The following is a 71,658-nucleotide window of genomic DNA, read 5'->3' as shown; positions in this document are numbered from 1 at the left end:
GGCGAGACAATCTCGTTCGCCCCTCGGTAGGTCATCAAGTCCCAAGTCTTGGCGGACTTTGTGGCTGAATGGGTCGATACCCAGCTCCCGACAGCTCCGATCCAACCGAAACTCTGGACCATGTTTTTCGACGGGTCACTGATGAAGACAGGGGCAGGCGCGGGCCTGCTCTTCATCTCGCCCCTCGGGAAGCACCTACGCTACGTGCTACGCCTCCACTTCCCGGCGTCCAACAATGTGGCTGAGTACGAGGCTCTGGTCAACGGGTTGCGCATCGCCATCGAGCTAGGGGTCCGATGCCTCGACGCTCGCGGTGACTCGCAGCTCGTCATCGACCAAGTCATGAAGAACTCCCACTGTCGCGACCCGAAGATGGAAGCCTACTGCGATGAGGTTCGGTGCCTAGAAGACAAGTTCTACGGGCTCGAGCTCAACCACATCGCCCGACGATACAACAAGACTGCGGACGAGCTGGCTAAGATAGCCTCGGGGCGGACAACGGTTCCCCCAGACGTCTTCTCCCGAGACCTGCATCAACCCTCCGTCAAGACCGACGACGCGCCCGAGCCCGAGAAGGTCTCGGCTTAGCCCGAGGCACCCTTGGCCCAGCCCGAGGTACCCTCGGTTCAGCCCGAGGCACCCTCGGCCCAGCCCGAGGCACCCTCGGCCCCCGAGGGTGAGGCACTGTGCGTCGAGGAGGAGCGGAGCGGGGTCACGCCTAATCGAAACTGGCAGACCCCGTACCTGCAATATCTCCACCGAGGAGAGCTACCCCTCGACCGAGTTGAAGCTCGGCGGTTGGCGCGGCGCGCCAAGTCGTTCATCTTGCTGGGGGACGAGAAGGAGCTCTACCACCGCAGCCCCTCAGGCATCCTCCAGCGATGCATATCCATCGCCGAAGGCCAGGAGCTCTTACAAGAAATACACTCGGGGGCTTGCGGTCATCACGCAGCGCCTCGAGCCCTTGTTGGAAACGCCTTCCGACAAGGTTTCTACTGGGCGACCGCGGTGGCTGACGCCACTAGAATTGTCCGCACCTGCCAAGGGTGTCAATTCTATGCGAGGCAGACACACTTGCCCGCTCAAGCCCTGCAGACGATACCCATCACCTGGCCGTTTGCTGTGTGGGGGTTGGACCTCGTCGGCCCCTTGCAGAAGGCACTCGGGGGCTACACACACCTGCTGGTCGCCATCGACAAATTCTCCAAGTGGATCGAGGTCCGACCCCTAAACAGCATCAGGTCCGAACAGGCGGTGGCATTCTTCACCAACATCATCCATCGTTTTGGGGTCCCGAACTCCATCATCACCGACAATGGCACCCAGTTCACCGGCAGAAAGTTTCTGGACTTCTGCGAGGATCACCACATCCGGGTGGACTGGGCCGCCGTGGCTCACCCCATGACGAAAGGGCAAGTAGAGCGTGCCAACGGCATGATTCTGCAAGGGCTCAAGCCGCGGATTTACAACGACCTCAACAAGTTCGGCAAGCGATGGATGAAGGAGCTCCCCTCGGTGGTCTGGAGTATGAGGACAACGCCAAGCCGAGCCACGGGTTTCACACCGTTCTTTCTAGTCTATGGGGCTGAGGCCATCTTGCCCACAGACTTAGAATACGGTTCCCCGAGGACGAGGGCCTACGACGACCAAAGCAATCGAGCTAACCGAGAAGACTCACTGGACCAGCTGGAAGAGGCTCGGGACATGGCCTTACTACACTCGGCGCGGTACCAGCAGTCCCTGCGACGCTACCACGCCTGAGGGGTTCGGTCCCGAGACCTCCAGGTGGGCGACCTGGTGCTTCGGCTGCGACAATACGCCCGAGGGCGGCACAAGCTCACACCTCCCTAGGAAGGGTCGTTCGTCATCGCCAAGGTTCTGAAGCCCGGGACGTACAAGCTGGCCAACAGTCAAGGCGAGGTCTACAACAACGCTTGGAACATCTGACAGCTACATCGCTTCTACCCTTAAGATGCTTTCAAGTCGTTCGTACACCTCGTTCACACAAAAAGTCTAATCATCAAGGAAGGGTCAGCCTTGCCTCGGCAAAGCCCGACCCTCCCTCGAGGGCTAGAAGGGGGGAACCCCCTCTCGATAAAATTTTCCTCGAAAAAAGTCTTCCATCAAAAAGGTTTCCGCGTCCCCCGGCTATATCAGTAACAGGACCCCAAGAAACGAATAAGGGCGCATGTAAGTGGCAAGGCCAACCGAGCCGAGGGACTTCTACGCCTCTGGGATACGGATACCTCACTCATCACCTACCACGAAAAATGACTCTTACTTGGGCAAGCTACGCTGCTACCGACGAACGGGTCCGGATACGCAAAACGGAAGGAAACGGAACACAACCTTATATTACGATAATACAGTGTTCGGGCCTCGGCGGCCGCAAAAGACACATATGCATTCAAAAAAATTGCTCCAGCAGAGTCAGGCGTCGCCCAGAGAAGGAGTCGCGCCCTCGGCTTCGTCCCCACCTTCGGCAAGTTCCGCCCCGGCCTCGGACGACGGCGTAGGAGGGAGGACCTCTGCCTCGAAGATGGATGCCAGCACCGCGCTTGGGCCCGCGGCGGCCGCGTCGAGTCTCTAAACTTTGGCCAGGGCGGCTTCATCTTTGTCGGGGAGGCAATACCCCTCGCTGACTCGCTCCAGATCCACGACATAGTGGGAAGCGAGTACGGCGAAGGCCCGCCTAACGCCGTGATGCAGAGCCTCGCGGAGTCTGCCACGCGCATGGTCGCCCAAGGCCTGCAGGCGACTTTGAGGGGAGTTTCCCGAGGGGACGTCATCAAAGCCAAAGACCCGGCAGAAAGCCGAGATGGTATCGGACATGGCCGCGTGGTCGACCTCCCTCTGCTCGGCCGCCTGAGCAAGCGCCTTGGTGGACTTATCAAGGGCAGACTCGAGCTCTGCGAACAGCCAAAGACCTCAAACACAAGTTGGGGAACCGAGCTGAAACAAAAACTTAAAACAGCCAAGACATACCTCCGGCTCGGGCACGCTGCTCCGAGGATGCGGTTTGGGCCACGGCTAGGTCTGCTGCAAGGGCTCCGGCCCGGATTTCGGCCTCGGCGGCCCGGCCCCGAGATTGGTCCCGCTCGCCGGTGACCTGGTCAAGCTCCGACTGCCGCCGCTGCACCTCTGCGCGTGCCGCCGCTGCCTCTGCTCCCAGATCGGCACAGAGCAACCAAAGGTCCGCCACCTCGGCGCTCTGTTGGGAGAGGCGCGCGGTAGCCCCGGCAAGCGTGGTCCTCAGGGACCGCAGCGAACCCCAAACATCGACCTCGCGGCGGATGAACGACGACTTGGCGGCGCTCGGATCCGTCAGATCCTGAGGGAAGGAAGCGGGGCGTCACAAAGAACGCCTTGATCACGAGAAATGTATGCCTGAAATCATTACCTGGAGAATCTTGGGAACGACCCTGCAAAAGACCTCCAAGGATGACCGAAGCGACCCCACCGTTGCCTCGGCACACTCACGGAGCTCGTCCCGAGACTGCTCCTCCCGCTCATCATAAAGAACGAAGAGGGGATCCGAGGCCCCACGGGTCCGGAACCGAAGCAACTGGCGCCGCCCCTCGGAACTCCGCCGCGCGGGGACAAGGCTGCCGCTCGACGGGACGGGTCGCGGTCCCGCGCCCCCCCTCTTTCGAGGCACCAAGTAGCGACGCCTCGACCATCTCAGCGTCAGCGGCGACGGGTCGCTCCACGGCCAGGACGTCGACGGCCTCGGCAGCAGCCGGCGCCAACGCCGACAGCATGTCTGGTGGGCCCGAGACCACGGTCACGCCAGCAACCTCCCCCAGCACGACGGCCGCCTCGACAGAAGAGCCAGCCTCGGGAGCTCGCTCCACGGCAACTGGTGCCGCTTGAGCCCCCCGCTGTGAGGCGTCTTGCGAGGAGGTCAGCTGGCCGGCGAGGCCCGGCGCGGCACTAGTTGCGGAAGCCGACGCCGTCTTGAGGACCTTCTGGGGAGCCAGATCAGTCGGACCGTGACTCCGCTTGCTAAGGAGAAAAGGAAAATCAGGGGCGGGACATACGAAGGAGGAGCCAGGACGAAGATATCCTAAGATACTTACCCACTCCGAGCCATAATCAACCGTGCCTGTGGGGAGGTCTCTCGAACCTCGAACCCTCGAAGGTACCCCCGAGGTCTGCCTCGCTGCTAGCTTCGGTACCATCCTCGCCTTGGGTGCCCTAGGCGCCCGAGAGACGGACTGCCTAGGCGTAGCCACGACAACCTGAGGATCGCCCTCCTGCGTAGCCGGCACGGGCGACGGCTCTCGGGGAACAGGCAGCTCGGCCTGACTCCCCGGGGTCACCTCAACTTCCCCGGCTGAGGGGTCAAGTACCCCCTCGGTCTGCCCCCGCTCTTCGGACCGGGACCCCGACGTCCCGGCCCCGAATACCGACGGCACCAGCCCGCTCGGGGGCTGGCTTGACGACCCCTGGCCCGGCCTCAGATCCGGGCTGAGGCCAAGGCGGGCAGCCATATCGCCATCTTCGTCATCGTCTTCATCGTCGTCGTCAGGCGTCTCCGGCGACGGCTCCCTCGGGAGCCCATCCCTCTCCTCCCGACGATGGAGCCTTTCCAAGGCGTCCCGAGCCCGCGTCCAATCGTGGGCCCGAGCCCGCGTCCAATCGCGGGCCCGAGCCTTCTTCGCGTCCTTTTTCTCCTTCCTCTTCTCCGCGGCAACCCTCCGCGCAGCTCGGTCCACCGCGTCCTCTAGGACCGGTGGCCGGGAAGGCTTGTGACACCCTACCTCCTGGAGACAGACAAAAAGTATCGGCTGTGAGAACCAAGGGCAATCCGATGCAAGGAGAAAGAAGGAGCGGACACTCACCAGGGACACACACCCGCGGTCGGGACGCATCAAGGGCTGGGAAAGGGCGCCGGCGTCCGGTTTCCCCAACGTGACGGCTACCCGCCTGTGGAGGTCGTCGACGGGAAGGGGATCCGAAGCCATCCGCAAACCCTCCAAGTCAGCCTCCGGCATCATCTCCCAAAGCGGCAACTGCCGCTCCGTCAAGGGAAGCACCCTCCGGCGATGAATGGCGGCAACCACTCCCGCAGCGGTGAGCCCTCCTTTCCGCAACTCCTCCAGGGCCTTCAGAAGGGGCTGGAGATTCTTCTGTCTGTCGTGCGGGGTCCCATAGCGCCAGACATCGGCGGCAGCGGTCACCACTCGCTGAGAAAACGACGGGAGCCTCCCGTCGTCATTTCGGAGATAGAACCACCGAAGCTGCCACCCTTTGTTCGAGGACGTAAGGATGGTGGGAATATACTGCGGCGCCCGCGCCTACATCAGCTGGAGGATGCAGCCACCGGCCCGCACTGCCGTGCGGACCATTCTCTCCCCCGTCGGCGAAGCAAAAAGCTCCGCGAAGAAGAAATGAGTCCACAGGTCCCAGTGAGGGTCAATCCCCAAGTATCCTTCACAAACCGCCGTGAAGATGGCGGCTTGCGAGATGGAGTTGGGGCTGAGGTTGTGCAGCTCCACCCCGTAGACATGCAGAATCGCCCGCATAAAACGGCTTGCCGGCACTCCGAACCCCCGCTCGTGAAAGGAGACGAAGCTCACGACATACCCCGGCGGCGGGGACGGGGCGGCTCCGCTCGGGGGAGGCATCCACTCCGGCTGCGAGTAACCGGAGAGAGGGTGAAGTAAACCCTCAGCAACAAGGGCATCCAAGTCATCCACTGTGACGGTGGAGAAGGGCCACGGGTCGTGCGGCAGAACAATGGTCACCCGGTCGGCCATCACCAAGCAAAAGAGGTGGCGGCAGAAAGGACTAGGTGAGTGGTTTCCTTTCTCTGGCTATTCCCTCGGGTTGCGAAAACCTAAGAGGGAGGCAAGTAGCAAGAGTAAAAAACCGTCACCGGTCCCTCTCCCGAATATATAAAGACCTAGGCGAGACCCGTTCAACACTTCGCCCGAACCCGCCGCGAGATTCAAAACTCAAAGCGAAACGCCCGTTCCTCGAACGGCTCGCGCACGCGCAATGACTGCCCCGCGAACCACTCGTCCTGTCGCATTAACTCTGCGGCGGGACAGGCGGCACCTTTGGCAGGAGAAGCGGGCGACGCTTCGCCTTCGCCATAATGACCGCGTCAAAAAAGGTACGCCACGTCATTCGATTTCGTATCCTTTTCCTTTTCCTCTTTCTCTCTCTTACAACAGGGACCGGGAAAGGGGATACCCCGAAAGGGATCCTCCTCCGCGAAGGAAACGGGCCCTGAGCCCCCTATTGATCATAGGTTCGAAGGCTGGCCCCTCGGAGGGGTTCAACAGCCGCCTCAGAGCGCTCGGGCTCCGCGCCCACTACTGGTCAGAGGTTCGAAGGCCGGCCCCTCGGAAGGGTTCAACGGCTGCCTCAGGCCACTCGGGCTCCGCGCCCACTACTGATCAGGGGTTTGTAGGCTGGCCCCCGAAGGGTTCACAACCGCCTCAGACGCAGAGCGAGGGATGACCCGGGGTACGTTCGATATACAACCAAGGCTCGGGCTACGCTCCCGAGGTACCCTAGGACATTTCCGAGACCAACGGGAACGATTTTGTAACAGAATCCCATCAGAGGGAGGCATCGAGCCCTCGGACCCCGTCAAAAGGGGACCCGGTCCGGCAAATCACCCGCAGGTACTTTTGGAGCGCGCCTCCGGGCCTCTAGCCGACCCCTAACAAATGGGGCACGGGCGTCCACTCGGATTACCCGTTAGCAGCTCGCTGGAGACACCATGTTCGGCGACCTCCAAGGGCAACATGGCGCTTTTCCCCCCTCCTCCTTGCGAAAAGGCGACGCAGGGGCGTATGTAAAAAAAGTCGAGTCTGTCCTTGACCGTCCTCTCGCTCTGTGCGGAGGCTCGGGGGCTGCTCTCGCAATCCCGGCTCCGACCAAACCGTTGACAGCGTCAACATACCAGCCCGAGAACTTGGGACCCGACCGTGCACCCGGGCTACGGCCAGCTTGCATGAGGGAACGACCTGACCGGCCGAAGCATCGCGAAACGCATTAAGACCTCGAAGGAGTCAAACCACTCCTCCGAGGCCTCGGGGGCTACACCCGGCGGTGCGCTCGCGCGCACCCACCGGAACAAAACGCAACCGAGAAAGGTCGTTCCCCTTGCAAAAAAGTGCGACAAAAGCCTCCAAGCGAGTATTAACACTCCCTTTGAGGCTCGGGGGCTACTGTCGGGGACCATAATTAGGGGTACCCCCAAGACTCCTAATCTCAGCTGGTAACCCCCATCAGCACAAAGCTGCAAAGGCCTGATGGGTGCGATTAAGTCGAGGCTCGGTCCGCTCAAGGGACACGATCTCGCCTCGCCCGAGCCCAGCCTCGGGCAAGGGCAGCCGACCCCGGAGGATTTACGTCTCGCCCGAGGGCCCCCTCAAGCAACGAACACACCTTCGGCTCGCCCGAGGCCCAGTCTTCGCCAAGAAGCAATCTTGGCCAAATCGCCACGATGACCGACCGTATCGCAGGAGCATTTAATGCAAGGATGGCCTGACACCTTATCCTGACGCGCGCCCTTCAGTCGACAGAGCCTAAGTGACCGCAGTCACTTCGCCGCTCCACTGACCGGCCTGACAAGAGGACAGCTGTAATACTCAAAAGCGTATAAAAGGATTATATGGTGATATCCTTATTTTATGTGTCATATTTGCATCATGAAAAGAGCATACATATAATTAAGAGGATTTAATCCAAACAAATGATTCTAAAATAAAATAAAGTACATCTTGTTGGAGTTTTATTTTTGTGCATTAAATAAAAATAATAATAATATAAAAATGACTAGAAATTGGATTAAACCCTAAATTGAAAATTAGGGTTTGAAAGTAAGAAGAGAAATGATATAAAATATAAATAATATAAATATATTTCTAAAATTTGTATTTTTCATTTCATAATATGATTTGATAACAAATTTGAACAAGGTTTGAAACTAAATTCGAATTCAAATTGAACTTGAAAATAAGAAAGAAAAGGGAAATCAGAAAAAAAGAAAAAGAATAAAAAGCTACATGGGCCTGCGGCACCCAATTTGGCCCACTTAACCAACGCGCCGCGCGGCCCATCTTCTTCATCCCGCACGCGCCGACACCTCTGGCCCACCGCTCGGCCTTTCTCCACCTCGCGCACACACTGAATCGCGGGACCGCCCTGTCAGTTGTATCCCCCCAAACAGAACACCGAGCATGGCGGGCGTGCACCGAGTCCGCGGGATCCGTTCAATTCGTCGGGTCCGCGCTGGGGGGATTGACCAGGGACGCAGAATCTTTCGCAGGCATAAAGGGCGAACCCACCCCCGCTAATTGGGACCCTATCTTCTCCCCGTGATTCATATCGTTGTAGCACCGTGCGGTGAGTTGAGAGAGAATCGGCGCCGCCGTGCCTTCCATCCATCCACCGCCGCCTGGAACTTTTGGTCGGGTCGTGGGTCTGCGCTGTGCCGCGGTGAAGCTATCTGCGGCGTTATTGGGCAAGGGCGAGGGCCTTTCCGCCTCCAATTTCTCGCCGGGGCGCGGGCGCCGCCGCGGATCCGCACCGCACCGTGGACTGGGCACCTTCGCGGTCAAATCCTTGGTGAGATATCCCCTCCGTGCTTCGTCTAGCCCTCAATTTCGTTTGGCGCATGTTTATTGCATCGATCTCGGTCACCGGGGTCGGAGATTTCGGCAGTGCGCCGGTGGGGGCTCCGCCGTGGGCGTGGCTGTGTGCCAGCTCTGCTCGATCGCGGGGGAAAGGGATGACGACGGCTACGGTCCGTAGATTCATGATCAAACGGTGCAGGGAAGGCTCGTGTCGCGCTCGATCGTCGACCGCAGATCTTAAATCCTACGGTCCGCATAGAATACCAGTTGTTAAAACTAAAGATCTAATCTGGGTCGTCCAGAAAAGATCCAACAGCTCAGATTTACCGATACCCTTTCGTCGTGCCCATATTGCTAAAGAGCCCCTCTGTTTATTTAAAAACAACCCGCGGTCCATACTCCTGTACCATGTGTCTCTGTTTTGTTAGCACTGAGGCCCCTGGACTTTCTGATAATTGACGCCCAGTCCAGAAAATTAATAAAATCAGGCAAATAGGTTAGAAAATGGTTTTTAGTACAAATTTAATTGCATAAACTTGTTTAAATTGTAGAAAATCCATATGAACTCCAAATTGGCCCATTCCAGTTCCTAAATTTTTATAATATTATTGTATAACCATTAGTGTCTCTGTTTTAGCATGAAAGATGATTTAAAATTTATCTAGCACTTAATCTTGTATTAAGCACATAGAACATTAGAAAATTCATAACTTAAAATCTATAACTCCAAAATTAATAATTCCTGTTCCTGTGATCTTATTTTAATATGTATATTATTAATATGTATTTTGCATATATGTTTGGTGTAATGTTAATTTTGCCTATATACTGTTTGTATGTATTGCTACGTTTAGCAGTGAGGACACGTGTCACCTGAAGAGCAAGTTGGTACATGGAATATCAAGTCTCAGGCAAGTTGTGCCCTTGATCACTTCTTTTACCCATTCATGTTCTTGTTAATCATAATGATCTGCATAGGTTAATTTTGATGGGACCCAATAGGATACCCTAGATTTTGACTATCTTTATACCTTGCTTCACCACTGGTTTTACTACTAAGTTTTTGGGTAGTACATGCTATTGCTTTATGTGGATTTGGGTATAGAGATATTCATCACTCATTTTTACACTTGTTATTATCTGTTCATTATTTTATGTTCATGATAAGATCATTATGTTAATGGGAACATGGAGAACCACCCGGGAAAACAGTGCTACAACAAGGGTATAATGGGACGCCCTTGGCTGATTAACTAGGAAAGCTAGTGGAGGGCTACCTTACCCGAAAGGGGCAAGGGCAGTAGGGGAGTGGTCAGTGTAGGGAGGTCCTTGGGTTGATTTTGCTGCGATGGCGGTCAGGCAAGAACCCTGCACTGGAGCTTCCTATAAACTGTAGCGGGTAGTCTGAAGCTAGTGGAACTTTGTAAAGGCCTCGTAGTGGTACCCTGCCTCGCTTCCTCGGTAGAGGTGTATGGAGTCTGATCAACTCCGTGGCAAATGGGTAACATGACTTGTGGGTAAAGATGCGCAACCTCTGCAGAGTGTAAAACTGGTATACTAGCCGTGCTCACGGTCATGAGCGGCTCGGACACTCACATGATTAAATTATGGAACTTAAACTCAATTTGTCATATGCATTGCATCGCAGGTGAGGTTGTTACTTTTGTTCTACTACTTAATTGGGTTGGTATTTACTTATACTTAGTAATTGCTAATAAAATTTTGACCAACTTTAAAAAGCAATGCTCAGCTCTAACCATCCTCTTTGGTAAGCCTTACACTTCACGTGAGCTCCCACCTTTGGCGAGTTCATGCACATTATTCCCCACAACTTGTTGAGCGATGAACGTATGTGAGCTCACTCTTGTTGTCTCACACCCCCCCCCCCACAGGTCAAGAACAGGTACCACAGGATGAGGCGCGTGGAGGATGCTGCGATGTGTTCGTGAGAGGTCTAGGTCGTCATCTCCCAGTCAACTTTGGTTTGCTGGACCGTTGTCTCCTTACAATGTAATTATTTATTTTGTACAAAACTCCTATTATATAGTAAAGATGTGACATTCGATCCTGTGCCATGATTCATCATATGTGTGAGACTTGGTCCCAGCACACCTGGTGATTATGTTCGCGTCCGGGTCTTGGTGCCCCGAAATCCGGGTGTGACAGAAGTGGTATCAGAGGAATGTTGACTGTAGGACGTAACCTAGATAGAACTGGACAACCATTGTCTACTTACCTTTGCTACTCTGATTCTTTTCTAAACTTCTCTTAATCTTTCTCATCTATTTCCGCTTACTCTGATTATTCTTACCTTTTCTCTCTAAAGACAAATGTGGATTTCACACTTTGAAATCCTGTACCTATGGTGACCTTTAGGAATAGGAGACCTACTCTTAGGAACAAAATCAAAACTATTTTCGTAAGTATTTGTATGCTTGAATGTTTGTTCTTATGATACTTGTTTGATTTGGATCTTTGATTGAGTGTGATGAGTTGTGGAGTAATGTCCACAATTACATCTGCATATACATATAGGAAAAAAATGCATATAAAAATAACTAGATAAACTAGATTATCCCTAGTTAAATAATCTAGCCTAACAAATATCCATCTCATCTTAAAAGATTTTATCCTACACTGAAAGATCCATCCTATCCCGAAATGTTCTAACATATCCTAATAGTATATATCCTACCCTCGTAGATCTACTTAACTTAAACTAGTCTAATCTAGTTATACCCAATCCAATCTAGATCCTACCTAATCTAATATAATCTAACCTAGTGGGTGTTACCTACAAATCTATCTTAACAGCTTGTCCCTAACCCGGATGAAGACACCAAAGCTCAAGAAAGAAGAGATTAATCTCATAAAATAGGAATAGGAATCAAGCTAGACCCCAAAGGAAGCTAGATTATGCCATGCCAACACTCATTCTATGCGACCTACCCACTAACCATCTGTCCTTACCTACAAGCCATCTTAACTATGTGTCCCCAACTTGGGTGAAGATTCCATGGCCGAAGATCGAAGATGATCAACCTCATCAAATCAAGAAAGGATAAGATACAAGCCGGATCCTCAAGGGAATCAAGATCCAGGATGGAGTCTTTCTTTACACTACCCTTTCTTATTCAAACCTATTCATACTTCTAGGACATCTTTTATCCTACATAATGTGATGGCCATATATAAGCCATCCCAACCACATGATGATTTGATATAGACTGAAAAAAAATCCTTTGGTACTAGAACTAACTAGGAACTCAAATCTAGACTACAAGCTAAACTTGTTGTGTCCCTTCTCTTACAAATCTCGAGGACGAGATTATTTTTAAGGGGGGTAGGATTTGTAATACTCAAAAGCGTATAAAAGGATTATATGGTGATATCCTTATTTTATGTGTCATATTTGCATCATGAAAAGAGCATACATGTAATTAAGAGGATTTAATCCAAACAAATGATTCTAAAATAAAATAAAGTACATCTTGTTGGAGTTTTATGTTTGTGCATTAAATAAAAATAAAAATAATATAAAAATGACTAGAAATTGGATTAAACCCTAAATTGAAAATTAGGGTTTGAAAGTAAGAAGAGAAATGATATAAAATATAAATAATATAAATATATTTCTAAAATTTGTATTTTTCATTTCATAATATGATTTGATAACAAATTTGAACAAGGTTTGAAACTAAATTCGAATTCAAATTGAACTTGAAAATAAGAAAGAAAAGGGAAATCAGAAAAAAAAAAGAAAAAGAATAAAAAGCTACATGGGCCTGCGGCACCCAATTTGGCCCACTTAACCAACGCGCCGCGCGGCCCATCTTCTTCATCCCGCACGCGCCGACACCTCTGGCCCACCGCTCGGCCTTTCTCCACCTCGCGCACACACTGAATCGCGGGACCGCCCTGTCAGTTGTATCCCCCCAAACAGAACACCGAGCATGGCGGGCGTGCACCGAGTCCGCGGGATCCGTTCAATTCGTCGGGTCCGCGCTGGGGGGATTGACCAGGGACGCAGAATCTTTCGCAGGCATAAAGGGCGAACCCACCCCCGCTAATTGGGACCCTATCTTCTCCCCGTGATTCATATCGTTGTAGCACCGTGCGGTGAGTTGAGAGAGAATCGGCGCCGTGAGAGCACCTAGAGGGGGGGTGAATAGGTGATCCTGTAAAAACTTAAACTTATAGCCACAAAACTTGATTAGGTGTTAGCACAGTTTATGCCAAGTGGCTAGAGAGGAGTCAAAACACAATAACCACAAGAATCCAATCACAGAGATGACACAGTGGTTATCCCGTGGTTCGGCCAAGTACAAAACTTGCCTACTCCACGTTGTGGCGTCCCAACGGACGAGAGTTGCACTCAACTCCTCTCAAGTGATCCAATGATCAACTTGAATACCACGGTGTTCTTGCTTTTCTTTTCTCAATCCCGTTTGCGAGGAATCTCCACAACTTGGAGCCTCTCGCCCTTACAAAAGATGTTCACAGAGAATCACAGAGCAAAGGAGGGATTAGCAACTCACACACGACACAAAGATCACAGCGAATACGCACACACAAGACCCAGACTTGAGCTCAAAAGACTAGCACACTAGAACGGAGCTCAAATCACTAGAATGTCGAACAAGTGCGCGAGATTGATGTGTGAGTGATCAAGAGTGCTCAAGGAATGCTTGGTGTTCTCCTCCATGCGCCAAGGGGTCCCTTTTATAGCCCCAAGGCAGCTAGGAGCCGTTGGGAACAAATCTGGAAGGCCATCTTTGCCTTCTGTCTCGTGGCGCACCGGACAGTCCGGTGCACACCGGACACTGTCCGGTGCCCGATTTGTTTCCATAGAAAGCGAAGCCGACCGTTGCCGACCGTTGCAGATCTGGCGCACCGGACAGTCCGGTGCACACCGGACAGTCCGGTGCACACCGGACAGTCCGGTGCTCCCTTCCGACCGTTGGCTCGGCCACGTGTCGCGCGCCGATCGCGCGGCCGACCGTTGGCCCGGCCGACCGTTGGCTCACCGGACAGTCCGGTGCACACCGGACAGTCCGGTGAATTTTAGCCGAAGTCGCCGGAGAAAAACCCGAGAGCGGCCTCTTCGGCCGAGGCAGCCTGGCGCACCGGACACTGTCCGGTGCACCACCGGACACTGTCCGGTGCACCACCGGACAGTCCGGTGCCCCAGACCGAAACAGCCCCTTGGCTGCACACAGCCAAGTCTTCTCTTCTCTTCTTCTTTCTGTTTCTAACACTTAGACAAATATATTAGTACACAAAACCAATGTACTAAGACTTAGAAACATACCTTTGTTGAAGATTTGCACTTTGTTCATCCATGGGCATTGATTTACATTTAAGCACTTGTGTTGACACTCAATCACCAAAATACTTAGAAATGGCCCAAGGGCACATTTCCCTTTCAATCTCCCCCTTTTTGGTGATTTATGCCAACACAACATAAAGCAACTAGAACAAGTGCAAAATCACTTCAAATAAAAACTTAAATTGATTTTGATTCAATTTTGGCATATATGGATCATCCTTTGCCACCACTTGGTTTGTTTTTGCAAATCAAACTCAAATCTCTATCTCTAAGTCAAACACACATGTTGAAGCATAAAGAGAGTTATTCCAAAAGAGATTGATCAAAGATTTCAAAAACTCCCCCTATTTCCCATAATCAATACTTCTCCCCACAAGAAGCCAACTTTTGACAAGAGAGACAATAAAAGCTTTTGACACAACAAAAACTCTATTCTACTATTTTCAAAATCTCTCAAGTGGTAGCTGATCCATTTATCGCTTTGGCCTTTATTTTCTCCCCCTTTGGCATCAAGCACCAAAACGGGATCAATCTTGGCCTCTTAACCTCATTGCCTCACCAAAGTCTTCAATTAAGAGCAAATGGCAATAAGATTTCATGAGATGAACTTGGAATTAGTTACCCTCTCATCGGAGTGCAGTGGAAGTCTTTCATGGTCCAAGTCCACCTTTTCCCTTTCAATCCTCCTTCGAGACTAAATTATCAAACTCAAGCACAAGGTTAGTCTCAAAGGGTCAAGTTGTAACACATCTCCCCCTAAACATGTGCATCACTTTGCAACGGACTTGTGAGGTCCAGGGAGGGTTTGTACAACTTGAGCACCACAATAAGCAACAAAATGCAGAATGAACCTGATCAAATGCATAAACACATGTATGCTACAATTCAATCCAAGTTCCGCGAATCTAAGACATTTAGCTCACTACGCAGCCTGCAAAAGGTCTTCTCATCTAGAGGCTTGGTAAAGATATCGGCTAGCTGGTTCTCGGTGCTAACATGAAACACTTCGATATCTCCCTTTTGCTGGTGGTCTCTCAAAAAGTGATGTCGGATGTCTATGTGCTTTGTGCGGCTGTGTTCAACAGGATTCTCCGCCATGCGGATAGCACTCTCATTGTCACATAGGAGTGGGACTTTGCTCAGATTGTAGCCAAAGTCCCGGAGGGTTTGCCTCATCCAAAGTAGTTGCGCGCAACACTGACCTGCGGCAACGTACTCGGCCTCAGCGGTGGATAGGGCAACGGATGTTTGTTTCTTAGAATTCCATGACACCAGGGACCTTCCTAAGAATTGGCACGTCCCCGATGTACTCTTCCTATCGACCTTACATCCAGCATAGTCGGAGTCTGAGTATCCAACTAAGTCAAAGGTAGACCCCTTTGGATACCAGAGTCCGAAGCAAGGCGTAGCAACTAAATATCTAAGAATTCGCTTCACCGCCACTAAGTGACATTCCTTAGGATCGGATTGAAATCTAGCACACATGCATACGCTAAGCATAATATCCGGTCTACTAGCACATAAATAAAGCAAAGAACCTATCATTGACCGGTATGCTTTTTGATCAACGGACTTACCTCCTTTGTTGAGGTCGGTGTGTCCGTCGGTCCCCATCGGAGTCTTTGCGGGCTTGGCGTCCTTCATCCCAAACCGCTTTAGCAGATCTTGCGTGTACTTCGTTTGGGAGATGAAGCTGCCGTCCTTGAGTTGCTTCACTTGGAACCCAAGGAAGTAGTTCAACTCGCCCATCATCGACATCTCGAATTTCTGCGTCATCACCCTGCTAAACTCTTCACAAGACTTTTGGTTAGTAGAACCAAATATTATGTCATCAACATAAATTTGGCACACAAACAAATCACCATCACATGTCTTAGTGAAAAGAGTTGGATCGGCCTTCCCAACCTTGAAAGCATTAGCAAGTAAAAAGTCTCTAAGGCATTCATACCATGCTCTTGGGGCTTGCTTAAGTCCATAGAGCGCCTTAGAGAGCTTACACACATGGTCGGGGTACCGTTCATCCTTGAAGCCAGGGGGTTGCTCCACGTACACCTCCTCCTTGATTGGCCCGTTGAGGAAAGCGCTCTTTACATCCATTTGGAACAACCTGAAAGAATGGTGAGCGGCATATGCTAGCAAGATTCGAATTGACTCTAGCCTAGCCACAGGAGCAAAAGTCTCCTCAAAATCCAAACCTGCGACTTGGGCATAACCTTTTGCCACAAGTCGAGCCTTGTTTCTCGTCACCACCCCGTGCTCGTCCTGTTTGTTGCGGAACACCCACTTGGTTCCCACAACATTTTGCTTCGGACGAGGCACCAGTGTCCAAACTTCATTGCGCTTGAAATTGTTTAACTCCTCTTGCATGGCTAACACCCAGTCCGGATCTAGCAAGGCCTCTTCTACCCTGAAAGGCTCAATAGAAGAGACAAAGGAGTAATGCTCACAAAAATTAACTAATCGAGATCGAGTAGTTACTCCCTTGCTAATGTCACCCAGAATTTGGTCGACGGGATGATCCCTTTGAATCATCGCTCGAACTTGGGTTGGAGGTGCCGGTTGCACTTCTTCCTCCATCACTTGATTATCTTGTGCTCCCCCTTGATCAAGCGCCTCCACTTGAGGTACCTGTTCGTCATCTTTGGTTGGGGGATGCACCATAGTTGAGGAAGAAGGTTGATCTCGTTCATCTTGTTCCTGTGGCCGTACTTCTCCAATCGCCATGGTCCGTATAGCGGCCGTCGGAACATCTTCTTCATCTACATCATCACAATCAACAACTTGCTCTCTTGGAGAGCCATTAGTCTCATCAAATACAACGTCGCTAGAGACTTCAACCAAACCCGATGATTTGTTGAAGACTCTATACGCCTTTGTATTTGAGTCATAACCTAACAAAAACCCTTCTACAGCTTTGGGAGCAAACTTAGAATTTCTACCTTTCTTCACTAGAATGTAGCACTTGCTCCCAAATACACGAAAGTAAGATACATTGGGTTTGTTACCGGTTAGAAGCTCATACGACGTCTTCTTGAGGAGGCGATGAAGGTAGACCCTGTTGATGGCATGGCAAGCAGTGTTCACGGCTTCCGTCCAAAAGCACTCGGGGGTCTTGAATTCTCCTAGCATCGTCCTCGCCATGTCAATGAGCGTCCTGTTCTTCCTCTCTACCACACCATTTTGCTGTGGTGTGTAGGGAGCGGAGAACTCGTGCTTGATCCCTTCTTCTTCAAGGAACTCCTCCACTTGAAGGTTCTTGAATTCGGACCCGTTGTCGCTCCTTATCTTCTTCACTTTGAGCTCAAACTCATTTTGAGCCCTCCTGAGGAAGCGCTTGAGGGTCCCTTGGGTTTCAGACTTATCCTGCAAAAAGAACACCCAAGTGAAGCGGGAAAAGTCATCAACAATAACTAAACCATACTTACTTCCCCCTATGCTTAGATAGGCGACGGGTCCGAAGAGGTCCATATGCAGCAGCTCCAGGGGTCTTGAAGTGGTCATCACATTCTTGCTGTGATGCGCTCCTCCCACCTGTTTCCCTGCTTGACAAGCTGCACAAGGTCTATCTTTTTCGAATTGAACATTGGTTAGACCTATCACGTGTTCTCCCTTTAGAAGCTTGTGAAGGTTCTTCATCCCCACATGTGCTAAGCGGCGATGCCACAGCCAGCCCATGCAAGTCTTAGCCATTAAGCATGCATCTAGACCGGCCTCTTCTTTTGCAAAATCAACTAAATAAAGTTTGTCGTCTAATACACCCTTAAAAGCTAGTGAACCATCACTTCTTCTAAAGACAGACACATCTATATTTGTAAACAGACAGTTATATCCCATATTGCACAATTGACTAACAGATAGTAAATTATATCCTAGTGACTCTACTAAAAACACATTAGAGATAGAGTGCTCATTAGAAATTGCAATTTTACCTAACCCTTTTACCTTGCCTTGATTCCCATCACCGAATATGATTGAATCTTGGGAATCCTTATTCTTGACGTAGGAGGTGAACATCTTCTTCTCCCCCGTCATATGGTTTGTGCATCCGCTATCAATAATCCAGCTTGAACCCCCGGATGCATAAACCTGCAAGGCAAATTTAGGCTTGGGTCTTAGGTACCCAACTCATGTTGGGTCCTACAAGGTTAGTGCAAATATCCTTAGGGACCCAAATGCAAGTTTTGTCTCCCTTGCATTTTGCCCCTAACTTCCTAGCAACAATTTTCTTATCCTTTCTACAAATAGCAAAGGAAGCATTTAAAGCATAATAAATTGTGGAAGGTTCATTCACTACTTTCCTAGGAGCATGAATAGCATTCTTTCTAGGCACATGATGAATAGCATTTCTTTTAGGAACAACATTTCTCCTAGTAACATTTCTATCATACACATAAGAGGAACTAGGAGCAAACATGGTATGAGAATCATAAACATATGAATCATAAGCATCATGACTTACATTTCTAGTTTGTCTTCTATCATGATACAAAAATGCATGGTTCCTTTTAGCACTAGTAGCCATAGGGGCCTTCCCTTTCTCCTTGGCGGGAATGGGAGCCTTATGGCTTGTTAAGTTCTTAGCTTCTCTCTTGAAGCCAAGTCCATCCTTAATTGAGGGGTGTCTACCAATTGTGTAGGCATCCCTTGCAAATTTTAGCTTATCGAAATCATTCTTGCTAGTCTTAAGTTGAGCATTAAGACTAGCCAGTTCATCATTAAGCTTGGAAATTGAAACTAGGTGTTCACTACAAGCATTAATGTCAAAGTCTTTACACCTAGTACAAATTTCAACATGTTCTACACAAGAATTGGATTTGTTTGCTACTTCTAATTTAGCATTTAAATCATTGTTGACACCTTTCAAAGTAGAAATGGTTTCATGACAAGTAGATAGTTCAAAAGAAAGCATTTCATTTCTCTTAACTTCTAAAGCATAGGATTTTTGTGCCTCAACAAATTTATCATGCTCTTCATACAACAAATCCTCTTGCTTTTCTAAAAGTATATTCTTTTCATTCAAGGCATCAATTAATTCATTAATTTTGTCTATCTTAGATCTATCTAAGCCCTTGAACAAACATGAATAATCTACTTCATCCTTATCACTAGATTCGTCCTCACTTGAAGAAGCATAGGTAGAGTTGCGAGTACATACCTTCTTCTCTCTTGCCATAAGGCATGTGTGACGCTCGTTGGGGAAGAGGGTTGATTTGTTGAAGGCGGTGGCGGCGAGTCCTTCATTGTCGGAGTCGGACGAGGAGCAATCCGAGTCCCACTCCTTGCCTAGATGCGCCTCGCCCTTTGCCTTCTTGTAATGCTTCTTCTTTTCCCTCTTGTTCCCCTTTTCCTGGTCACTATCATTATCAGGACAGTTAGCAATAAAATGACCAAGCTTACCGCATTTGAAGCATGATCGCTTCCCCTTGGTCTTAGTCTTGCTCGGCTGTCCATTGTGACCCTTTAGCACCGTCTTGAATCTCTTGATAATGAGGGCCATTTCTTCTTCATTAAGACCGGCCGCCTCAATTTGCGCCACCTTGCTGGGTAGCGCCTCCTTGTTCCCTGTGGCTTTGAGAGCAAAAGGTTGCGGCTCGTTGATCGGTCCATTCAAGGTGTCGTCCACATACCTTGCCTCCTTGATCATCATTCGCCCGCTGACGAATTTTCCTAGTACTTCTTCGGGCGACATTTTGGTGTACCTGGGATTCTCCCGAATATTATTCACCAAATGAGGATCAAGAACGGTAAAGGACCTGAGCATTAGTCGGACGACGTCGTGGTCCGTCCATCGCGTGCTTCCGTAGCTCCTTATTTTGTTGACAAGGGTCTTGAGCCGGTTGTATGTTTGAGTTGGCTCCTCGCCCCTTATCATCACGAACCGTCCAAGCTCGCCCTCCACCAACTCCATTTTGGTGAGCAAGGTAGCGTCATTTCCCTCATGAGAGATCTTGAGGGTATCCCAGATTTGCTTGGCGTTATCCAAGCCACTCACTTTATTATATTCATCCCTGCACAATGAGGCTAGAAGAACAGTAGTAGCTTGTGCATTCTTATGGATTTGCTCATTAATGAATATAGGACTATCCGAACTATTAAAGTGCATTCCACTATCTACAATCTCCCATATGCTAGGATGGAGAGAGAATAGGTGACTACGCATTTTGTGGCTCCAAAATCCGTAGTCCTCCCCATCAAAGTGTGGGGGCTTGCCGAGTGGAATAGAAAGCAAATGTGAATTTGAACTTTGCGGAATACGAGAGTAGTCAAAAGAAAAGTTAGAATTAACCGGTTTCCTTTGTTTGTCGTAGTCGTCGTCCTTTTGGGAAGAAGAGGACTCATCGCTGTCGTAGTAGACGATCTCCTTGATGCGTCTTGTCTTCTTCTTCTTCCCATCTCTTCGCTTGTGGCCCGAGCCCGAGTCATTGGACTTGTCATCCCTTGGCTCGTTGACGAAGGACTCCTTCTCCTTGTCGTTGATCACAATTCCCTTCCCCTTAGGATCCATCTCTTCGGGCGGTTAGTCCCTTTCTTGAAGAGAACGGCTCTGATACCAATTGAGAGCACCTAGAGGGGGGGGTGAATAGGTGATCCTGTAAAAACTTAAACTTATAGCCACAAAACTTGATTAGGTGTTAGCACAGTTTATGCCAAGTGGCTAGAGAGGAGTCAAAACACAATAACCACAAGAATCCAATCACAGAGATGACACAGTGGTTATCCCGTGGTTCGGCCAAGTACAAAACTTGCCTACTCCACGTTGTGGCGTCCCAACGGACGAGAGTTGCACTCAACTCCTCTCAAGTGATCCAATGATCAACTTGAATACCACGGTGTTCTTGCTTTTCTTTTCTCAATCCCGTTTGCGAGGAATCTCCACAACTTGGAGCCTCTCGCCCTTACAAAAGATGTTCACAGAGAATCACAGAGCAAAGGAGGGATTAGCAACTCACACACGACACAAAGATCACAGTGAATACGCACACACAAGACCCAGACTTGAGCTCAAAAGACTAGCACACTAGAACGGAGCTCAAATCACTAGAATGTCGAACAAGTGCGCGAGATTGATGTGTGAGTGATCAAGAGTGCTCAAGGAATGCTTGGTGTTCTCCTCCATGCGCCAAGGGGTCCCTTTTATAGCCCCAAGGCAGCTAGGAGCCGTTGGGAACAAATCTGGAAGGCCATCTTTGCCTTCTGTCTCGTGGCGCACCGGACAGTCCGGTGCACACCGGACACTGTCCGGTGCCCGATTTGTTTCCATAGAAAGCGAAGCCGACCGTTGCCGACCGTTGCAGATCTGGCGCACCGGACAGTCCGGTGCACACCGGACAGTCCGGTGCACACCGGACAGTCCGGTGCTCCCTTCCGACCGTTGGCTCGGCCACGTGTCGCGCGCCGATCGCGCGGCCGACCGTTGGCCCGGCCGACCGTTGGCTCACCGGACAGTCCGGTGCACACCGGACAGTCCGGTGAATTTTAGCCGAAGTCGCCGGAGAAAAACCCGAGAGCGGCCTCTTCGGCCGAGGCAGCCTGGCGCACCGGACACTGTCCGGTGCACCACCGGACAGTCCGGTGCCCCAGACCGAAACAGCCCCTTGGCTGCACACAGCCAAGTCTTCTCTTCTCTTCTTCTTTCTGTTTCTAACACTTAGACAAATATATTAGTACACAAAACCAATGTACTAAGACTTAGAAACATACCTTTGTTGAAGATTTGCACTTTGTTCATCCATGGGCATTGATTTACATTTAAGCACTTGTGTTGACACTCAATCACCAAAATACTTAGAAATGGCCCAAGGGCACATTTCCCTTTCACGCCGCCGTGCCTTCCATCCATCCACCGCCGCCTGGAACTTTTGGTCGGGTCATGGGTTTGCGCTGTGCCGCGGTGAAGCTATATGCGGCGTTATTGGGCAAGGGCGAGGGCCTTTCCGCCTCCAATTTCTCGCCGGGGCGCGGGCGCTGCCGCGGATCCGCACCGCACCGTGGACTGGGCACCTTCGCGGCCGAATCCTTGGTGAGATATCCCCTCCGTGCTTCGTCTAGCCCTCAATTTCGTTTGGCGCATGTTTATTGCATCGATCTCGGTCACCGGGGTCGGAGATTTCGGCAGTGCGCCGGTGGGGGCTCCGCCGTGGGCGTGGCTGTGTGCCAGCTCTGCTCGATCGCGGGGGAAAGGGATGACGACGGCTACGGTCCGTAGATTCATGATCAAACGGTGCAGGGAAGGCTCGTGTCGCGCTCGATCGTCGACCGCAGATCTTAAATCCTATGGTCCGCATAGAATACCAGTTGTTAAAACTAAAGATCTAATCTGGGTTGTCCAGAAAAGATCCAACGGCTCAGATTTACCGATACCCTTTCGTCGTGCCCATATTGCTAAAGAGCCCCTCTGTTTATTTAAAAACAACCCGCGGTCCATACTCCTGTACCATGTGTCTCTGTTTTGTTAGCACCGAGGCCCCTGGACTTTCTGATAATTGACGCCCAGTCCAGAAAATTAATAAAATCAGGAAAATAGGTTAGAAAATGGTTTTTAGTACAAATTTAATTGCATAAACTTGTTTAAATTGTAGAAAATCCATATGAACTCCAAATTGGCCCATTCCAGTTCCTAAATTTTTATAATATTATTGTATAACCATTAGTGTCTCTGTTTTAGCATGAAAATGATTTAAAATTTATCTAGCACTTAATCTTGTATTAAGCACATAAAACATTAGAAAATTCATAACTTAAAATCTATAACTCCAAAATTAATAATTCATGTTCCTGTGATCTTATTTTAATATGTATATTATTAATATGTATTTTGCATATATGTTTGGTGTAATGTTAATTTTGCCTATATACTGTTTGTATGTATTGCTACGTTTAGCAGTGAGGACACGTGTCACCTGAAGAGCAAGTTGGTACCTGGAATATCAAGTCCCAGGCAAGTTGTGCCCTTGATCACTTCTTTTACCCATTCATGTTCTTGTTAATCATAATGATCTGCATAGGTTAATTTTGATGGGACCCAATAGGATACCCTAGATTTTTACTATCTTTATACCTTGCTTCACCACTGGTTTTACTACTAAGTTTTTGGGTAGTACATGCTATTGCTTTATGTGGATTTGGGTATAGAGATATTCATCACTCATTTTTACACTTGTTATTATCTGTTCATTATTTTATGTTCATGATAAGATCATTATGTTAATGGGAACATGGAGAACCACCCGGGAAAACAGTGCTACCACAAGGGTATAATGGGACGCCCTTGGCTGATTAACTAGGAAAGCTAGTGGAGGGCTACCTTACCCGAAAGGGGCAAGGGCAGTAGGGGAGTGGTCAGTGTAGGGAGGTCCTTGGGTTGATTTTGCTGCGATGGCGGTCAGGCAAGAACCCTGCACTGGAGCTTCCTATAAACTGTAGCGGGTAGTCTGAAGCTAGTGGAACTTTGTAAAGGCCTCGTAGTGGTACCCTGTCTCGCTTCCTCGGTAGAGGTGTATGGAGTCTGATCAACTCCGTGGCAAATGGGTAACACGACTTGTGGGTAAAGATGCGCAACCTCTGCAGAGTGTAAAATTGGTATACTAGCCGTGCTCACGGTCATGAGCGGCTCGGACACTCACATGATTAAATTATGGAACTTAAACTCAATTTGTCATATGCATTGCATCGCAGGTGAGGTTGTTACTTTTGTTCTACTACTTAATTGGGTTGGTATTTACTTATACTTAGTAATTGCTAATAAAATTTTGACCAACTTTAAAAGCAATGCTCAGCTCTAACCATCCTCTTTGGTAAGCCTTACACTTCACGTGAGCTCCCACCTTTGGCGAGTTCATGCACATTATTCCCCACAACTTGTTGAGCGATGAACGTATGTGAGCTCACTCTTGCTGTCTCACACCCCCCCCCACAGGTCAAGAACAGGTACCACAGGATGAGGCGCGTGGAGGATGTTGCGATGTGTTCGTGAGAGGTCTAGGTCGTCGTCTCCCAGTCAACTTTGGTTTGCTGGACCGTTGTCTCCTTACAATGTAATTATTTATTTTGTACAAAACTCCTATTATATAGTAAAGATGTGACATTCGATCCTGTGCCATGATTCATCATATGTGTGAGACTTGGTCCCAGCACACCTGGTGATTATGTTCGCGTCCGGGTCTTGGTGCCCCAAAATCCGGGTGTGACAACAGCGTCGCCTGCGTTGCTCCGACTACTGTGCCACTCGACAGTGTGAGGCTGACAGCGGTCAAGTCCGGCCTCGGGCGCCATAGGAAGCTCCACCTCACCCGACCCTAGGGCTCGGACTCGGGCTCAGCCCCGGAAGACGACGAACTCCGCCTCACCCGACCCCAGGGCTCGGACTCGGGCTCGGTCTCGGAAGACGACGGACTCCGCCTCGCCCAACCCCAGGGCTCGGACTCGGGCTCGGCCCCGGAAGACGACGAACTCCGCCTCGCCCGACCCCAGGGCTCGGACTCGGGCTCAGCCCCGGAAGACGATGGACTCCGCCTTGCCCGACCCCAGGGCTCGGACTCGGGCTCGGCCCCGGAAGACGACGGACTCCGCCTCGCCCGACCCCAAGGCTTGGACTCGGGCTCGGCCCCGGAAGACGACGAACTCCGCTTCGCCCGACCCCAGGGCTCGGACTCAGCCCTGGCCTCAGCCGACAGTCTCCGCCTCGCCCGACCCAGGGGATCGGACTCGACCTCGATCGGCCTCGGAAGACAGACTCGACCTCGACCTCGGAGGAGCCTCCGCCTCGCCCAACCCAGGGCTCGGACCGACCACGTCACAGGAGGCGCCATCATTACCCTACCCCAAGCTAACTCAGGCTACGGGGAACAAGACCGGCGTCCCATCTGGCTCGCCCCGGTAAACAAGTAATGATGGCGCCCCGCATGCTCCATGACGACGGTGGCTCTCAGCCCCCTTACGGAAGCAAGGAGACGTCAGCAAGGACTCGACAGCCCCGACAACTGTCCTTCCACCAGGCTCCAGCGCTACTCCGACGGCCACGACACCACACGAACAGGGTGCCAAAACCTCTCCGGCTGCCACGACGACATGTACTTAGGGCACTAGCTCTTCTCTGCTAGACACGTTAGCGCACTGCTACACCTCCCATTGTACACCTGGACCCTCTCCTTACGCCTATAAAAGGAAGGTCCAGGGCCCTCTTAGAGAGGGTTGGCCGCGCGGGGAAGGATGGGACGGCGCGCGCATAGGCCTCTCGCTCCCTCCCTCGCGGACGCTTGTAACCCCCTACTGCAAGCGCACCCGACCTGGGCGCGGGAAAAACACGAAGGCCGTGGGTTTCCCCTTTTACGCCTGTCTCCCTCCGGCTTCTCCCCCCTTTGCGCTCCGTCTCGCGCCGACCCATCTGGGTTGGGGCACGCGGCGACAATTTACTCGTCGGTCCAGGGACCCCCGGGGTCGAAACGCCGACAACTTTAAATCCATAATAAGTCAAAATCTTTCATGTTTTTTCCAATCTACATGTCATAAGAATAATCGAACAAAATCTTAGCGATAAAGTAGTATAAAAGGCATAGAGACGGTTATTCAGTCTAACTGAATGGATATCTAACTATATCCTACATCTTATATAAAATTAAAAGAAAATTATTCTACTTCAAAAATCATTCATCTATGGTCCGGCGACAGATTCTCAGTCTAGGGGTCACACGAAACGGCGTTGATGTGAGGGGCAATGAGAAAGGAAAATTCTATTATGGAGGAAAAAAGTGAAAGAGCAATTGCATGCTTGCACACTTGCACTAAGAAACGATGACACTTCATAGTTGAGTGTAGTATCATAGATAGAGCACTACTATATTTATACTAATACTATAACTAGATTCTAACAATTAGAATTATAGTCCACACTCCACATAGCACATACACACACTACCACGCACTAAACCTTTAAACTAACAGCAAGATACATGTATACTTTGGAATTTTTCCATAATAGTGTACTAGTAGATGGATACATTGGAAAAAGGGAACCATTTGCCTTGGTTGCAACTTTTATTTTGTAATACTCTCTATCTAAACTATCTCTCTCCTATATCTAGGAGATGAAGAGGACAAGTAACACAAACTTTGGTAGTAACGAATATGAAATATGACGAACTAAAAGGGAAATAGGGTTTAACTTTTTCCTATAACTAATTTTGGTGGTTGAATGCCCAACACAAATAATTGGACTAACTAGTTTGCTCTAGATTATATTCCACATGTGCATAAAGGTTCAACACAAACCAATAAAAAAGATTAAAGAAAGGGTTCAAAAAGAAAGGAGCAAAGAAACCCAAGTGTGCCCTGGTCTGGCGCACCGAACTGTATTCGATGCACCAGGACCGTACAACTCCGAACTCTTCACCTTCTGATTTTTCTAGCGCCGCTCCACTATAATTCACTGGACTGTCCGGTGTGACAACGAAGCAACGGCTCTTCGGCGCAACGGTCGACTGCACAATGCCCCTGACAACGCTATAGTTCGCGGCAGAAGTCAGAGCAGAGGTCAGAGGCGCACCGGACAGTGGACAGTGCCTGTCCGGTGCGGCACCGGACTGTCCGGTGCGGCACCGGACTGTCCGGTGCCACCAGAAGTCAGCACTCCAACGGTCGACTGCGTTAGAACCCTAACGGTTGGGTGACGTGGCTGACGCACCGAATAGTGTCCGGTGGCGCACCGGACTGTCCAGTGCGCCCATCGACAGCAGCCACCCCCAACAGTTGTTTTGGTGGTTGAGGGCTATAAATATCCCCTAACCACATCCACTCCAACCATCCAAGCATTCAACACTCTCCATTCAATACAAGAGCAAAGTGCAACACTCCAAGACACAAATCGAAGCCATCGATCCGATCAAAGTCCCTAATTCAATTCTAGTGCATTAGGACTTGTGAGAGGATCACTTGTGTTTCTTGTTGCTCTTGTTTGCTTGGCTTGACTTTCTTTTCTTTCTCACTTCTTACTCTCAAACTTTGTAAGCGAGGCAAGAGACACCAATTGTGTGGTGGTCCTTGCGGGGTCTCAGTGACCCGTGAGATTAAGGAAGAAGCCTCACTCGGTCTAAGTGACCGTTTGAGAGAGGGAAAGGGTTGAAAGAGATCCGGTCTTTGTGACCACCTCAACGGGGACTAGGTTCTTTGGAACCGAACCTCGGTAAAACAAATCACCATGCCATCCACTTTATTTTCTTGGTTGATTTGTTTTCCCCTCTCTCCCGGACTTGGATTTTATTCTAACGCTAACCCCAGCTTGTAGTGTGCTTAAAATTGTAAATTTCAGTTTCCGCCTATCCACCCCCCCTTTAGGCGACTTTAACGAACTCCTAGGCAAGTCGACCTCTTAGGTTTGCCAACACCTTCACCTGTTAACTTTTCACAAGGTCATGCACTTCAAAAAACAGCTTATACCAAAGGTAAGTATACCAAAGATAAATAGTGAAATGTAAATGTCAAAGCAAACAGAAACAAAACAGAGAGACAGAGACACTCATATTTATCACATGGTTGGCCAAGCCTAAATGCTTGCCTACATCCACATTATAGTTAGCCAACCTAGCATGGAGTCTATTTTAACTCATTTCTCTATTTGACCAGGTTTGTAACCAGATGATTGTAAACCCTAAATGGTGAGTTCTAAGACTTTAGTTATCCAGGAAATAACATTGGAATTATTTTGGTTATATGTTTTATGATTGAAGCATATTCCTTTTTGTTAAAATGAATACTAAATGAAAATCTAAACATATGCATGCATAGAGGAGTTTTGAACTATGCAAATAAATTGTGAGTGAAACTTTGAATCAGTTTGAACTTGAGACAAACTAGAAAAAGAGAAAAAGAAAACCAAAATATAAAATCAAAAGAAAAAATAATAAAAGAGAAAGGGAGGGGGAAGGCCTTAGATTGGGCCAAGACCCTATTCGACCCATCCCACACTTGTAGTCGCGGCCCTTATGGCCCATCTTCGGGTCTCGGTGCCGACAGATGGGGCCCGATTTCCAGCCTCCTGGGGTCGGGCTGCTTTGCCCCGCTTGACTGGCGTGTGGGTCTCGCGGACTAGAGTCCTCTCCCTCGACGAAATCGCTCGCACAACAATCTCTACTACTTATTAAGGCTGCAATAGTAGTCGGCCATTCCGTGTTCTGTCATTCCCTGTTCTGCCTTTCCGATTCCATCCTCCCCGCGCATAGTCCATTCCCATGTTCTGCCACCATTATATATCTATCATTCTCATTCTCCCTCCCCGCAAAGCCCATTCTCATTCCCCCGTACAGCTGACGCCTAGCTAAAATTAAAAAAATACACATGGCCCCAAAGGGATTCGAACCCACGACCTCTCAAGCAAATGGTAGCGGTAGCTACCACTACACCACATGTGTGTTTATGTCTATATCTATAACATAAAACACATCTACTACATCTCTCCCCAAGCCCACCTGCTACCCTTGCACAATGCGTAGTAGTAGATAAGTATCACCGAGATTCTTGAATTATATTTTTGGATGAAGGGAGTAGTATTTAAAGAAGAGCCTTGCATACAATTTCTTTTGTTTGAATAATGTTTCCAACTTAAATTCTTTTTTGCATGCGTGACATTTATTCTTCGTAATATTTTTTCCATGGATCTGACTTGTGAGTCATTTTTATAAACCAACGTCAAACATGAATTCATGTTTCTTACTTGAAAACTCCGAATAAACACCATTAGCAGGAGGCACTAGCATTGGGGTCGCTCATCGACGACAAGAAGAAATTTGGCGACTGCTAGTTCGACCTCTAGAAACAGTCCTACGTGGCCGCATGTGCCGCTATGTACGACAAGCTCCGGCGCAGCCTGCTCCGCGTTGTCCATCATGAAGCAGGGGGTCTCATGGTCGTCGCTAACGTCGGCGACTCTCGAGTTGTTCTGGGCACCGCATTCGACGACGACGCCATCATGTCGTCTAGCTCATCGTCCACCTGAAGCCCAACCTACCACGTAAGTCGCTACTGACTGGCCATGAATTCTTGTGCGCTGAGACGATGGTCGTTGCTGACGTTGTATGAGTATCCTCGAACATGATGTATGTAGAGGAGTAGCGCATCCGGTGGTGCAATGGCCAGGGGTACTACCTTGCTGATGAGCCCGGGGTGCACTTCGTTTTACAGCCCAGCAAAGAGTCATCAGTACTCGGTATGTCGCGCGCATTCGATGACTACTATATCGAGGACTGTGGCGTCATCTTGGCGCCAGAAGTGACACAGGGGAGGACCGACAACAATGACCAGTTCGTCATCCTCGCCACCATTGGGGTAGCTTTTGTGCCGACTTGCCTTTAATTCTCTTCGCAAACACACACTTGCCTTTTTGTTTAAGCAAAAGCGTACGGTGGTACGTGTCTGATGACTAACGATGTACGAGGAAATTTCTTCCGGTATGTGTGGAACATGCTCTCCAATGATGAGACCATGCAAATCGTAACATATATCGAAGTCTGCATGATACTGATGGTTGCAATGTAGTGGTGAAACAGATAGATTATAAATAACAAAATTTATGTATGGCCAGAATCACAAATTGATTATGAAACTTTTTCTCATAATGATATAACACACATTTTGTATATAAGTTATCATAGTATACTGGTATTATATATTCCCGTTGCAACGCACGGGCATTCAGCTAGTAGAACAGGATGCGCCGTAATCAAGCCCCGTCGTGATCCAGCTAGCGACCCAACCATCCGATTCTTGCGGCATAAGACTCGGGGCCGCACCCTGTTCCCAATCAAAACCGAGCACCCACTGTCGGGGACCATAATTAGGGGTACCCTCAAGACTCCTAATTCTCAGCTGGTAACCCCCATCAGCACAAAGCTGCAAAGGCCTGATGGGTGCGACTAAGTCAGGGATCGGTCCATTCGAGGGACTCGATCACGCCTCGCCCGAGCCTAGCCTCGGGCAAGGGCAACCGACCCCCGAGGATCTCCGTCTCGCCCGAGGCCCCCCTCCGGCGACGAACATACTTCCGGCTCGCCCGAGGCCCAGTCTTCGCCAAGAAGCAGCCCTGGCCAAATCGCCACGCCAACCGACCAAATCGCAGGGGCATTTAATGCAAAGGTGGCCTGACACCTTTATCCTGACGCGCGTCCTCCAGTCGACAGAGCCGAAGTGACCGCAGTCACTTCGCCGCTCCACTGACCGGCCTGACAGAAGGACAGCGCCGCCTGCGCCGCTCTGACTGCTGTGCCACTCGACAGAGTGAGGCTGACAGGCAGTCAGGCCCGGCCTCAGGCACCTTAGGAAACTCCGCTCCGCCCGACCCAGGGCTCGGACTCGGGCTCAGCCCCGGAAGACGGCGAACTCCGCTCCGCCCGACCCAGGGCTCGGACTCGGGCTCGGCCCCGGAAGACGGCGAACTCCGCTCCGCCCGACCAAGGGCTCGGACTCGGGCTCAGCCCCGGAAGACGGCGAACTCCGCTCCGCCCGACCCAGGGCTCGGACTCGGGCTCGGCCCCGGAAGACGGCGAACTCCGCTCCGCCCGACCAAGGGCTCGGACTCGGGCTCAGCCCCGGAAGACGGCGAACTCCGCTCCGCCCGACCCAGGGCTCGGGCTCGGCCCCGGAAGACGGCGAACTCCGCTCCGCCCGACCCCAGGGCTCGGACTCGGGCTCAGCCCCTGAAGACGACGAACTCCGCTTCGCCCGACCCCAGGGCTCGGACTCAGCCCTGGCCTCCGCCGACGGTCTCCGCCTCGCCCGACCCAAGGGCTCGGACTCGACCTCGGCCTCGGAAGACAGACTCGACCTCGGCCTCGGAGGAGCCTCCACATCGCCCAACCTAGGGCACGGACCGACCACGTCAACAGGAGGCGCCATCATTACCCTACCCCAAGCTGACTCAGGCTATGGGGAACAAGACCGGTGTCCCATCTGGCTCGCTCCGCCAGACAAGTAATGATGGCGCCCCGCACGCTCTATGACGACGGCGGCTCTCAGCCCCCTTACGGAAGCAAGGGGACGTCAGCAAGGACTCGACAGCCCCGACAGCTGTCCTTCCGCCAGGCTCCAGCGCTCCTCCGACGGCCACGACACCACACGAACCGGGTGCCAAAACCTCTCCGGCTGTCACGATGGCATGTACTTAGGGCGCTAGCTCTCCTCCGCTAGACACGTTAGCACTCTGCTACACCCCCCATTGTACACCTGGATCCTCTCCTTACGCCTATAAAAGGAAGGACCAGGGCCCTCTTACAGAGGGTTGGCCACGCGGGGAAGAGGACGGGGCAGGCGCTCGCGTGAGGCCGCTCGCTCCCCTCCCGCGTGGACGCTTGTAACCCCCTACTGCAAGCGCGCCCGACCTGGGCGCGGGACAAACACGAAGGCCGCGGGATTTCCACCTCTCTTTCTCTCTCGCTCCGGCTGCCTTCTTCCCCCCTTCGCGCTCCGTCTCGCGCCGACCCATCTAGGCTGGGGCACGCGGCGACATTTCACTCGTCGGCCCAGGGACCCCCCGGTCTCGAAACGCCGACACCCACCCTCCTCATGACGCCAAACCGAGAACCTGCCATTGTCGTTGTGTGGGGAGGTGAGAGACCACCACCTTGGTGCCCTCGTGTGTCTACTGCTGACCGGGATCCGTTGTTGGCGCCGGGCTTCCTTGGGGTCACCAGGAACCTATACACATCGATGTTGGGCGCGATGGTGATCTAGAGCCTCGGGGATTCTTCACCAGAGGAAGTCCGGTGCCACGGCATCGCCGCTCGCGTGGCTAGTGATCTTCCTACTTCGATCCTCGTTAATTAGCCCTCCCATGGTTTACTTTGTCCTTATGATCAATTAGCACCGGGTTGTGTGGTCAATCGAGCACCAGAAGCTTGAGGGAGGTGGGCGCCGACATGTTCTCCGTCGCGGGGCCAAAGCGCCACCGTGGCTGAACGTCGGGACGGAGGGAAGAAATTATGGTCGTTGAATGCTTCCCCGTCCCCATCCCCGTTTACCCGTCCCCATCCCCGCGGAGACCCGTTAAACTTGTATGTGACTATGATTTTGTGTACTAGTTAATGACAAATAAATAATTACCTTGTCAAGAGACCACTAATTGTACAAAGGTGTTCATTTTGATGTATGCATAATGATTTCTTATATCTAACAATGTTTATAAGTGACAGTGTTTAACATTAATAGCAAAGAACGTATGTCTTAATTATAATTTAAACGGGGATGGGGATCCCTGTTGGGGATTTATCCACGCGCGGGAAACGAGAATGGGGAAAAATGTTACCCGCAAGCGTTCGTGGGGATCCCCCGCGGGAAGTTTTTTCGTCGCGGGGATGGGGATGGGGAGCTATTCTCCGGCGAAAAATTCCCCATTGTCATCCCTATGGGGAATGCTTCCCCGTCCCCATCCCCGTTTACCCGTCGAGGGATAAATTTTTCCCGTTTATATCCCCGCGGGGAAGTTTCTTCCTTATCCCCATCCCCTAATGGAGGAATTCCCCATGGGGAATGGGTCAGCCCTGCATCGCCTTGGATTCTGCCTCACGTGCGTCAACGAGGCTCCCACGCCCCTACTATTCGCTTGACTATACATGCTTTGTTTCAACATTATTTTTATCTATGGATTGCAGATGCAACAGTCCAAAGATCTGTCTTTAGTCCAAATTGAATAGCCCGTTTAATTAATGATTAAAGGATAGAGAAAGAGAAATAAATCGGTATCTCATGTACAATGGCATAGTGGGTAATTTTTATGCAACTTCATAAAAAAGATATGAAAACATTTTTTGTGAAACACCCTTTGAGGTTTGAGGAGCTTCAAAAATTTCATGAAACCGATCTCAAGTTTCAAATTCGAAAATTTCATGTTATCGTGAAACACCGTTTGAGGAGCTTCAAAAAATTCATGAAATTGATCTCTAGTTTCAGATTCGAAAATTTCATGAAACCGGTCTCAAACCGGTCTCTAGTTTCAAATTTTTTAAAGCTAGAGCTCGAGCTGAACCTATTTGAATAGAAGTAATTAAAATAAACTTGAAATTCTTGAAGAAAAACTATTCCAAACAGCACCTCTCTAAGGTACATTTATGCAACATCACATGCTTTTGAGAGTTTATTTTGGGTGCCAACATATACGATTAGCTCAGAAACGAGCAGTCACACATTTCTGATTTCTCGAAACTTTCTAGCGAATCAAGAATAAAAACGACAAGAATCTAATAGAATACAGACGATATTAGCTCGGAGCAGCTTTTTCATGATAACGGGGCCACCCAATAAATTGGCACCGTCACATTTCAATCAAGCCACACGCGGCACCCCAAAATTGTAAGGATATTCTTCAAACTTTCAGGAATAAACCCAAAATCAAGGGGAAAAACAAGAACGTAGCAACTCAGCTTAGATATGATTAACTCAAATACTTCCAACAAAACAGCATAATTGTGCAATGCTTAGCTTTGAATTCTTGAGCTGGAATGGAACAACACAAAATGTCTTGGGATACTAAAGAGCCGAGTACCAGCTCATTTCAGAGGAATAAACCGCGAGGAGTGGGTGGCACCGATACCGGGCCTGCCGTGCTTGACCGGCTTGTAGGAGATGGAGAACTCAGCAAGGTAGTGGCCGATCATCTCAGGCTTGATCTCAACCTGGTTGAAGGTCTTGCCGTTGTAGACACCAACAATGCTTCCAATCATCTCAGGGACAATGATCATGTTACGGAGATGTGTCTTGACTGGCTCAGGCTTCTCACCAGCAGGAGCATCCTTTTTCTGTTCAGGACAGTGGGATATAGCTCGTGAGGAAATTGTGTAACAAGTATAAGTAAACAAAGTTCCACAGATGATGACTGATAAACACAATCTTGCATTGACCGCATCTACCTGGCACAGAACAGAAGGCACTGCAGCTAGCATACTGTACATTCAGGATAGAAATTTTGATTTATCAATATCCCAATAGTATTCGGCAGACACAACAATGGTATGATTGATACAAGGCAGGTCACAAAACAGCAGACTACATAACAAAGAAAATGGAAAAGTATGCAACATTCAGTAAGCAATTTCAAAAGTATATTTACTTGCACCTTCTAAACCAACAAGCTTATTTGTCTAGAGAAAAGAGAGAACAAATGACATAGGAGCTCTACAAAATACAGCAACTTCTTCTAGACATAGATAACAAGGTTCAACATTTGTAATTGCTACACTCAATACTAGCAACCTTGCTACGACATTTGTAATTGCAACACTCAATACTAGCAACCTTGCCAAGCATTCAAGTAACCAGCCTTCTGGTTGATTAATTGCATCTCCTTTGAAGACGGCATTTACACTAAACAACAATAGGCACTGAGATTTGCTCAAAATTTTGACACCAAGATCACACCTAATATCGTATGGGTAAAATTAAGAGAAGATGCATTAAACTCATTCGAGAATCGAGAAGACACATTTCGGTTTTCTCGAATTCTTCTAGAATGGAAAAAATAGGAAAAATCTAATAAGCATCGTTAATCATGACAGCATAACAGATCCACGCAATTATCTTGATCGGAACACGTTAAGAAAAAGTGGTAATGAAAACTAAGCGGTTGGAAACTAACCGCCTTGCGCAGTTTCTTGATGAGCGCCATGGGCTTCCTCTTCAGACCCCTCTGGAACCTACCAAAACAAACTCAGCAAACAAAAATACTATGGAGACCAACAAGTCGTGGCACGAAAGGTACCTTCTCCTGGCGCGCGCGGGGAAGAGCTGGACGAGGTCGTCAGTGGACATGTCGAGAAGCGCATCTAGGTCGACGCCGCGGTAGCTGTACTTGCGGAACGTCCTCTTCTTGGGAGCTCCGGCGGCAACCTCCGGTTCGACATCGACGTCCGCCTGCGCAAAACAAATTAGTCCATGTGCGAGTCATAAGGACGCCCTGGATCTTGGAGGTGGATACAGTTTTGGCGGGGAACTCACCATGATTGAAAGCTGAAGGTGATAGATGAGGTCGCGGTACGCTGTGGCGGCGGGCGATGCGCTGGGGCGGAGCGGGAGCGGCGGCGGAGTCGGGTAGGGTTTAGAAAGAGGTGCGCGTCGGAATCTCAGCTTATATATAGCTGCGCACGGTGGTGAGCCTGTGGAAGAGTTCTGGTGGTGTGTCGCGGTTTGCAACTGAACCGTATAATAACATGATAACTTATCTCTACAACTATTAAGACCCAAATGTAGACTGCCCCCGCCTGCGAACGAATCCCACCCGCCGCTCTGCCTCTCCTGCGGCGAATCCCGCCCGCGCCTCCCCCGCGGCGAATCCCGCGCCTCCCCCGCCATAGAACCCGCCTCCAACCGCGAATCGCCCGCCGTGCCTTCACCCGCCGCTCCTCCATCTCCGCGAACCGCCCAAGCGAAACGCCCGCCGCCATCCGCGATTCGCCCGCCAGCCATGCGTTGAAGATGTCGGGGCGCGACAAGGGCGGGAAGGGCCTGGGCAAGGGCGGCGCGCTGCGCCACCGGAAGGTGCTCCGCGATAACATCCCGGGGATCACGAATCTGACGATCCGGCGGCTGGCGCGCAGGGGCGGCGTGAAGCGCATCTCCGGGCTCATCTACGAGGAGACCCGCGGCGTCCTCAAGATCTTCCTGGAGCAATGCTGCTGGTTTAGGGGTTCTTCGCGCGCGCATCCGGTCAGGCCTCCAAGGTCGGTGGCCATGGCTCAGTGTCGCCATCACCTCCTCCTCATGGTTATTGCTGCTCCGGTAAGACCTTACTTTCTTCTTGATTGTTTCCTCTTTCCCTTTCGATGTGTCTTCACCTGCCCCTGAAAGTGATGCCCATCTCTCGTGTCATGTCCTGTCTCAGCGGCAGGCGAGAGCCATGGGGAAGCCTTTGCTGTCCTCATAGATGTCGAAGACACCTGCCCCTGAAAGTGATGCCCATCTCTCGTGTCATGTCCTGTCTCAGCGGCAGGCGAGAGCCATGGGGAAGCCTTTGCTGTCCTCATAGATGTCGCATTGCACCACTACCTGCGGGTCCAGCAAGCCGACCACCAGGTTGTGTACCAAATATCCTCATACAAGCTCTATTTAGTAGGGAAAGAGGAACCAACGAATCTGCTTAGATTTGTTTTAGCATTGAACGTCATGCTTGGAAGATCATTGCATAACCATGACAAATGCACTCTAGGGTTCGGCCCAGTCCACACCACTGGACCAATAATTTTCTTGTGGAATTCTTGTACCCTATATAGTATCCACTGTTTTACATGTGTTCACGGGGCTGATTATGATTCCAGCTTCTGTTGACCCAACCCAGGAAAATGCTATAGCTGCACTGCAAATACTATAGTCTTGTGGTATGTATTGTGTTTCTTACCTTGTCTGTACTTTGACATAATGCATTGTCTTTACTATGCCAATTTGGTTATAGAACTGTCATTTTATTCTTTTAGGAACACTATCGATAGAGCCTAAGCCACAAAAACCAACAGACCAACACACACAAGTAAGCTACTTACATAGGAATGAATTAGCAAAATACCCTAAAGGATTCAGAAACACTTATACTTGTTTCTCTAGCAGGAATGACTAGGATGTTGCAATTACGTTTGCTTTTCTACAGAAGTATGATTTTACAAGTAATATAATTTTTCAAATGTGCATACATTGTCAACAATTTTCTGTGAGTGAAGTTTATGAGTTTAACAGTTTTTTCTAAAATTACTTTTTTCTCGTATCAAATTACATAAGAGAATTCAAGATTAATGTTGAGTGCAACCATGCTACTCTATCTAGACACTGGTAAGGTCTTCTTTTGCCTGCCTAACTTCAGTTGTATAATAGCTTAAAGAACTGCATGTTAAACTTGCAGCTGTCACCATGAACTAGAAAAGTATCACTATTAAGCTTGAGGAGCAAGCAAGAATGACCGCCATCAAGATTTAGAACCCACGTCTTCTCATCAAGGAGATGGAGGTGTGAGGAGAGATCCTGGATACGCCAAGGGGAGCCTACGGGGACCATGGCCGATATGCTGCGATAGGATGAAGGATGGTGGGGTTCTTCTAGGTGGACTGAAGGAATATCTCAAAACAATTAGGCGCTGCAGAAAAGGGTGGGTTTTATTGGTTGTGGAACAAGTTACAATGCTGCCTTAGCTGCAAGACCTTTTTGTGGAAGAACTGACTGGTCAATTACTCCAGCTGTGTTGTCTCTTTGTCTAGAAAAAAAAATTGGATTTTGTCAAAGCAATCAGAACTTAATTAATTAATGATTCTTTAAGTTTTGCCTCTTTCTCCTTGCTTTATCTGGAGGATAGGTATTCCTGTGACTATGGAGGTTGCAAGCCACTTGCTGGAGAGAAGACGCCGCAGTTTTTGTTAGTCAGTCTGGAGAGACAGCAGATACCCTCCTTGCATTGCTCTTGATTATGCTCTAGAAAATGAACCTCTCTGTGTTGGCATCACGAATACTGTTGGAAGCACACTGTCTAGAAGAACGCACTGCAGAGTCCATATCAATGCTGGTTGTCAGTACAAAGGTTGGTCTATATAAGTTTTCCCTCCGTTTTATAGCTATCCATTTTCGTCATAACTGAAAGAAGGTATTCATTTTTTTTCCCTGAAGGCATATACAAGTCAAATAGTAGCAATGGTGATGATGGCGTTGGCTATAAGATCCGACCAATATATCTACTCGAGCTAGAAGGGAAACTATCATCAGTGGACTTAACAACCTTTCAAGGCTGTTTCTGAAGGCTGAAGCTAGCTGGCTGGTTTCCCACCTCTTGCATTGCAGCAAGCAGCAGTCGGTGATCCAGCAGCTCCTCTCGCGCAAGGGGGGATGCCGCTGCTGTATGCCCCAGTGGATCCTGCAGAGTCATTGAAGTTCCGGAGGTTGCAGATTGTCTCCAGCCAGTGATTAACATAATCCCATTACAGGTTTGTTTATCTAATTAAGCTTGTTTTGTCATCTGTTTTTTGGTACAGTTCACTGTTCACTGAACAGATTCTGCTGGTTTTTTTTGGTTCAGTTGCTCGCGTACTACCATCTGACTGTTCTTACCATGTCTGTACTTTGACATAATGCATTGTCTTTACTATGCCAATTTGGTTATAGAACTGTCATTTTATTCTTTTAGGAACACTATCGGTAGAGCCTAAGCCACAAAAACCAACAGACCAACACACACAAGTAAGCTACTTACATAGGAATGAATTAGCAAAATACCCTAAAGGATTCAGAAACACTTATACTTGTTTCTCTAGCAGGCATGACTAGGATGTTGCAATTACGTTTGCTTTTCTACAGAAGTATGGTTTTACAAGTAATATAATTTTTCAAATGTGCATACATTGTCAACAATTTTCTGTGAGTGAAGTTTATGAGTTTAACAATTTTTTCTAAAATTACTTTTTTCTCGTATCAAATTACATAAGAGAATTCAAGATTAATGTTGAGTGCAACCATGCTACTCTATCTAGACACTGGTAAGGTCTTCTTTTGCCTGCCTAACTTCAGTTGTATAATAGCTTAAAGAACTGCATGTTAAACTTGCAGCTGTCACCATGAACTAGAAAATGCATGGATTAATAGGCTGCTTGTAAATATTGATGCAAACACTGTGGATGATATACAGAATAGGCATAATGTTTCTGCTACACAAACTCGAGAGGTTAGTAGATCTATTATGCTGTTTGTAAAATTTTTCATTCATGATTTCTATAAATTGCTCTTCTTATGCATTGACATATCACCTTTTTTACTGATAGGATTTGTTTACATGGTTTCAGCATTTGGCGGTAAAGTTGTTTATCATTTTCATACCTACAATCTGAATGACCTTATTGTGCCTGTGTATTTGTTGCTACCACAACATTGACTGTGCCTAGATTTCATTCCCTGTGTATTTAAGTGTCTTATTGGAATGCTTTTGATATTTGACTGTTGTAGTATCTTTGCTACCATGCGTGCCAGTTTTTCAAGTTAAAACTTCATCGTGCTAACAATTTATTTGCGATATTTTGTTTATTGCTGCCTGTACTCCCTCTGTTCCAAATCAGAAGACATTTAAACTTTTTTGCAGAGTCAAAGCATCTCAAGTTCGACAAAAAATATAGAGAGTTGCATAGATTTATTACATCGGATAGATACACTATGAAAAGAATCTAATGATACTTATTTGTATCATAAATTTTATTATTTTATTATTTAAATCTGGTCAAAACTAAGATGATTTGACTCTCTAAAAAATTTGGAACAACTTATACAAAAGAGGGAGGCAACTAAGGAAATAGGAGTGTGCCTTCTATTTTGTTCATCTTCATCCTTCAACAACTTAGTACATTAGTTTATATTGTTTTTTGGTGATTAGCAGTTTAGCTCTCTTGATGCGTTGCTGACTGATATTTTATGATATAAAGCTTCTCCATCTCCGCTCACCAGTACAACCAACTCCTCCACCTCCTCGCACATCAACGTGTCACGCCGCCGGTCTGTGGCCGCCAACACCGCCAAGAATTTCTATCCCGCCTCGACGGCCCAGATCCACTCGCCCTCGCCGCCCTCGTGCCCCTCAGTCCCTCACTCCCTCGCCTCCTCAGCGGCGAAGACAGCTGCGAACGGGGCCATTTTTATGCTGGAGCGCAGGCGGCGGTGCTAGCAGATTGGTTGGTTTGAGTGGTTGGGCCGGCTCTTCGAAACGCCCCGCCGCGGCGATGGGATGCTTCCATTCCACGGCCAAGCGGCAGCATCCTGGCTACGAGGACCCCGTGCACCTCGCCTCCCAGACCTCCTGTGAGTTCACCGATCCCATCTCTTGCCCTACGCGTACGAGCTACTCGCATGAGTTCGAGTTTTTTTCTTATTTAGTTTTCAATGATTGCCGTGGTTGGAATGGAACTGGAGAATGGAGATGCCAGATGTTTCGTCTAGATATCGGTGTCGTCTACTAGGATATCTTAGATATCTGTAGGAGCACTGGATGCATGCTGCATGATCCTTACATTTTCGGTAATTTCTAAATTGCCCTCTCTATATCTTGCTGAATACGTGCTTTTCTTTTGCTTATGTAGTTAGTGTTAGTGAGGTTGAGGCTCTATTCGAGCTGTTCAAGAGCATAAGTGGTTCAGTGATTGACGATGGCCTGATCAACAAGGTAAATTCTATTAGTCATCTCTGTATTCCTTGCTATATTGTCAGTTTTGTGTATGAACATCAAAACAAGCCACTCAGACGTAGAAAACTTGACATACATTACTCCATTCCGAAGGTATTCACAACTCTATGTCTTACTGGCTTGATTTGTAGACATATTTTTCCCAAGGATGCCATTATTTATGTAGTTTACAGTTTTTAGTCTTGTAGTGCTTGTGCTAATTGTTACCTTTTTCTCCCTTAGGACAATCCTTCGGAGAAGGATATTAACCAGGGGATGCTTGCTATATTTAATGTTGACCCCTCTATAACAAACAATGATATCCATCAGATATTTAGCGAATATGGTGACATAAAAGAGGTATCTATGCTCTTACATTTACTACCAACTACATTCTAACTAGAACTATAATGTCTTAAATTAATTGCAGATTCATGATGCACCGCAAAAGGGCCATCACAAAATTATAGAATTTTATGATGTCAGAGCAGCCGAAGGTGCAGCTCGTGCTTTAAACAGGAGTGATCTTGCTGGCAAGAAAATAAAACTGGAGACTGGCCATCTGAGTGGTGCTAGACGGTATGTCATTGAAATGTGAATATTGCTGTTCATTCTCATATTTCATCAGCAATACTTCCTTTATTACTTTCGTTCACTCCGTATTTAACTGTTGATCATTTGATCACAGCTTTAGTGAACCTTAGGTCATTTTTGGCAAGTTGAACGATTCTTGCATAGGCATCACTGGTATATAGTAGCATCACTTATTCTATATGATGGTACCTGTGGATAGGATGCACATTAGTTATGTTCCTGGGTTTTTTGTTTTCTTTTCTCAAGCGGAAAATCTCTTCCTGGAGCTGTAAACATTGCACTATTTTTATTTTGTCATGCATAGATAGTTACTTAATCTCTGTTTGTTTAGTTCTGTGTGTGGGCTCTCATGTCCTAAACAAAACATTTATTCTTTTATATTGTAGTCCTAATTCTTTGTATACATTTAGGTGTGTTGATAGATACTTGTATGTTAGTTATTTAGTTTATCCAGAAAGACTAATTAATTGACGCAACATTCTAAACTCCATTCTACAAATTTTTGAAAACATTGGTTTTAATCACTGATCTAACATTGATATTAATGTTGTTTTATAACAGTTCAACACAGCACATGTCCAAGGAGTTGGGGCAGGAAGAATTTGGCATATACAACCTGGGCAGTCCAAGCACAAATAGCCCTTCATTGCCTTCATTGGGTATGGTGTTTATTTTTTTCATCTTTATTGTATGTCATGTACTCATGTCTATGGATGCATTTCCTGACGTGAGGATTATTCTTCAAGGTTCATCTAATATAGTAGCAATGACATCTTGTGGACGTGAAAATGGGAGTATGCATGGTTTGCATTCTGGACTTCTCACATCAATGAGCCCGTTCAGAGAGGCTTCATTTCTGGGTCTATCATCTACCCTACCACAGAGCCTGTCCTCGCCCATTGGAATTGCTTCTGCTGCAACTCATAGTAAGTAGGCTCCCCTTGGTGAGCTCAGCCACTCTCTTAGTCGGATGAATAGGCATGTGAATTATGGTTTTCAAGGCTTGGGTGCTATTCATCCCCATTCTCTTCCTGATGTTCACAATGGAGCAAATAATGGCACCCCTTACAATCTGAACACCATCACACCTGTTGGTGTCAATAAGAACTCAAGAACAGCTGAAGCAGTTGACAACAGACATCTTCATAAAGTGGGTTCTGGAAATCTCAATGGGCACTCATTTGATCGTGCCGGTGAAGGAGTTGTAAAGTGGTGGTGATGAACACATAATTCACACAGGTGAGATAGTCAAATGATGAATATATGCACCCTGGAAGGCTGCTACTAATTACACATTCCTTGAACCTTCCTGTAAAAGCTTAGTATGAAAGATGTAAGCTTTATTTGAAGGCAAGAACGCATGGAGATTTTTTTCCTGGCAGAGTATAGACCTGTGCTCCTCTTTCGTCTGGACGCTCTTGCGCCGTTCCTGCATGGCCTTGAAGCAACTATTCCCCATATCAGCATCGGTGCCACTCTTCCATTCTTCGCGTCAGTGCCTGGCTGCTTGCTCCCTCCTCCTCTATCCTTGGGGTGTGGCGGCGGCGGCTCCAGATCCCTCGGGCGTCGCTACAGATGACTCCGCTCCAGTGTAGCGCGAGAGCGGGATTCGGCTGACCTGGATAGCGGCCACGTCCTCCACCAGCGCTTCGTAGTGTCGCCGCACCTCCTCCTCCGTCCGCGTCGAGCGAGGATCACGAATTCACGAGATCTGCTCGGATGATAGAAAGGAGGGGCGGAGGGTTTGCTACCTGGAGTAATCGAGCTTGGGTGTAGACTTCATCTCGACGCCAAGGACAACGGTGTTCGTGCCGCGGACGGCCTCAAGAGCGTACTCCACCTAGAAGATGTGGCCGCCATTGGCTGTGGGGCCGCCATGCCTCCAGTGGCGCTGCCCGACAAGGAGGCTGGGTATTTGAGGGATTATCGGCGAAGCATCATGACTCCCGACGAAGCAGGGGTTGCGACTAGCGCGTTGGACGTTGCTGGGGGCCGCCTGATGCTGGCGGTGGCTGCTGCCTGGGGGCAGCGGCAGAGCTCATGATCGTCGAGACCTTTGATACCAGATTGGTAGGAACCACGTTCTCTATACCGACGATATGTTTCCGTTGCAACGCACGGGCATCCACCTAGTGTACATATAGGGTTGGAAACGAGCCGAGCCGAGCTCGGCTCGGTGTGGCTCGGTGCCTGAACGAGCTCGGCTCGGCTCGGCTCGTCCATTCCACGAGCTGGCGAAAGAGGCTCGGCTCGACCTTGGCTCGCGAGCCGGCTCGGCCAGCGAGCCATATTTTGATACTTTTCGTTGCATTATTTGGTGGATTAACATTATAAAAATTTGAAATATATAATCGTCATTCTATATTATGAGTAAATTAAATTATAACTTGTAATATATTTGAAAGGGAATTAAGCTTACACCTATTTCCTAATTGATTTTGGTGGTTGAATTGTCCAACACAAATAATTGGACTAACTAGTTTGCTCTAGTCTATAAGTTCTACAGGTGCCAAAGGTTCACAATAAGCCAATAAAAAGACCAAGAAAAGGGTTCAAAAAAGAGAGAAATCAACCCGAAAGGCACCCAGGTCTGGCGCACCAGACTGTCCGGTGTGCCACCAGACAGTGTCCGGTGCACAAGGGAACTCGACGCCCAACTCTTCACTTTCGGGAATTTTCAGAGGAGCTCCGCTATAATTCACCGGACTGTTCGGTGCACCACCGGACAGTGTCCGGTGCCCAAGGGAGAGCAACTCTGAACTCGCCAGCTTCGGGAATCCGCTCCGCTATAATTCACCGGACTGTCCGGTGAGTCACCGGACAATGTCCGGTGCACACCGGACTGTCCGGTGTGACAGCGGAGCAACAGCTACTTCGCGCGCAACGGTCGACTGCAACGCATTAAATGCGCGCCTGCGCGCGCAGAGGAGCAGAGCACGCGCGGGTGGCACACCGGACAGCCTACAGGGCCTGTCCGGTGCACCACCGGACAGCCAGGCGGGCCCACAAGTCAGAGCTCCAACGGTCGGAACCCAACGGTCAGGTGACGTGGCTGGCGCACCGGACAGTATCCGGTGGCGCACCGGATTGTCTGGTGCACCCGTCGACAGCAGCCTCCACCAACGGTCAAGTTTGGTGGTTGGGGCTATAAATACCCCAACCACCCCCACATTCAAGTCATCCAAGTTTTCCACCTTCCAACTACTTACAAGAGCTCTAGCATTCAATTCTAGACACAACCAAATAAATCAAATCCTCTTCCAACTCCACACAAAGCTCTAGTGATTAGAGAGAGAGATTTGTTGTGTTCTTTTGAGCTCTTGCGCTTGGATTGCTTCTTTCTCTCATTCTTTCTTGCGATCAACTCAATTGTAACCGAGGCAAGAGACACCAATTGTGTGGTGGTTCTTGCGGGGAAGTTTGGTTCCCGTTTGATTGAGAAGAGAAGCTCACTCGGTCTAGGTGACCGTTTGAGAGAGGGAAAGGGTTGAAAGAGACCCGGTCTTTGTGACCACCTCAACGGGGAGTAGGTTTGCGAGAACCAAACCTCGGTAAAATAAATCCTTGTGTCTCACTTCTTATTTGCTTACGTTTTGTTTTGCGCCCTCTCTCAGACTCGCATTTATTTCTAACGCTAACTCGGCTTGTAGTTGTGCTTAGGTTGTTAAATTTTAGATTCGCCCTATTCAACCCCCCTCTAGGCGACTTTCAATTGGTATTAGAGCTCGGTGCTTCATTAGAGCCTAACCGCTCGAAGTGATGTTGGGAGATCACACCAAGAAGGAGATGGTGACCAACGAGAAGCTCGCTACCAGCCATGGGAAAGCTGTTAGAAATATGCCCTAGAGATAATCATAGAGATGAGCATATTTCTTTGTATCCATGATATATATATATTGCTTAATTGAATATCCATGGAAGGCACCTTGTATTGATTAGCAATTATGTGAATTGTTTGTGAGATTCTTTACTTATATGGTTATTCTAAATGATGTCCCTAGTCAGAGTCGATGACTAGCACATGTATTAGTTGATGACTACATTTCACAAGTCATGAACATGGAGATGTTAAACTAATAATGTGGGCGCATGTATGACATGAGGCTGGACCGACCCAACGTGAGATATTGTAATATAGTTCTCTTCTTGCAACATGAATACTGTATCCTTAGACCTGAGATTGTCGCATGTTCTCAAGATGTGAATTGACTTACTTAGGGACTATCAAACGCTATCCCGTAACTGGGTAGTTATAAAGGTAGTTTTGGGTTTGTCAGGAAGCATGCTATGAGGCATGGTCAGTCAAGATGGAATTTGTCCCTCTCTTTGTGAGAGAGATATCTCTGGGCCCCTCGAGTGATTGGATCAAGAAATGCATGGCCGTGCTAGGGTTAAGAGTTAACCATTGAAAGGATTCCAATTCACAGTATCGAGAAAGAGAGGTCAGCTTAGAGCCAGACCAAATATCGTGAGACAAAGGGAACAGCATGTACGTAATGTCGCAATGGTTCGTCTGATATGATCTTTACGTACACATAGGAGTTGACATGTCTTGCTAGAGGCCGCTGTCAATTATTGGGCCAAGTAAGAGTACTCGGCCTATGTCTATTTGTACGTGAACCTATAGGGTCACACACTTAAGGGGAAGGAAGCCTAATTCGGATTAGATCCGAAATTAGACTGGGCTTTAGGGTTAATGATGGGCCTCGGCGTCAGAAGCCCACCATAACGCCTATATAATGAGGGGCGGGGGCGCGGTTAAGCAATAACCTAATTCGCCACCAGCGGACTAACAGCCGCCGCCCACCTCTCGCCCTCGCCAAGCCGCCGTCGCGAACCTAGCAGTTCGGTACGCGGCGCTTCCTCCCTGTACGTGTGGATACCTCGGAGGTGCTACATCTGGAGCACTTGGACGAACCGTGCGAGGACGTGAAGGACGCCGGCGACTGCACGGCACTGCTCGACGCATTCGTCTACATCGAGACGTCTTCCGCTGCTCTGCGCGTCTAGTGGTAATTTCATGACCTATAACCGCAGTAGTTCTTGGTATTATGGGGATGAAAATTTTGTTTTGCGCTAGCGTAGCCTCCCCGTAATCCTACAAAAGCTCCATCGGGAGAGTCCCGCAACAAGGGGAAGGAAAAGGAATCCCCTTCACACAAGTCGCGTCGGAGCGGTGACAAGAAGAAGAAGATGAGGAAAGTAGTCTACTACGAGACCGACTCCTCGTCGCCATCCACCTCCGGCTTCGACACGCCGTCCATAACTTCTAAGCGCCATGAGCGCAAGAAGTTTAGTAAGATCCCCCTACGCTATCCTCGCATTCCTAAACATACGCCTTTACTTTCCGTCCCATTAGGCAAACCACCAACGTTTGATGGTGAAGATTATGCTAGGTGGAGTGATATGATGCGATATCACCTAACCTCACTCCACAAAAGTATATGGGATGTTGTTGAAGTTGGTGTACAGGTACCATCCGTAGGGGATGAAGATTATGATGAGGACGAAGTGGCCCAAATCGAGCACTTCAACACCCAAGCCACCACCATACTCCTCGCCTCTCTAAGTCGAGAGGAGTATAACAAGGTGCAAGGATTGAAGAGCGCCAAGGAGATTTGGGACGTACTCAAAACGGCGCACGAAGGAGACGAAATAACCAAGATCACCAAGCGAGAGACGATCGAGGGGGAGCTCGGTCGCTTCCGGCTTCGCCAAGGGAAGGAGCCACAAGTTTGTTTCCCAAGTGATTTGAGAAGAGAAGCTCACTCGGTCCGAGGGACCGTTTGAGAGAGGGAAGGGTTGAAAGAGACCCGGCCTTTGTGGCCTCCTCAACGGGGAGTAGGTTTGCGAGAACCGAACCTCGGTAAAACAAATCCACGTGTCACACTCTTTATTCGCTTGCGATTTGTTTTGCACCCTCTCTATTTCTAACGCTAACCCGGCTTGTAGTTGTGATTAAGTTTGTAAATTTCAGATTCGCCCTATTCACCCCCTCTCTAGGCGACTTTCAATTGGTATCAGAGCTCGGTGCTTCATTAGAGCCTAACCGCTCGAAGTGATGTCGGGAGATCACGCCAAGAAGGAGATGGAGACCGGCGACAAGCCCACTACAAGCCACGGGAAAGCTTCATCGGAAGAGTCCCACAACAAGGGGAAGGGGAAGGAGAAGAAATCATCTCCCCACAAGTCGCATCGGAGTGGCGACAAGAAAAAGAAGATGAGGAAGGTAGTCTACTACGAGACCGATACTTCATCACCTTCCACCTCCGGCTCCGACGCGCCATCCATTACTTCTAAGCGCCATGAGCGCAAGAAGTTTAGTAAGATCCCCCTACGCTATCCTCGCATTTCTAAACATACACCATTACTTTCCGTCCCATTAGGAAAACCACCAACGTTTGATGGTTAAGATTACGCTAGGTGGAGTGATTTGATGCGATTTCACCTAACCTCACTCCACAAAGGTATATGGGATGTTGTTGAGTTTGGTGTACAGGTACCATCCGTAGGGGATGAAGATTATGATGAGGACGAAGTGGCCCAAATCCAACACTTTAACTCCCAAGCCACAACTATACTCCTCCCCTCTCTAAGTCGAGAGGAGTATAATAAGGTGCAAGGGTTGAAAAATGCAAAGGAGATTTGGGACACGCTAAAGACCGCGCACGAAGGAGACGAGGTGACCAAAATCACCAAGCGGGAAACAATCGAGGGGGAGCTCGGTCGCTTCCGACTTCGCCAAGGGGAGGATCCACAAGACATGTACAACCGGCTCAAAACCTTGGTGAACCAAGTGCGCAACCTTGGGAGCAAAAAATGGGATGACCACGAAGTGGTTAAGGTTATTCTTAGATCACTTGTTTTCCTTAACCCTACTCAAGTTCAATTAATTTGTGGTAATCCTAGATATACACTAATGACTCCCGAGGAAGTAATCGGGAATTTTGTGAGCTTTGAATTGATGATCAAAGGCTCAAAGAAAGTCAACGAGCTAGATGGCCCCTCCACGTCCGAAGCACAACCAGTCGCATTCAAGGCGACGGAAGAGAAGGAGGAGGAGTCTACATCAAGTAGACAACCAATCGACGCCTCAAAGCTCGACAATGAGGAGATGGCGCTCAACATCAAGAGCTTTCGCCAAATCCTCAAGCAAAGGAGGGGGAAGGACTACAAATCCCGCTCCAAGAAAGTTTGCTACAAATGTGGTAAGCCCGGTAATTTTATTGCAAAATGTCCCATTTCTAGTGATAGTGACAGGGCGACGACAAGAAGGGGAGAAGAAAGGAGAAGAAAAGATACTACAAGAAGAAGGGCGGCGATGCTCATGTTTGCCGGGAGTGGGACTCCGACGAGAGCTCCACCGACTCCTCCTCCGACGAGGATGCCGCAAACATCGCCTTCACCAAGGGTCTTCTCTTCCCCAACGTCGGCCACAAATGCCTCATGGCCAAGGACGGCAAAAGGAAGAAGGTAAAATCAAAATCCTCCACCAAATATGAAACCTCTAGTGATGAGGATAATGCTAGTGATGAGGAGGATAATTTGTGCACCCTTTTGCCAACCTTAACATGCAACAAAAAGAAAAGTTGAATGAATTAGTTAGTGCTATTCATGAGAAGGATGATCTCTTGGACTCTCAAGAGGACTTCCTAATTAAGGAAAATAAGAAGCATGTTAAGGTGAAAAATGCTTATGCTCTAGAAGTAGAAAAATGTGAAAAATTATCTAGTGAGCTAAACACCTGCCATGATACTATTACCAACCTTAGAAATGAAAATGCTAAACTTATTACTAAGGTTGATTCCAATATTTGTGATGATTTGATTTCCAATCTTAGAAATGATAATGTCAATTTGCTTGCTAAAATTGAAGAATTGAACATTTCTCTTGCTAGCCTTAGGATTGAAAATGAAAAATTGCTTCCTAAGGCTAAAGAATTAGATGTTTGCAATGCTTCCATTTCCGACCTTAGAAGTAAAAATGATATATTGCATGCTAAGGTTGTAGAATTAAAATCTTGCAAACCCTCTACATCTACCGTTGAACATACTTCCATTTGTACTAGATGTAGAGACATTAATGTTGATGCTATCCATGATCACCTAGCTTTAATTAAGAAACAAAATCATCACATAGCTCAACTTAATGCTAAGATTAGTGAGCATGACTTAGAAAATGAAAAATTTAAATTTGCTAGAAGCATGCTCTATAATGGGAGACACCCTGGCATAAAGGATGACATTGGCTTCCAAAAGGGGGACAATGTCAAACTTAATGCCCCTCCTAAGAAATTGTCCAACTTTGTTAAGGGCAAGGCTCCCATGCCTCAGGATAATGAGGGTTACATTTTGTACCCTGCCGGTTATCCCGAGGACAAGATTAGGAAAATTCATTCTAGGAAGTCTCACCCTGGCCCTAATCATGCTTTTGTGTATAAGGGTGAGACATCTAGCTCTAGGCAATCAACTCGTGCTAAGTTGCCTAAGAAGAAAACTCCTAGTGCATCAAATGACCATAGCATTTCATTTAAGACTTTTGATGCTTCTTATGTTTTAACTAACAAATCTGGCAAGGTAGTTGCCAAATATGTTGGGGGCAGGCGCAAGGGGTCAAAGCCTTGTGTTTGGGTACCCAAAGTTCTTGTGTCTAATGTCAAAGGACCCAAAACTATTTGGGTACCTAAAATCAAGAACTAAACTTGTTTTGTAGGTTTATGCATCCGGGGGCTCAAGTTGGATCATCGATAGCGGGTGCACAAACCACATGACAGGGGAGAAGAAGATGTTCTCCTCCTATGAGAAAAACCAAGATCCCCAACGAGCTATCACATTCAGGGATGGAAATCAAGGTTTGGTCAAAGGATTGGGTAAAATTGCTATATCACCTGACCATTACATTTCCAATGTTTTTCTTGTAGACTCTTTAGATTACAATTTGCTTTCCGTTTCTCAATTATGCAAAATGGGCTACAACTGTCTATTTACTGATGTAGGTGTCACTGTCTTTAGAAGAAGTGATGATTCAGTAGCATTTAAGGGAGTGTTAGAGGGTCAACTATACTTGGTAGATTTTGATAGAGCTGAATTCGACACTTGCTTAATTGCTAAGACTAACATGGGTTGGCTCTGGCACCGCCGACTAGCCCATGTTGGGATGAAGAATCTTCATAAGCTTCTAAAGGGAGAGCACATTTTAGGATTAACATATGTTCATTTTGAGAAAGACAGGATTTGTAGCGCATGCCAAGCAGGGAAGCAAGTTGGTGTTCATCATCCGCATAAGAACATTATGACGACTGACAGGCCACTCGAGCTCCTACACATGGACCTATTCGGCCCGATAGCTTACATAAGCATCGGTGGGAGTAAGTACTGTCTAGTTATTGTGAATGATTATTCTCGCTTCACTTGGGTGTTCTTTTTGCAGGAAAAATCTCATACCCAAGAGACCTTAAAGGGATTCTTGAGACGAGCTCAAAACGAGTTCGGCTTAAGGATCAAGAAAATAAGAAGCGACAACGGGACAGAGTTCAAGAACTCTCAAATTGAAGGCTTCCTTGAGGAGGAGGGTATCAAGCATGAGTTCTCTTCTCCCTACACCCCACAACAAAATGGTGTAGTGGAGAGGAAGAATCGAACTCTATTGGACATGGCAAGAACCATGCTTGATGAGTACAAGACTTCGGATCGGTTTTGGGACGAGGCGGTCAACACCGCCTGCTACGCCATCAACCGGTTGTATCTACACCGAATCCTCAAGAAGACATCATACGAACTCCTAACCGGTAAAAAGCCCAATATTTCATATTTTAGAGTCTTTGGTAGCAAATGCTTTATTCTTGTTAAAAGAGGTAGAAAATCTAAATTTGCTCCTAAGACTGTAGAAGGCTTTTGAAAGTCGCCTAGAGGGGGGGTGAATAGGGCGAATCTGAAATTTACAAACTTAATCACAACTACAAGCCGGGTTAGCGTTAGAAATATAATCGAGTCCGAGAGAGAGGGTGCAAAACAAATCGCAAGCGAATAAAGAGTGTGACACGCGGATTTGTTTTACCGAGGTTCGGTTCTTGCAAACCTACTCCCCGTTGAGGTGGTCACAAAGACCGGGTCTCTTTCAACCCTTTCCCTCTCTCAAACGGTCCCTCGGACCGAGTGAGCTTCTCTTCTCAATCAATTGGGAACAAAACTTCCCGCAAGGACCAACCACACAATTGGTGTCTCTTGCCTTGATTACAATTGAGATGATCGCAAGAAAGAATGAAAGAAAGAAGCAATCCAAGCGCAAGAGCTCAAAAGAACACAACAAATCTCTCTCACTAATCACTAAAGCTTTGTGTGGAATTGGGAGAGGATTTGATCACTTGGGTGTGTCTAGAATTGAATGTTAGAGCTCTTGTAAGTAGTTGAAAGGTAGAAAACTTGGATGACTTGAATGTGGGGTGGTAGGGGGTATTTATAACCTCAACCACCAAACTAGCCGTTTGGTGGAGGCTGCTGTCGCATGGCGCACCGGACAGTCCGGTGCGCCACCGGACAGTGTCCGGTGCGCCAGCCACGTCACCTGGCCGTTGGGTTCCGACCGTTGGAGCTCTGTCTTGTGGGCCCGCCTGGCTGTCCAGTGTGCCACCCGCGCGTGCTCTGCTCCTCTGCGCGCGCAGGCACGCATTTAATGCGTTGCAGACGACCGTTGCGCGCGAAGTAGTCGTTGCTCCGCTGGCTCACCGGACAGTCCGGTGTGCACCGGACATGTCCAGTGAATTATAGCGGAGCGGATTCCCGAAGCTGGCGAGTTCAGAGTCGCTCTCCCCTGGGGCACCGGACAGTCCGGTGAATTATAGCGGAGCGCCTCTGTGTTTTCCCGAAGGTGAGGAGTTCAGCCTCGAGTGCCCGGGTGCACCGGACACTGTACGGTGGTGCACCGGACAGTCCGGTGCGCCAGACCAGGGCACACTTTGGTTGTCCCTTGCTCTCTTTGTTTGAACCTTTTTCTTGGTCTTTTTATTGGCTTAGTGTGAACCTTTGGCACCTGTAGAACTTATAGACTAGAGCAAACTAGTTAGTCCAATTATTTGTGTTGGGCAATTCAACCACCAAAATCAATTAGGAAATAGGTGTAAGCCTAATTCCCTTTCAATCTCTCCTTTTTGGTGATTGATGCCAACACAAACTAAAGCAAATATATAAGTGCATAATTGAACTAGTTTGCATAATGTAAGTGCAAAGGTTACTTGGAATTGAGCCAATATAAATACTTATAAGATACGCATGGATTGTTTCTTTATTTTTAACATTTTGGACCACACTTGCACCACTATGTTTTGTTTTTGCAAATTATTTTGTAAATTTTGCAAATAGTCAAGGGTAAATTAATAAAAGTTTGAGAAGCATTTTCGAGATTTGAAATTTTCTCCCCCTGTTTCAAATGCTTTTCCTTTGACTAAACAAAACTCCCCCTCAATAAATTCCTCTTAGTGTTCAAGAGTGTTTTAAGATACCAATTTTTGAAGGTGCTACTTTCTCCCCCTTTTGAACACAATAGGATACCAATTTGAAAAACTCTTTTTAAAATAGGGTGGTGGTGCGGTCCTTTTGCTTTGGGCTAATACTTTCTCCCCTTTGGCATGAATTGCCAAAAACAGATACTTTGCGTGAAATATAAGCCCTTGGTAAAACTACTTTCTCCCCTTTGGCAATTAAAAACATGAGTGAAGATTATACCAAAGACGGAGCGTTGCTCGGAGCGACGGCGAAGGATGAGTTATGGAGTGGAGTGGAAGCCTTTGTCTTCGCCGAAGACTCCAATTCCCTTTCAATATACCTATGACTTGGTTTGAAATTCACTTGAAAACACATTAGTCATAGTTATATAAAAGAGACATGATCAAAGGTATACTTATGAGCTATATGTGCAAGACATCAAAAGAAATTCCTAGAATCAAGAATATTTAGCTCATGCCTAAGTTTGTTAATGATTTGTTCATCTAGTGGCTTGGTAAAGATATCGGCTAATTGATCCTTAGTATTAATGTATGCAATCTCGATATCTCCCTTTTGTTGGTGATCCCTAAGAAAATGATACCGAATGACTATGTGTTTAGTGTGGCTATGCTCAACGGGATTATCCGCCATGCGGATTGCACTCTCATTATCACATAGAAGAGGGACTTTGGTTAATTTGTAACAATAGTCCCTAAGGGTTTGCCTCATCCAAAGTAGTTGCGCGCAACAATGGCCTGCGGCAATATACTCGACTTCGGCGGTAGAAAAAGCGACAGAATTTTGCTTCTTTGAAGCCCAAGACACCAAGGATCTTCCCAAGAACTAGCAAGTCTCCGATGTGCTCTTTCTATTGATTTTACACCCCACCCAATCGCATTCGAATAACCAATTAAATCAAAAGTGGATCCCCTAGGATACCAAAGCCCAAACTTAGGAGTATAAACTAAATATCTCAAGATTCGTTTTACGGCCGTAAGGTGAGCTTCCTTAGGGTCAGCTTGGAATCTTGCACACATGCATCCGGAAAGCATAATATCCGGTCGAGATGCACATAAATAGAGTAAAGAGCCTATCATCGACCGGTATACCTTTTGATCTACGGATTTACCTTCCGTGTCGAGGTCGAGATGCCCATTTGTTCCCATGGGTGTCTTGATAGGCTTAGCATCGTTCATCCCAAATTTGTTTAGAATATCTTGAGTGTACTTTGTTTGGCTAATGAAGGTGCCCTCTTAGAGTTGCTTTACTTGAAACCTTAAGAAATACTTCAACTCCCCCATCATAGACATCTCAATTTTGTGTCATGATCCTACTAAATTCTTCACATGTAGATTCGTTAGTAGACCCAAATATGATATCATCAACATAAATTTGGCATACAAACAAATCATTGTAAAGAGTTTTAGTAAATAAAGTAGGATCAGCCTTTCCGACTTTGAATCCATTAGTGATAAGGAAATCTCTAAGGCATTCATACCATACTCGTGGGGCTTGCTTGAGCCCATAAAGCGCCTTAGAGAGTTTATAAACATGGTTAGGATACTCACTATCTTCAAAGCCGGGAGATTGCTCAACATAGACCTCTTCCTTGATTGGTCCATTGAGGAAGGCACTCTTCACGTCCATTTGATAAAGCTTGAAGCCATGGTAAGTAGCATAGGCTAATAATATACGAATTGACTCAAGCCTAGCTACAGGTGCATAGGTTTCACCGAAATCCAAACCTTCGACTTGGGAGTATCCCTTGGCCACAAGTCGGGCTTTGTTCCTTGTTACCACACCATGCTCATCTTGCTTGTTGCGGAAAACCCATTTGGTTCCTACAACATTTTGATTAGGACGTGGAACCAAATGCCATACCTCGTTCCTAGTGAAGTTGTTGAGCTCCTCTTGCATCGCCACCACCCAATCCGAATCTTGAAGTGCTTCCTCTACCCTGTGTGGCTCAATAGAGGAGTCAAAAGAGTAATGTTCACAAAAATGTGCAACACGAGATCTAGTGGTTACCTCATTATGAATGTCGCCGAGGATGGTGTCGACGGGGTGATCTCGTTGGATTGCTTGGTGGACTCTTGGGTGTGGCGGTCTTGGTTCTTCATCCTCCTTGTCTTGATCATTTGCATCTCCCCCTTGATCATTGTCGTCATCTTGAGGTGGCTCATCTTGTTGATCTTCTCCTTCATCAACTTGAGCCTCATCCTCATTTTGGGTTGGTGGAGATGCTTGCGTGGAGGAGGATGGTTGATCTTGTGCATTTGAAGGCTCTTCGGGTTCCTTAGGACACACATCCCCAATGGACATGTTCCTTAGCGCGATGCACGGAGCCTCTTCATCACCTATCTCATCAAGATCAACTTGATCTACTTGAGAGCCGTTAGTCTCATCAAACACAACGTCACAAGAAACTTCAACTAGTCCTGAGGACTTGTTAAAGACTCTATATGCCCTTGTGTTTGAATCATATCCTAGTAAAAAGCCTTCTACAGTCTTAGGAGCAAATTTAGATTTTCTACCTCTTTTAACAAGAATAAAGCATTTGCTACCAAAGACTCTAAAATATGAAATATTGGGCTTTTTACCGGTTAGGAGTTCGTATGATGTCTTCTTGAGGATTTGGTGTAGATACAACCGGTTGATGGCGTAGCAGGCGGTGTTGACCGCCTCGGCCCAAAACCGATCCGAAGTCTTGTACTCATCAAGCATGGTTCTTGCCATGTCTAATAGAGTTTTATTCTTCCTCTCCACTACACCATTTTGTTGTGGCGTGTAGGGAGAAGAGAACTCATGCTTGATGCCCTCCTCCTCAAGGAAGCCTTCAATTTGTGAGTTCTTGAACTTCGTCCCGTTGTCGCTTCTAATTTTTTTGATCCTTAAGCCGAACTCATTTTGAGCCCGTCTCAAGAATCCCTTTAAGGTCTCTTGGGTATGAGATTTTTCCCGCAAAAAGAATACCCAAGTGAAGCGAGAATAGTCATCCACAATAACTAGACAGTACTTACTCCCGCGCGATGCTTATGTAAGCTATCGGGCCGAATAGATCCATGTGTAGGAGTTCCAGTGGCCTGTCAGTCGTCATGATGTTCTTGTGTGGATGATGAGTACCAACTTGCTTCCCTGCTTGGCATGCGCTACAAATCCTGTCTTTCTCAAAATGAACATTTGTTAATCCTAAAATGTGCTCTCCCTTTAGAAGCTTATGAAGATTCTTCATCCCAACATGGGCTAGTCGGCGGTGCCAGAGCCAACTCATGTTAGTCTTAGCAATTAAGCAAGTGTCGAGTTTAGCTCTATCAAAATCTACCAAGTATAGTTGACCCTCTAACACTCCCTTAAATGCTACTGAATCATCACTTCTTCTAAAGACAGTGACACCTACATCAGTAAAAAGACAGTTGTAGCCCATTTGACATAATTGAGATACGAAAAGCAAATTGTAATCTAATGAATCAACAAGAAAAACATTGGAAATGGAATGGTCAGGTGAAATAGCAATTTTACCCAATCCTTTGATCAAACCTTGATTTCCATCCCCAAATGTGATAGCTCATTGGGGATCTTGGTTTTTCTCGTAGGAGGAGAACATCTTCTTCTCCCCTGTCATGTGGTTTGTGCACCCGCTGTCGATGATCCAACTTGAGCTTGCGGATGCATAAACCTACAAAACAAGTTTAGTTCTTGACTTTAGGTACCCAAATGGTTTTGGGTCCTTTGGCATTAGACACAAGAACTTTGGGTAGCCAAACACAAGTCTTTGACCCCTTGTGCTTGCCCCCAACATATTTGGCAACTACCTTGCCGGATTTGTTAGTTAACACATAAGATGCATCAAAAGTTTTAAATGAAAAGCTATGTTCATTTGATGCACTAGGAGTTTTCTTCTTAGGCAACTTAGCACGGGTTGGTTGCCTAGAACTAGATGCCTCACCCTTATACATAAAAGCATGGTTAGGGCCAAAGTGAGACTTCCTAGAATGAATTCTCCTAATTTTGCTCTCGGGATAACCGGCAGGGTATAAAATGTAACTCTCGTTATCCTGAGGCATGAGAGCCTTGCCCTTAACAAAGTTGGACAATTTCTTAGGAGGGGCATTAAGTTTGACATTTCCTCCCTGTTGGAAGCCAATGCCATCCTTAATGCCAGGGCGTCTCCCATTATAAAGCATACTACGAGCAAACTTAAATTTTTCATTTTCTAGTTCATGCTCGGCAATTTTAGCATCTAATTTAGCTATATGATCATTTTGTTGTTTAATCATGGAAAGGTGACCATGTATAGCATTAACATCAACATCTCTACATCTAGTACAAATAGTGACATGCTCAGTGGTAGATGTAGAGGGTTTGCAAGAATTAAGTTCAACAATCTTAGCACGCAATATATCATTTTTATCTCTAAGATCGGAAATTGTAATATTGCAAACATCAAGTTCTTTAGCCTTAGCAAGCAATTTTTCATTCTCAATCCTAAGGCTAGCAAGAGAAATGTTTAATTCTTCAATCTTAGCAAGCAAATCATCATTATCATTTTTAAGATTGGGAATTGTAACATCACAAACATTTGAATCAACCTTAGCTAACAAATTAGCATTCTTATTTCTAAGGTTGTCTATAGTCTCATGGCAAGTGCTTAGCTCACTAGATAGTTTTTCACATTTTTCTACTTCTAGAGCGTAAGCATTTTTAACCTTAACATGCTTTTTGTTCTCTTTAATAAGGAAGTCCTCTTGGGTGTCTAAGAGATCATCCTTCTCATGAATAGCACTAATCAATTCATTTAATTTTTCTTTTTGTTGCATGTTTAGGTTGGCAAAAAGAATGCGCAAGTTATCCTCCTCATTGTTAGCATCATCCTCATCACTAGAGGTTTCATATTTAGTGGAGGATCTTGATTTTACCTTCTTCTTTTTGCCGTCCTTTGCCATGAGGCACTTGTGGCCGACGTTGGGGAAGAGAAGATCCTTGGTGACGGTGATGTTTGCGGCGTCCTCGTCGGAGGAGGAGTCGGTGGAACTCTCGTCGGAGTCCCACTCCCGGCAAACATGGGCATCGCCACCGTTCTTCTTGTAGTACCTCTTCTTCTCCTTTTTTCTCCCTTTATTGTCGTCGCCCCTGTCACTGTCACTAGAAATAGGACATTTTGCTATAAAGTGACCAGGCTTACCACACTTGTAGCAAACTTTCTTGGAGCGGGGCTTGTAATCTTCCCCCCTCCTTTGATTGAGGATTTGACGGAAGCTCTTGATTATGAGCGCCATCTCCTCGTTGTCGAGCTTGGAGGCGTCGATGGGTGTTCGACTTGGAGTAGATTCCTCCTTTTCTTCAGTTGCCTTGAATGCGACCGGTTGTGCTTCGGACGTGGAGGGGCCGTCAAGCTCGTTGATCTTCTTTGAGCCTTTGATCATCAATTCAAAGCTCACAAAATTCTCGATTACCTCCTCGGGAGTCATTAGTGTATATCTAGGATTGCCACGAATTAATTGAGCTTGAGTAGGGTTAAGGAAAACAAGTGATCTTAAAATAACATTAACCATTTCGTGGTCATCCCATTTTTTGCTCCCGAGGTTGCGCACTTGGTTCACCAAGGTTTTGATCCGGTTGTACATGTCTTGTGGATCCTCCCCTTGGCGAAGTCGGAAGCGACCGAGCTCCCCCTCGATTGTTTCCCGCTTGGTGATTTTGGTCACCTCGTCTCCTTCATGCGCGGTCTTTAGCGTGTCCCAAATCTCCTTTGCATTTTTCAACCCTTGCACCTTATTATACTCCTCTCGACTTAGAGAGGGGAGGAGTATAGTTGTGGCTTGGGAGTTGAAGTGTTGGATTTGGGCCACTTCGTCCTCATCATAATCTTCATCCCCTACGGATGGTACCTGTACACCAAACTCAACAACATCCCATATACCTTTGTGGAGTGAGGTTAGGTGAAATCGCATCAAATCACTCCACCTAGCGTAATCTTAACCATCAAACGTTGGTGGTTTTCCTAATGGGACGGAAAGTAATGGTGTATGTTTAGAAATGCGAGGATAGCGTAGGGGGATCTTACTAAACTTCTTGCGCTCATGGCGCTTAGAAGTAATGGATGGCGCGTCGGAGCCGGAGGTGGAAGGTGATGAAGTATCGGTCTCGTAGTAGACTACCTTCCTCATCTTCTTTTTCTTGTCGCCACTCCGATGCGACTTGTGGGAAGATGATTTCTTCTCCTTCCCCTTCCCCTTGTTGTGGGACTCTTCCGATGAAGCTTTCCTGTGGCTTGTAGTGGGCTTGTCGCCGGTCTCCATCTCCTTCTTGGCGTGATCTCCCGACATCACTTCGAGCGGTTAGGCTCTAATGAAGCACCGAGCTCTGATACCAATTGAAAGTCGCCTAGAGGGGGGTGAATAGGGCGAATCTGAAATTTACAAACTTAATCACAACTACAAGCTGGGTTAGCGTTAGAAATAGAGAGGGTGCAAAACAAATCGCAAGCGAATAAAGAGTGTGACACACGGATTTGTTTTACCGAGGTTCGGTTCTTGCAAACCTACTCCCCGTTGAGGTGGTCACAAAGACCGGGTCTCTTTCAACCCTTTCCCTCTCTCAAACGGTCCCTCGGACCGAGTGAGCTTCTCTTCTCAATCAATTGGGAACAAAACTTTCCGCAAGGACCACCACACAATTGGTGTCTCTTGCCTTGATTACAATTGAGATGATCGCAAGAAAGAATGAAAGAAAGAAGCAATCCAAGCGCAAGAGCTCAAAAGAACACAACAAATCTATCTCACTAATCACTAAAGCTTTGTGTGGAATTGGAAGAGAATTTGATCACTTGGGTGTGTCTAGAATTGAAATGCTAGAGCTCTTGTAAGTAGTTGGAAGGTAGAAAACTTGGATGACTTGAATGTGGGCTGGTTGGGGTATTTATAACCTCAACCACCAAACTAGCCGTTTGGTGGAGGCTGATGTCGCATGGCGCACCGGACAGTCCGGTGCGCCACCGGACAGTGTCTGGTGCGCCAGCCACGTCACCTGGCCGTTGGGTTCCGACCGTTGGAGCTCTATCTTGTGGGTCCGCCTGGCTGTCCGGTGGTGCACCGGACAGGCCCTGTAGGCTGTCTGGTGTGCCACCCGCGTGTGCTCTGCTCCTCTGCGCGCGCAGGCGCGCATTTAATGTGTTGCAGACGACCGTTGCGCGCGAAGTAGCCATTGCTCCGCTGGCTCACCGGACAGTCCGGTGTGCACCGGACATGTCCAGTGAATTATAGCGGAGCGGATTCCCGAAGCTGGCGAATTCAGAGTCGCTCTCCCCTGGGGCACCGGACACTGTCCGGTGGTGCACCAGACAGTCCAGTGAATTATAGCGGAGCACCTCTGTGTTTTCCCGAAGGTGAGGAGTTCAGCCTCGAGTGCCCTGGTGCACCGGACAGTCCGGTGCGCCAGACCAGGGCACACTTCGGTTGTCCCTTGCTCTCTTTGTTTGAACCCTTTTCTTGGTCTTTTTATTGGCTTAGTGTGAACCTTTGGCACCTGTAGAACTTATAGACTAGAGCAAACTAGTTAGTCCAATTATTTGTGTTGGGCAATTCAACCACCAAAATCAATTAGGAAATAGGTGTAAGCCTAATTCTCTTTCAACTTTTTACTAGGGTATGATTCAAACACAAGGGCATATAGAGTATTTAACAAGTCCTCAGGACTAGTTGAAGTTTCTTGTGACGTTGTGTTTGATGAGACTAACGGCTCTCAAGTAGAGCAAGTTGATCTTGATGAGATAGGTGATGAAGAGGCTCCGTGCATCGCGCTAAGGAATATGTCCATTAGGGATGTGTGTCCTAAGGAATTCGAAGAGCCTCCAAATGCACAAGATCAACCATCCTCCTCCACGCAAGCATCTCCACCAACTCAAAATGAGGATGAGGCTCAAGTTGATGAAGGAGAAGATCAACAAGATGAGCCACCTCAAGATGACGACAATGATCAAGGGGGGAGATGCAAAGGATCAAGACAAGGAGGATGAAGAACCAAGGCCGCCACACCCAAGAGTCCACCAAGCAATCCAACGAGATCACCCCGTCGACACCATCCTCGGCGACATTCATAAGGGGGTAACCACTAGATCTTGTGTTGCACATTTTTGTGAGCATTACTCTTTTGTTTCCTCTATTGAGCCACACAGGGTAGAGGAAGCACTACAAGATTCGGATTGGGTGGTGGCGATGCAAGAGGAGCTCAACAACTTCACTAGGAATGAGGTATGGCATTTAGTTCCATGTCCTAACCAAAATGTTGTAGGAACCAAGTGGGTCTTCTGCAACAAGCAAGACGAGCATGGTGTGGTGGCAAGGAACAAAGCCCGACTTGTGGCCAAAGGATACTCCCAAGTCGAAGGTTTGGATTTCGGTGAAACCTATGCACCCGTAGCTAGGCATGAGTCAATTCGTATATTATTGGCCTATGCTACTTACCATGGCTTCAAGCTTTACCAAATGGACGTGAAAAGTGCCTTCCTCAATGGACCAATCAAGGAAGAGGTCTATGTTGAGCAACCTCCCGGCTTTGAAGATAGTGAGTACCCTAATCTTGTGTATAAACTCTCTAAGGTGCTTTATGGGCTCAAGCAAGCCCCAAGAGCATGGTATGAATGCCTAAGAGACTTTCTTATCACTAATGGCTTCAAAGTCGGAAAAGCCGATCCTACTTTATTTACTAAAACTCTTAACAATGATTTGTTCGTATGCCAAATTTATGTTGACGATATTATATTTGGGTCTACTAACGAATCTACATGTGAGGAATTTAGTAGGATCATGACACAAAAATTCGAGATGTCGATGATGGGGGAGTTGAAGTACTTCTTGGGATTTCAAGTGAAGCAACTCCAAGAGGGCACCTTCATTAGCCAAACGAAGTATATTCAAGACATTCTAAACAAGTTTGGGATGAAGGATGCCAAACCCTTCAAGACACCCATGGGAACCAATGGGCATCTCGACCTCGACACGGGAGGTAAATCCGTCGATCAAAAGGTATACCGGTCGATGATAGGCTCTTTACTCTACTTATGTGCATCTCGACCGGACATTATGCTTTCCGTATGCATGTGTGCAAGATTCCAAGCCGACCCTAAGGAAGCTCACCTTACGGCCGTAAAACGAATCTTGAGATATTTAGTTCATACTCCTAAGTTTGGGCTTTGGTACCCTCAGGGATCCACATTTGATTTAATTGGTTATTCGAATGCCGATTGGGCGGGGTGTAAGATTAATAGAAAGAGCACATCGGGGACTTGCCAGTTCTTGGGAAGATCCTTGGTGTCTTCGGCTTCAAAGAAGCAAAATTCCGTAGCTCTTTCTACCGCCGAAGCCGAGTATATTGCCGCAGGCCATTGTTGCGCGCAACTACTTTGGATGAGGCAAACCCTTAGGGACTATGGTTACAAATTAACCAAAGTTCCTCTTCTATGTGATAATGAGAGTGCAATCCGCATGGCGGATAATCCCGTTGAGCATAGCCGCACTAAACACATAGCCATTCGGTATCATTTCTTAAGGGATCACCAACAAAAGGGAGATATCGAGATTGCATATATTAACACTAAGGAACAATTAGCCGATATCTTTACCAAGCCACTAGATGAACAAACTTTTAACAAACTTAGGCATGAGCTAAATATACTTGATTCTAGGAATTTCTTTTGATGTTTTGCACACATAGCTCATAAATATACCTTTGATCATGTCTCTTTCATGTGCTATGACTAATGTGTCTTCAAGAAAAATTTCAAACCAAGTCATAGGTGTATTGAAAGGGATTTATAGTCTTCGGCGAAGACAAAGGCTTCCACTCCACTCCATCAAATTACTCATCCTTCGCCGTCGCTCCGAGCAACTCTCCAACTTTGGTATAATCTTCACTCATATTTTGTTTGCCAAAGGGGAGAAATTAGTTACTAAGGGCTTATATTTCACTCAAAGTATCCGTTTTTGGCGATTCATGTCAAAGGGGGAGAAAGTATTAGCCCAAAGCAAAAGGACCGCACCACCACCTTATTTTAAAAAGAGTTTTTCAAATTGATATCTTATTATGTTTAAAAGGGGGAGAAAATAGCACCTTCAAAAATTGGTATCTTAAAACCCTCTTGAACACTAAGAGGAGAATTTATTGAGGGGGAGTTTTGTTTTAGTCAAAGGAAAAGCATTTGAAATAGGGGGGAGAAAATTTCAAATCTTGTAAAAGCTTCTCAAAATCTTATTCATTTACCTTTGACTATATTGCAAAAGGACTTTGAAAAGGATTTACAAAAGAACTTGCAAAAACAAAACATATGGTGCAAGCGTGGTCCAAAATGATGAAAATATAAAGAAACAATCCATGCATATCTTATGAGAATTTATATTGGCTCAATTTTAAGTAACCTTTGCACTTACAATTATGCAAACTGGTTCAGTTATGCACTTCTATATTTGTTTTGGTTTGTGTTGGCATCAATCACCAAAAAGGGGGAGATTGAAAGGGAATTAGGCTTACACCTATTTCCTAATTGATTTTGGTTGTTGAATTGCCCAACACAGATAATTGGACTAACTAGTTTGTTCTAGTCTATAAGTTCTACAAGTGCCAAAGGTTCACAATAAGCCAATAAAAAGACCAAGAAAAGGGTTCAAACAAGAGAGCAAAAGGCAACCCGAAAGGCACCCTGGTCTGGCGCACCGGACTGTCCGGTGTGCCACCAGACAGTGTCCGGTGCACCAGGGAACTCGACGCCCAACCCTTCACCTTCGGGAATTTTCAGAGGAGCTCCGCTATAATTCACCGGACTGTCCGGTGCCCCAAGGGAGAGCAACTCTGAACTCGCCAGCTTCGGGAATCCGCTTCGCTATAATTCACCGGACTGTCCGGTGTGACAGCGGAGCAACGACTACTTCGCGTGCAACAGTCGATTGCAATGCATTAAATGCGCGCCTGCGCGCGCAGAGGAGCAGAGCACGCGCGGGTGGCACACCGGACAACCTACAGGGCCTGTCCGGTGCACCACCGGATAGCCAGGCGGGCCCACAAGTCAGAGCTCCAACGGTCGAAACCCAACGGCCAGGTGACGTGGCTGGCGCACCGGACAGTGTCCGGTGGCGCACCGGACTGTCCGGTGCGCCCGTCGACAGCAGCCTCCACCAACGGTCAAGTTTGGTGGTTGGGGCTATAAATACCCCAACCACCCCCACATTCAAGTCATCCAAGTTTTCCACCTTCCAACTACTTACAAGAGCTCTAGCATTCAATTCTAGACACAACCAAATAGATCAAATCCTCTCCCAACTTCACACAAAGCTCTAGTGATTAGAGAGAGAGATTTGTTGTGTTCTTTTGAGCTCTTGCGCTTGGATTGCTTCTTTCTCTCATTCTTTCTTGCGATCAACTCAATTGTAACTGAGGCAAGAGACACCAATTGTGTGGTGGTCCTTGCGGGGAAGTTTGGTTCCTGTTTGATTGAGAAGAGAAGCTCACTCGGTCTAGGTGACCGTTTGAGAGAGGGAAAGGGTTGAAAGAGACCCGGTCTTTGTGACCACCTCAACGGGGAGTAGGTTTGCGAGAACCGAACCTCGGTAAAACAATTCCTTGTGTCTCACTTCTTATTTGCTTACGATTTGTTTTGCGCCCTCTCTCGGACTCGCATTTATTTCTAACGCTAACTCGGCTTGTAGTTGTGCTTAAGTTGTTAAATTTCAGATTCGCCCTATTCACCCCCTCTCTAGGCGAATTTCAATATTCATCATCAAAGACTAAAAAATGAGCTATTATCCATAAAATTATATAATATTCATTATTATTCCATAAATTGACCATTTTTGCAAGGCTCGCGAGCCGGCTCGCGAGCTGGAACGAGCCGGCTCGACTCGGCTCGCTGCAAAAACGAGCTCGAAGAAGAGGCTCGGCTCGGCTCGTTCGAGGCTCGCGAGCCTCGAGCTAATTTTCCAGCCCTATGTACATATGTGTTATAGTTGTATTTCCATGTGTTGCCACGGAAGTTAAAATTTATTACTCCCCCTGTTCTAAAATAGTAATCATTTTAGAAAATTGGTGAATTCAAACAATAGTGATGTATATGTTTTATAGTTAGATATCTGTGCGTTGCTACGGTTTCTATATATATCACACATGTAGACATTATAGCCTTTGATGATTCATTCACGCACTCCATGTACATGCACAAGTTTTAGTTAAATATATAAAGACTATCTTAAACTCTTGATGCAGTAGCTCGAAGCATAACAACTTGGATCTCAGTGGAGATGCATGCTACATGCAAGCAATAGACCAAGCAACCATCAAAGCAGCTTAATACTGATAATATTTCTCAATTGGAGCTACAACAGCTACACAATCCCGGAACAGTGAGCAGCCCGGTAGAACCTTGACCTTACCTAAGATCAAAAGATTAATCACAACCGACCTCACATTTCTATTCGGTTTAGGAATGGATCAACACATTCTATCAAATACAATGTCTTTTTTTCATCTTTGTCTATGGAGGAACTCTCCTCGTACGTACAATCAGTCTCATTCTTTTTGAGTCATCACAGAGCAAGTACCCATTATCCCTTGCCTAATCACAACATTGTTCAAACCATTCCTACATAAGAAAGTAGAGAATCAAATGCAGTGCCAATTTATAAGAAACGTCATGGAGCACAGTAAGTGAGTGCCCCCATATATGTTTTCTAGATATCCCAGCCCACACAAATAACACCATTCGTTTAAGCCCGCTCGAGCCTCAACCCTAGCCCACCCTGGTCGTTCCCACTTCTTCTCGGCCGGGATACAACCCTCATCCATCCATCGTGGAAACAAACCACGAGCGCGCTCGTGGTGCGCGAGGCGGCGACAGCTATGGCATGGAGGCGGTGGCGACATAGCATCAGCAATTGTTTGACCAGCTGCATGAGATCCACGAAGCTGATTGGCAGGTGCAGCAGGAGATTCAGCGGTGGCATCGACACCGACTAGCCTACGTCCACGAGGGGAACGACGGGATCGATGCTATCCCTTCGGTGGATGCTTCTTGCTGGTACTTATGTTGTCCTCCACTCCTCCTCTAACTCCTTTACATCTACTGGCCATGATCTAGAAATCTTGGTGCTAGGGTTCTTGGGTCGATGCGGATTGCTCACAAGTTCTTGGGTTGCCGATTTGATCATAGGACTATATCTTTTGGTGGTAGTTTGCTGCGTGCGTACGTTCATCACCTGATTCATTAGGCGAGCATAGGCCAATATTATTGTCTATGAGAGATCGAGACCTCTCACTTACATGAGCACAGGCCAATTTTAACGCATTTGTTGCCATTCTGTTCTGCAATTTCTAGGTGGTTGAAAAAAACTAGCACCTGCGATTGACCTGATCACTTGCTGACGAGTCCTCGCCTCCTTTCACCGTCAGATTCGTAATTGGTCTACTGGTTGGTCCTTGCCTGCTAAGTCATTCCTTGCTTTTCACCATCTCATGAAGCTATTTCAACTAGCTACCACCACCTCAAACATTATACCGTGCCTACGTTTCTACCTTGCTAGGAGTAGCTTCTTCTCCCAAGAACTTTGCAGAGCCTAAGCTTGCTATGATTTCCAGTTTTTCAATGTACTGGAGAGATGTGGCAGTTAGCAGTTTGTATCGCGTTGGTTGTCTGGATCTATCTTTGCATGATGATGGTGAAAAAAACCCAAATTGTGATCGCAACACAAGCTACGTGTAGTCAGCATGTGCAGTTTGTTTCTCTACCAGGATATGAGCTTCTAAATCGTAGCAGTTCAGGAGCTCAAATGGTTCCATGCGAGACAAAAAAAATCATATCTTTGTTAGAAATATGCCCTAGAGATAATCATAGAGATGAGCATATTTCTTTGTATCCATGATATATATATTGCTTAATTGAATATCCATGGAAGGCACCTTGTATTGATTAGCAATTATGTGAATTGTTTGTGAGATTCTTTACTTATATGGTTATTCTAAATGATGTCCCTAGTCAGAGTCGATGACTAGCACATGTATTAGTTGATGACTACATTTCACAAGTCATGAACATGGAGATGTTAAACTAATAATGTGGGCGCATGTATGACATGAGGCTGGACCGACCCAACGTGAGATATTGTAATATAGTTCTCTTCTTGCAACATGAATACTGTATCCTTAGACCTGAGATTGTCGCATGTTCTCAAGATGTGAATTGACTTACTTAGGGACTATCAAACGCTATCCCGTAACTGGGTAGTTATAAAGGTAGTTTTGGGTTTGTCAGGAAGCATGCTGTGAGGCATGGTCAGTCAAGATGGAATTTGTCCCTCTCTTTGTGAGAGAGATATCTCTGGGCCCCTCGAGTGATTGGATCAAGAAATGCATGGCCGTGCTAGGGTTAAGAGTTAACCATTGAAAGGATTCCAATTCACAGTATCGAGAAAGAGAGGTCAGCTTAGAGCCAGACCAAATATCGTGAGACAAAGGGAACAACATGTGCGTAATGTCGCAATGGTTCGTCTGATATGATCTTTACGTGCACATAGGAGTTGACATGTCTTGCTAGAGGTCGCTGTCAATTATTGGGCCAAGTAAGAGTACTCGGGCTATGTTTATTTGTACGTGAACCTATAGGGTCACACACTTAAGGGGAAGGAAGCCTAATTCGGATTAGATCCGAAATTAGACTGGGCTTTAGGGTTAATGATGGGCCTCGGTGTCAGAAGCCCACCATAACGCCTATATAATGAGGGGCGGGGGCACGGTTAGGCTTAACCTAATTTGCCACCAGCAAACAAGCAGCCGCCGCTCACCTCACGCCCTCGCCAAGCCGCCGTCGCGAACCTAGCAGTTCGGTACGCGGCGCTTCCTCCCTGTACGTGTGGATACCTCGGAGGTGCTGCATCTGGAGCACTAGGACGAACCGTGCGAGGACGTGAAGGACACCGACGACTGCACGGCACTGCTCGACGCGTTCGTCTACATCGAGACGTCTTCTGCTGCTCTGCGCGTCTAGTGGTAATTCCATGACCTATAACCGTGGTAGTTCTTGGTATTATGGGGTTGAAAATTTTGTTTTGCGCTAGCGTAGCCTCCCCGTAATCCTACAATCTTCTGAATCAAAGCTGAAACAAATATTCAGTTGAAGATGAGATGTTTAGATATCTTGCTTTGTTTATTGAAAACTAATTAATATACTGTTGTTTCTTGTGGTAATTGTGCAGGTCATGTATGACTTGCTAGTTGTGGCTGCTGGAGAGTCTCCTCAATTGGTGACATTTTATTTTGGAGCCCAAGTTATACAATTCAGTTCAATTGTTCATTTGTTTTTTGAATCGGTTTAGTTCATTTGTTTTTATGTTTAATTATTTCAATCAATTCAGCTCATTTGTTTTTTAAAAAGATATACAATTCAGTTCATGTCGTCAGTTAAATTCATTTGTTCATAAAGATATCTAATTCTTTGTTTTTAGCTTTTGTTTTAGTATCCACATCAGCCCACTTCTTCAACGATGATGAGTCACCAAACAATGCCCCACCATTGCGTCTTTTTTAAAAGCAATTGATTACTAAGATTTGCTATTTGCTTGCTGCTTCATTTCCTATTTGCTTGTTTTAAAAAAAAAGAAACATAGAGTTGGAGATTTTATGGATATGCCATTTTGCTGATATGAACACATGTCATTTTGTAGATTATTCCCTACTGGCTAGAATTGGAGAAGACGAGCTACCAGCATCCATGGGATTTTTCCTTAAATAAATGAGCACACTTTACTATTTGAAATCTGAATGTATATTTTCATGTTGCATATCTAATAGGAGTGTCTGCCCTACATTTGGTTGCAGGGTTGTCGGCGTTTCGAGACCGGGGGGGTCCCTAAGCCGACGAGTGAGTGTGCTGCGTGCCCCAGCCCAGATGGGTCGAGCGCGTGGGCGAGCGCGACGGGGGGAGAGGCGAGGTGGCCGGAGACGGGCGTGAGAGAGGTGGAAGTCCCGCGGCCTTCGTGTTCGTCCCGCGCCCAGGTCGGGTGCGCTTGCAGTAGGGGGGTTACAAGCGTCCACGCGGGTGAGGGAAGCGAGCGGCCCCAAGAGAGCGCCTGTCCCGTCCTCGGTCCCGCGCGGCCAACCTTCTCTGAGAAGGCCCTGGTCCTTCCTTTTATAGGCGTAAGGAGAGGATCCAGGTGTACAATGGGGGTGTAGCAGGGTGCTACGTGTCTAGCGGAGAGAGAGCTAGCGCCCTAAGTACATGCAAATGTGGCAGCCAGAGAGATCTTGGCACCCTGCTGGTGTGATGTCGTGGCTGTCGGAGGAGCAACGGAGCTTGGCGGAAGGACAGCTGTCGGAGCGGTCGAGTCCTTGCTGACGTCCACCTGCTTCCGTAAGAGAGCTGAGAGCCGCCGCCGTCATAGAGCTTGGGAGGCGCCATCATTGCCTATCTGGCGGAGCTGGTCAGATGGGACACCGGTCTTGTTCTCTGCGGCCCGAGTCGGCTCGGGGTAGAGTGATGATGGCGCTCCCTGTTGACGTGGCGGGCCCGCGCCCGAGGCCGGGCGATGTGGGGGCTCCTCCGAAGCTGGGGTCGAATCTGTCTTCCGTTGCCGAGGCCGAGCCCGAGCCCCTGGGTCGGGCGAGGCGGAAGTCGTTCGGTAGAGGCCAGGGCGGAGTCCGAGCCCTGGGGTCGGGCGAGGCAGAGTTCGTCGTCTTCTGGGGCCGAGTCCGAGCCCGAGCCCTGGGGTCGGGCGGAGCGGAGTTCGCCGTCTTCCGGGTCTTAGCCCGAGTCCGAGCCCTAGGGTCGGGCGGAGCGGAGTTCGTCGTCTTCCGGGTCTTAGCCCGAGTCCGAGCCCTGGGGTCGGGCAGAGCGGAGTTCGCCGTCTTCCGGGTCTTAGCCCGAGTCCGAGCCCGGGGTCGGGCGGAGCGGAGTTCGCCGTCTTCCGGGTCTTAGCCCGAGTCCGAGCCCTGGGGTCGGGCGGAGCGGAGTTTGCCGTCTTCCGGGTCTTAGCCCGAGTCCGAGCCCTGGGGTCGGGCGGAGCGGAGTTCCCTATGGCGCCCTTGGCGAGGCCTGACTGCCTGTCAGACTCACTCTGCCGAGTGGCACTGCAGTCGGAGTGGCGCAGGCGGCACTGTCCTTCTGTCTGACCGGTCAGTGGAGCGGCGGAGTGACGGCGATCACTTCGGCTCTGCCGGGGGCGCGCGTCAGGATAGAGGTGTCAGGCCACCTTTGCGTTAAATGCTCCTGCAACTTGGTCAGTCGGTGCGGCGATTTAGTCAGGGTTGCTTCTTAGCGAAGCCAAGGCCTCGGGCGAGCCGGAGATGTGTCCGCCGTTAAAAGGGGGGCCTCGGGCGAGACGGAAGTCCCTCAAGGGCGGCTGCCCGAGTCCGAGGCTAGGCTCGGGTGAAGCGTGATCGAGTCACTCGTATGGACTGATCCCTGACTTAATCGCACCCATCAGGCCTCTACAGCTTTATGCTGATGGGGGTTACCAGCTGAGAATTAGGCGTCTTGAGGGTACCCCTAATTATGGTCCCCGACAGTAGCCCCCGAGCCTCGAAGGGAGTGTTAGCACTCGCTTGGAGGCTTTCGTCGCACTTTTTTGCAAGGGGACCAGCCTTCCTCGGTTGCATTTTATTCCGGTGGGTGCGCGCGAGCGCACCCGCCGGGTGTAGCCCCCGAGGCCTCGGAGGAGTGGTTTCACTCCTTCGAGGTCTTAATGCCTTGCGTAACGCTTCGGCTGGTCTGGTCGTTCCCTCATGCGAACTGGTCGTAGCCCGGGTGCACGGTCGGGGCCCAAGTTCTCGGGCTGGTATGTTGACGCTGTCAACGGTTCGGCCGGAGCCGGGTTTGCGAGAGCAGCCCCCGAGCCTCCGCACAGGGCGAGAGGACGATCAGGGACAGACTCGACTTTTTGCATACGCCCCTACGTCGCCTTTCCGCAAGGAGGAGGGGGGAGTGCGCCATGTTACCCTCGATGGGCACCGAACATGGTGTCTCCGGTGAGCTACAAGCGGGTAATCCGAGTGGACGTCCGTGCCCCGTTCGTTGGGGGTCGGCTAGGGGCCCAGAGGCACGCCCAAAAGTACATGCGGGTGATCTGCCGGACCCGGTCCCCTGGCGACGGGGTCCGAGGGCTCGATGCCTCCCTCCGATGGGATTCCGTTACAAGATCGCTCCCGCTGGTCTCGGAAATGTCCTAGGGTACCTCGGGAGCACAGCCCGAGCCTCGGTTATGTATCGAACGTACCCCTGGTCATCCCTCGCTCGGTGTCTGAGGCGACTGTGAACCCTTCGGGGGCCAGCCTTCGAACCTCTGATCAGTAATGGGTGCGGAGCCCGAGTAGCCTGAGGCGGCCATAGAGCCCTTCGGGGGGCTGGCCTTCGAACCCCTGACCAGTAGTGGGTGTCGGGCCCACACGATCTGAGGCGACTGTTGAACCCTTCGGAGGGCCAGCCTTCGAACCTCTGATCAGTAGGGGGGCTCGGAGCCCGGTTCCTTCACAGGGAAGGATCCTTTTCGGGGTATCCCCCTTTCCCGGTCCCTGTTGCAAGAGATAGAGAAAGAGGAAAAAAGGAAAAGGATACGAAATCGAACGACGTGGCGTTCCTTTTTTGGCGCAGATAATACGACGAAGGCGAAGCGTCGTCCGCTTCTCCTGCCGGAAGCGCCGCCTGTCCCGCCGCGGAGTTAATGCGACGGGGCGAGTGGTTGGCGGGGCGGCCGTTGCGCATGCGCGAGCCGTTCGAGGAACGGATCACGGTCGCACCGTCTTCGCGCCGTGGGAGGAGGCTCTCTTGCTGTCCCTGGATGGGACGTGAGCCTGGCTGACGACGTGACTGCTGCTCCCGTCCGCCTGCCACCGTCATTACTGCCGGCCCACTTTTGGCCGCATTGACCGTCGCGTCAGGCTGGCGCCGTTGGGTCGTGCGCTGGGTCGCCTCGAGTCGCGGCATAGGCTCCGCAACCGAAGAGGCGCGACAGTGGCACAAGTGGCGGTGCGGTTGCTTGCATGCAGCAACTGGCGCGCTGGTTGCGTGACGCGTGGGCCTGGGCCTCCAGGCTGGCGTGTCAGAAGTCGGAGAAGCGCGTCCACCTGGCGCGGTTGCATGCCACCTGCATGGCTGCCCGCCCCTCCCGCCCGTTGGTCTGGGCAAAAGTGGGGGGTCGCTTGTAACCGCTGGGCGGTTGTGCGCACCACGCGCGGTGGTTTGGCTTCTTCTGCTCGGAGCCGGTCTGCATGACATGCGGGACCCAGCCCCCGAGTCACAGGGGTGGGCCTTGGAGCGTGTTGGAGAAGACTCAGCCCGTGGCGTTTGGGGGCGCACGTGGGGAGAGTTGCCTTTAAAAGGAGGGCGACCCCTTTCGGAAGGCAACCATGTCTTCTTCCTCCCTCATGCGTCGTGTCTTTCCATCTTCCAAGCCCCCGGATGGGGGGTACCCACCGTCTTTCCGCCTCCTCGTTGGAGGAACGCAACTCCGTGGGAGTTGGTACCTTTCAGCCATCGTTCGGCTT

General features: G+C 48.3%; 2 protein-coding genes across 4 annotated transcripts; one reads left to right on the top strand and one right to left on the bottom strand.

Annotated features, from left to right (window-relative positions):
- Positions 1–33,183: 33,183 nt before the first annotated feature.
- LOC100281004 (40S ribosomal protein S15) lies at positions 33,184–35,003 on the bottom strand. Its single transcript, NM_001153923.2, has 4 exons — positions 34,897–35,003; positions 34,661–34,812; positions 34,538–34,595; positions 33,184–33,701 (listed from the first exon to the last, which is right to left on the bottom strand). The coding sequence occupies exons 1-4, from the start codon at positions 34,897–34,899 to the stop codon at positions 33,453–33,455; spliced, it is 462 nt and encodes a 153-aa protein (NP_001147395.1). The 5' UTR covers positions 34,900–35,003; the 3' UTR covers positions 33,184–33,452.
- A 370-nt stretch (positions 35,004–35,373) lies between these two features.
- Positions 35,374–41,783, top strand: LOC103648248 (histone H4 variant TH091). 3 transcript variants are annotated; one of them, XM_023301723.1, is made up of 3 exons: positions 35,374–35,676; positions 41,228–41,325; positions 41,413–41,783. In XM_023301723.1, the coding sequence occupies exons 1-2, from the start codon at positions 35,374–35,376 to the stop codon at positions 41,303–41,305; spliced, it is 381 nt and encodes a 126-aa protein (XP_023157491.1). In that variant the 3' UTR covers positions 41,306–41,325; positions 41,413–41,783. The 3 variants fall into 3 exon arrangements, with proteins under 3 accessions (XP_023157491.1, XP_023157492.1, XP_020404823.2); XM_023301724.1 differs by lacking the exon at positions 41,413–41,783 and adding an exon at positions 35,882–35,970 and having other exon boundaries at positions 41,228–41,406; XM_020549234.2 differs by lacking the exons at positions 41,228–41,325; positions 41,413–41,783 and adding an exon at positions 35,780–35,827.
- Positions 41,784–71,658: the final 29,875 nt, after the last annotated feature.

Source organism: Zea mays, chromosome 2 (assembly GCF_902167145.1).
Source record: "Zea mays cultivar B73 chromosome 2, Zm-B73-REFERENCE-NAM-5.0, whole genome shotgun sequence".
Taxonomy (NCBI): Eukaryota; Viridiplantae; Streptophyta; class Magnoliopsida; order Poales; family Poaceae; genus Zea; species Zea mays.
The sequence above is the reverse complement of the archived record's forward strand: the minus strand, read 5'-3'. Positions and strand labels throughout refer to the sequence as shown.

Excerpts from the sequence above, each read along its gene's own strand:
- LOC100281004 (NM_001153923.2), bottom strand. Across the intron at positions 34,596-34,660 it reads CCCGCGCGCGCCAGGAGAAG|GTTCCAGAGGGGTCTGAAGA; the intron begins GTACCTTTCGTG and ends TTGTTTTGGTAG. Across the intron at positions 33,702-34,537 it reads TCAAGAAACTGCGCAAGGCG|AAAAAGGATGCTCCTGCTGG; the intron begins GTTAGTTTCCAA and ends TGTCCTGAACAG.
- LOC103648248 (XM_023301723.1), top strand. The coding sequence starts at position 35,374 with ATGTCGGGGCGCGACAAGGGCGGGAAGGGCCTGGGCAAGGGCGGCGCG. Across the intron at positions 35,677-41,227 it reads TCATGGTTATTGCTGCTCCG|TTCAACACAGCACATGTCCA; the intron begins GTAAGACCTTAC and ends GTTTTATAACAG.